We start from the raw sequence: 69,430 nt of genomic DNA on the forward strand, positions 1-69,430 counted from the left end.
TGAGGTCAATGGCCACCAATATACCAAAGGCTATTATCTAGCCGATGGTATATATCCAAAATGGGTCACTTTTGTCAAAACAATCTCGAATCCATCAGATCTCAAGAATTCCCACTTTGCTACGCGACAGGAGGCTTGCATGAAGGATGTCGAGCGGGCATTTGGTGTGCTTCAAGAACAATTTGCCATTGTCCGGTACCCTGCTCTAAGCTGGTCTCACGACCAAATATGGGAGATGATGCAGGCTTGTGTGATCATGCACAACATGATCATCGAGGATGACCGCAAGAATCATGCCAGGACACATGTTGGTCCTTATGAGTGTGAGGGCCCTCTTGCGGAGGTTGATCATGAGTTGCCTGCAGATTTTGCTGATTTCCTCGCCATGCACGCAGAGATCCGTGATAGCAATGTTCATGATCAACTTCAAGCTGATCTCGTTGAGCATTTGTGGAGGATCAAAGGAAATGCCGTGACACCTTGATCTAGCTCTATTTTACATTTGTTTAGTTGTTTTATTGTCTGTTGTATTTTAATTTGAAAACTATCTCTGCAAACATATTTATTCCTATGTTACACTTGATAAATGATTGTGTGTTAAAAAAAACTTTAAAAAAATGTTTGGGGCGGCGTTTGGGGGACGCAGCTGGGGAGCGACATCCCCCAAACGCGGCATGAACAAAACCGTCCCCCAATGCTCAATCCGGCGCGGTTTGGGGGACGCGACTGGAGATGCTCTTACATTTAGAGAAGTCCCCTTTTTTTATATCAACCACGTATTTTATTAATCGAAAATCAAGTTACACGAAACTAAAACATAAGCCAGGATAAAATCTCAATCTGCAAATAAAATCATAAAAGATCAATCGAGAAAGTACAAAACGATCTGGTTGCCGCCCAACTCCAGCGCCACCAAGACAGACATAATAGCATACGCCAAACCTCCACCATTGTAATATCCAAAAAACCACCATCACCAACAAGGATTTACGAGCCGATGAACAGGCATGCTGCAAGCAGCGAGGCACATATCCATTTGGCATGTCGACCCGTGCTGTCATGGACCAAGATACGTCGCCTCCCATCGATGAAGTGAGAGAAGAGCGTGGCATATATATCCACCACCTTCGGATCAACATTTTCGCTCCAGAAGAACCACCTCGCCTCGGTAACGAACGCTAGCGACACACCGAGAAACTAGTCTCGCCATATCTGAAGAACGGCGAGAAGACCAAGATGTCGATCTGAAGGGCCGAACAACACATGTTGCCATCAATATGAAAATATCCGTTTTCGTGATGTATTCGTTCCATATCCGCTCCGTATTCGTCTCCGGTGATTTATGTTTCCATATTCGTTTCCAGAGATTCCGATTTTATTTTTGATTTCGACAAGATAGGTGGAAACGAAAACGATAAAGGATGTTTCAGTCCATTTCCATTCCGTTTTCAACCTAGTGACAGCCATCATCTTCAACCTAGTGACAGCCATCATCGTTGGCCGCCGAATATTCTGGGACGTCTGGGATAGAGGCAGGTTTGCACGCGTAACTTTTTCTAAAAAAAAGTGTAGAAACAAATTTCTAGGGGCGGGCGACGACGCTGGAGCTGGTGGTTCTTCTCGCCCTTGTCTCACCCCTGTCAAATTCATTTCCCTAAAAAACATATACAATCAGTCAGAATTCTCTTGATTTGCTTGAATTCTGTTGTACCCAGGCACTTCATCCACCCCTGTCAAATTCATTTCCCTAATAAAACATATACAATCAGTTTTCTTGATTTGCTTGAATTCTGTTGTACCCAGGCACTTCATCGTTGGTGACGCAACATTTTTACACTGCTACTGAATACCCGATCTGCATTTGTGGAACTAAGTTGCTCAATTCAGACCATGGCTAGCGTCAGATCAGGTGTATGATGAGGCCATGGCGGTGTACATATTGTTGCACTCTAGTGCATATACCACAGCAATTTTATTAATTAATGCAGCATATACAAAGAAAAATGTTCAGAGCTATGTACAACTACAACTGCAGCATTTACAGAAGGTTGTCAATCCATATGTTTGCAGTGAAGCCAGCCATCCAAGCAGAGAATCCGTTCAAATATAAAACCTGTTCATTTGCTTCCAAATGTTCCAACAAGCACGAATGTCAATCTCAGTGGAACATGCTCCAGAAAAGCTTTATTTTTATCTTCTTTGAGAGAGTCAAAACACACACTTCAACACGACAACAAGAGCCAGAGCAACGAATGAATAGAATAGCGCAAGTGCGGTTCGATTAGTGGCCTCAACTCTGCTAAGCAGCAGCAGTAATTCGGACCAGGCTCTCAGTGTAAGGTATTACATTAAAGTAAAAGATTTTCCGCCTAGCAGCCTGTAAGGTGCCCGTTCTCTCGTATCTCAGGCGATCCAGCTCGCACACGGTGTCCAGCTCATGCGTCCGCAGATCGTAGCGGCAGATGTACTGCGACCGCTGTACAATCATCACGCCACGGCCCGGGAGAAGAGCCACCGGGTGCACCAGCCCCGAAATGGTGAGGGAGTAGCGGTGCTCCCATCGCCCGTCTTCTTCCACCAGCGTCCAGATCTTGAGGGGCTGCTGCTTGGCCGGCTTGCTGCTGTTGAAGGCGGTCAGGCATAGCTCACCGTGCATCTCATCCAGCATGAAGGACTCCTCCAACGCAGGGTCCAGCGAGTCAGGCAGGCGCGTGACGCTGAAGGTCTCGTCGTCCAGGCTGAAGCGGAGGAGGCTGTGCGGGTTCGGATCAAGACCACGGTTCTCAATGACCCAGAATAGGGCGCCGTTGACGAACACAGCGGTGATCCAATCCGCGACAGGGTACGGCGGATCAGCCGCGGTTTCCCTCCTGGAAGCCGGAGCATCACCGACGGTGAACACCTCCATCCCCATGGCGTAGATACCAGTCCGAGGATTCCTGGAGCGGTAGAAGGCCTGAACCACCTTGTGCCGGTGCAAGGGTCCAAGCCGAACCCTACAGGAAGGCAGACCGCGTACCGGTGCATCTTGTTGCGGTCGCTGTGCGGCAGTGTCATGGCGTCCCTGGTCGCCGTGTTGAAGAGATAGACATTGGTGTTGGTGTGGGCGACCACCAGGCCGTCGCAGTGTTGGAAGCAGCACACAGAGTTGAAATAGCCGAGGAAGTCGCCACCATGCATGACGAGCTTCGACTCTTCAGGCTCCTCCTCGGAGGAGGGCTGTTGCCACTGGTAGAAGCGGATCTTGTTGGAGAAGGTTGTCGGCCAAGCTTCGTCCTCAATGACGTAGTTCAAAGCGTGAGGGGTGACAAGCAGTGAAGGGTCCTGCCTCCATCTGGAGGCAGATTGCTGGAGGTGCACGCGGATGAAGAAGGGGTCGGAGATGATTGCATGCCACACCTTGCTCACGGACTTGAACTGCAGGAGGGACTTGACGGGCAGCCGGAGGAGGATCTCGAAAACAAGCTCGTCGAGCAGCTCAGCCGCATGAGGTGCCTTTGTTGTCTTCCTCATCTTGCAAACCTTCCAAGTCCATGGCAAAAGACAGATTATACACAAAGATTAGTAACTGGCCATGGCAAAAGACAGATTATACACAAAGATTAGTAACTGGACATGGTTCCTACCAGTATATATACTAGCAAACATGCCACGACAGTATAGATTAAATAATAAGAAAATATGTAAATGTTGTGCGTCTGGTGTGTGAATATACGATAATCTTATTCATGCCTACTGAACTAATGAAAGAAAGATTAGCTTGACATGTAAGAATAGAAATGAAATATCCTTTTCATCTTTACCTTTGGAAGAAAGTGGCAAGTGGATGATCCCAGCTCTTGCACAATGTAACATTGTCAATTGCTCAATCGAGGTGTTCTTGAAATTAACCAGCAAGAAGTAAATATAAGAAGTATATCATATATGCAGACAAAACACAAAAAGGACTTCTCAGATAGAAGTTAATAAATGGGAGATGCACAATGTGGTCAGCAGTATGATGGTTGCATACATCTGGACAGTGTGCTTTAACTATCATGAAAACTGTATTCAGAACAGAGGCATGATGGCAAAGGAAGAAAACTTGGGAATTCAGTCACCACCACCAACATACTCCATAGCCGTTCTAAGGCTTGATGGTAATTTCGCTTAATTCATACAGGGTAGCAGAATTGGTAAAAAAAAATACCATAACAAAAGAGTCTGAACCATCCAATCTTTTTGCCCTTAAAAAAATGTTAAATGTATCTCCGTTAAGAACTCACTGTTCAGGAATGTTTGGGTTTAAGTATAAACCTTAAGAGTAAATTCTTCAAGCATACATAGTACGCAGAGTATCATGCTTCATTTGGAGGCAACAGTGCATTATTTTTTTTAGAAACATGGAATTAATACCACCCGGAAGCACCTATTTCCAGTAAGAATCTATTTGTCTCAAGATTCGTTTCTTACAGAATATAAGCCCTAAATCAAGGTATTTGAGAATAAGTTATACTTTCCTCTATACTGCAAAAAATAATATTCGTTGATGACATATCTTGTAGGCTTTAGCAATATTTCAGGAACAAAATAATAAACAAACCTATGAAAGCGAGTAGTGCAAGTAATTCGTCCAACCTATGGAAAAAAGTAACCAACAATCTTAACATAAGCTCACCCAGGTACATGGAGGTGGCGAGGATTTAAAAAGCGCACTATCATGAAATCGTGCATCTGTAGGAATTTGGGTCAAGCAAACAGAAATCGAAACTTAAAAATAAAATTGATAGAGAAAGGATAGATAATAAATTTGCTTTGGAAAGCATGTTCTCCAGTACTTATCTAACATCATGGGATTTGGATGAACCAAACAAAAAATTGAAAGTAGCAAGCCGTCCTTATTTCTTTAGCTGTAATTTAGACTCTAACCATACTAAATATCAGATGCTCTGCCATGGCAATCCCGTTCTCTGTCAGAATACTCTGCATTGATAAAGAACATCTTTCAGAATACTCTGTCAAGGAACATGAAGAAATAAATACACAAGAGTTGCAGTTGTCTATTTAGCATTTTCTTTGTTAATTAGGCATGTTCTTTTAGCAATACGGTGGGAGAAGTATTCATCTTAGTGATTTCTAATGTATAGTCCATCCTCAATTAAAATTGCAGCCTGCATAAAATTTGGGAGAAAAAAGCAAACAAATGTGACACCTATGATACCGCAGGTTAAATATTATAATAGAGAACACAACCATAGGTAAGTAGAAACAAATTTTATGAAGGTTGATGTTCCTAACGCAATATATGCACATTGCAAAAGAATTTAGTTAAAGCCATGCACACCTAACCTGACTGCCTTATAATCAACTCATTAGACAGCCAACATGAAAGGTAAAAACGGAAGCATACACCAGTAACAAGCTATTTTGCGGTTCTTCACATCACGGTGAGTACTGATACCATATCTCATAAGAACCAACATTGGAAAACGCTGGTCGCTCACGGGCTAAACATGCTGAATTCAGCCTACTTTTATCCTCTCGAAAGACTACCTTGTTCACCATGAATCTGCTTCTCAATCCCAACCCACGAGAAGACAACACTCTTATCTTCCTCCTATCTCATCCCCCGCCCCCCCCCCCCCCCAGGATTTGCTATCGAGGTCTCACTATGCACAACAGTTGACCAGCTCCACTTAATGTAGTTTGCACATCTTCTCCAACACTGCTAATCTTGTGTTTGTCTCACCTATCGTAAATAATGAGGTGGCAATGCCGCAATGACACCATCTTCACTCTACCCTCCCCGTCTACCCGACAGAACCCAAAACCTAGTTTCACCTTCAGTTCTGTGAGGAGTTCAAACTCTGATAGGCACCAACTACTCACAATGCGACATTAGTGCAATGGACATTTTTCTACAACAAACAACCCTAAAACAACTAATTTTGCCATTAGAGTTGATTATAATCCATACATCAAGTTTCATTTGCATGCAGCGTGCAAGATATCAGAATTTGACATCATGATTGTTACATAGATGATCTAGTTTCCTCAAGCTCTATTTCTGAAGAAAAAGAAGATCAAAGAAAGGTGGTGATCATGGTGCAGATTATAGTAAAACAGCCCCGCATACCAATAAACAAACAATAGTGTCAGTAATAGAAAATAGTTGGTTATATCATATGGGGAAAAAATAAATAGTTGAAGCAACCATTTTCTTATCAGATAATATAAACACAACTATAAGCTAACACCATGAAGTTTTTTGCCAAGATCATAAAGTTGTTATGCCCATTTCTAGATTAATGATGGCTTCAACATAAATGGACATGAAATTTTTCTGCAAGGTGGAGCTAACCAAAAGATATGTAGTGAAGCCTTAGCATGCATTTCTATATGCAGCATCAAATATGAATGCAGGTTACTAAACAAGTTCTGAAAGAATATGACTTTGGGGCATGATAAGTTCATCAAACCACCATGCAAATAAAGTGTTCGAAAACCGCAGGACGGCACATGCCTTACAGATTACTGTGGCTCGATAATAAACCATTAAACCAGACATCAAGTCAAAAAAAACTGTAGCACAAAGCAACCAGATACTAACTATCAACCAGGTTCAAGTTAAATCTATTTCTTTGGGGAAAAGCTTTACAAACATATTTGTAGTTGCAGAAAATGAATAATCCATATCACACTCATGTTGTCATCTCACAGCATATTTTACAGCCAACAAAGGAAGAGAGCACCTTCTGTACTGAAGATGAGGAAGCACCACCATATGGGACTTTCGATGGCATCCGTGTGGCTAACCGTGTTGGCACTACCGGTAGGAAGAAGCATCGCATCCTTGTATTGCACAGAAGCATCAGCAAGGCCATGAGAGTTTCCATGGCGGAAGAGCACGTTTGTCGCCGCTACAGGGCCAGTGTCTGCGCGAAGAGGCCCGGCTGGCACTGTACCTACCATGCGTCCTCCATGTACTGCTGCCGTGCTGCCCGTATGTGGCTAATCACCAGGTTGGATGGAAACAAATGACAAAATGGAATGGAAATTAAAAGAAGGCGGCCAGGTGCGGTACATCTGCATTAGGACGTCAGACGACATACATCGAACGGAGTCCACTTAAATATTAACGTGAAGTATGTAGATATAATCAAAGTGTTTTTCCGAAACTAAAATAGAGTTTATTACTCTAGATTCGCAAATAATGAGTTTGTTACTCTACGCTGAATTTTTTTAACAAGATAGATTCTTTTAAGCAGAACAGGTTTTTTCTACGTTTGTGTCTACAAGCTCGAGCGGTCGTGAGGCAAAGAAAAATGTGAGGACGGAAGATCAGGGGGAGGTGGATACTGGGCGACGTTCCTACCAGCGGTTAGTGCGGCTGCGTCGTGTGGGAAGAGAATGAGGAATAGCAAATCACACTGAGTGGATATCTAGCCCCATAAGAGGAGATGGGGAGCAGGTTTTCGCAGACGTACCATCGCCAGTGACTATATTACACTCGGGACTGATTACATGGTGGCACATTCCTGTAGTTAGTCCAAGTGTGAATCAATCAATCAATCTCCACTGATAGTTACAGCGATATAAATGCGTACCCTATAAACATCAACAGCCTGCGTTTAGGAAGCAAATTAAGTGATGTGGTAATACTAATGATGATACAAGTGGAAGTGCATTTTGTAACCTGGAGCACATAATACTTGACGGAAGGAAGCAACGAGCCGACAAATGTTCCCCATTAGCGCTCGTATGTGGCCCATCGATCTACTCTCACTTTCTCTCTCACGCGCGCGATTAGCACTCAAGAAAACCAGAGATGGAGACAGGTTTTGGTGTTGTGCTCAACCCACGGCTTTTCTCATTTCTTTCATTCTCGAAGAGATCGATCGATCGCGTCTGTTACACGATGCCCATGATTAACGTGCCATCCCACGTCCGAGCAAAACGGACGCAGCGTACAGATCGGGTCCACGACTTAAAACAACGGTGCTATCTAAAGTACAGTAGCTGAGTCGGTAACTGGCTAACTGAAGAAAAACGGCACCTATAACTGAAACTCTAACACCTGACAGGGACTAGATTAACTGACATTCTACAGCACACCATGACGGAAGATTCCGCTGATAAGCGACAAATCGGTCGGGCTGGATTCAGGATTCGTTTACAAGGTAAAGATAAGTCCGCCGTGTTCATCAGGAAGGCGGGGTCGAGGGGGCGGGGATTCACCTGCGAGAGGGTCTCTTCGGGGTTGGGGCAGGGCGTCGACGCACGGTGGTCTTGGAGCAGCAGGTAGAATCCGGATTGGGGGCCCTGGAGGAAGTCGGCGGAGAGGACTTGGCGCACCTGGCGGAGGGGGGCCCTGGAGGAAGCCGGCGGAGAGGCTCCGGGCGCACGTCGGGGGAGGGGGCTTGGAGGCTCTGGCAGCGCCTGAGTCGACGGAGAAGGCTTTGGCTCTGCCCTCGGTGGCGCGGCGGAGTTCACGCACGCGCGCCCGCTGCGGGTGATTTGTTGTGCGCGCGGTGGCGCGGAGCAGGCAGGGCGCGACGTCGGCGGGGCTAGGTCCGCGGCGGCGGCGGCACGGCGGCTACGGCGTAGGAATGCTCGTCGGATTCGAGGGTTTGGTTGGGCTCGGCGCGGTGGAGGGGGGAATTTGGGCGCGGTCGATCCGTCGGGGCGCACTCACGGGTCTCCAAACCAGCAATTTAGTCACACATGTGTAAATTGATAAAAATAATTATTATCCTAAATTCGCAGATAAAATTCAAAAAATCAACAAGTACAAAACAATCCCTAGGGTTTCGTGAGACCACCATAGCCAGCGGCTGCGGATACAGACTCCGAGCCTCCACCCATCGACAAAGTTGGAGAAGAACGGCATATTCGCCACCTCCGGACCAACATCTTCGCTCCAGAAGAACCACCTCGCCCCGCCGCCACTATCGTCGCGGAAAGCAACGAACGCCAGCGACACACCGAGAAAATTGATCTTGCTAGATCTGAAGAACAACGAAAAGACCGAGCTATCGATCTGAAGGACCCAACATCACATGTTGCCATCAACTCCGAGACGCCACCCAAAAGGTCGCCGCCGGTATGGGAGTAGAGTTGAAGCAGATTTATTAGCTCGAATGCCACTCCCACCTCCCCAACGCCGCGCCACGGCAGACGAAACCTAGCCCTAATTACTAGGCCAGAATGGAGACACAAGGTCCCCTCTCCTTCCTACCGCCACCGGAGCGGCAAGCGGAGGAAGAAGGGACCAAGGCCAACGCCCCTGGCCGGTGGAGGAGATTGGGAGGAGTTGGCCGCCGCCGCCTGTGGCGAGGAGGAAGAGGTAAAAACGATTGATGTTGATGGTGAAACGTGTTTATATGCGTGTCTGTGTAAAACCATAATAAAAAAATACTCCCTCCAGTTAGATTTAATGGACGCGAGAGGTAGTACATGCCATGTGAGAGCTGAACAGGAGCACGCGTCGATTAAATCCGACCTGAGGTAGTACCATCTATCTGGACTTTTGGAAGCACGGTTTTAGTAGATTAAAAAGTTTAAAGGTGACATTGGCTTAACGGATTTCTTTCTGCCAATTGATACGTCTCAAACGTATCTATAATTTCTTATGTTCCATGCTACTTTTATGATGATACTCACATGTTTTATACACATTATATGTCATTATTATGCATTTTCCGGCACTAACCTATTAACGAGATGCCGAAGAGCCAGTTGCTGTTTTCTGCTGTTTTTGGTTTCAGAAATCCTAGTAAGTAAATATTCTCGGAATTGGATGAAATCAACGTCTAGGGTCCTATTTTTCCACGAAGCTTCCAGAAGACCGAGGGATAGACGAAGTGGGGCCACGGGGCACCGCCACACTAGGGCGGCGCGGCCTACAGGGGGCCCGCGCGGCCCTAGCGTGTGGGGCCCCCGTGACGCCCCTTGACCTACCTCTTCGCCTACTTAAGCCTTCGTCGATGATAGTTCCAGTACCGAGAGCCACGATACGGAAAACCTTCCAGAGACGCCGCCGCCGCCAATCCCTGTAGGATAAAGTTGCATAGAAAACAAAAATTTTCCTACCGCAAACACGCAATCCAAGCCAAGATGCAATCTAGAAGACGGTAGCAACGAGGGGGTATCGAGTCTCACCCTTGAAGAGATTCCAAAGCCTACAAGATGAGGCTCTTGTTGCTGCGGTAGACGATCACTTGCCGCTTGCAAAAGCGCGTAGAAGATCTTGATCACGATCGGTTCCGGCGCCACGAACGGGCAGCACCTCCGTACTCGGTCACACGTTCGGTTGTTGATGAAGACGACGTCCACCTCCCCGTTCCAGCGGGCAGCGGAAGTAGTAGCTCCTCTTGAATCCGACAGCACGACGGCGTGGTGTCGGTGGCGGTGTAGAAGTCCGGCGGAGCTTCGCTAAGCAAACCGGACAATATGAAGTGGAGGAGCAAAGCTAGGGTTTGGGAGGGGGTGGCCGGCCACTCAAGGGGGGCGGCCAGGCTATGGTCTTGGGGTGGTCGGCCCCCTCCCTTGGCCCCTCATTATATAGGTGGATCCCAAGTGTTGGTGTCCAAGTCTTCGAATAAGACCCGAAACCAAAACCTTCCATAGGAGGGGGCAAACCTAGCCCAACTAGGACTCCCACCCAAAGGTGGGATTCCCACCTCCCATGTGGGGGGTGGCCGGCCCCCTATGGTGGAGTCCACTTGGGACTCCACCCCCACTAGGGCTGGCCGGCCATGGAGGTGGAGTCCCACCTTCCTTGGTGGTTTCTTCCGGACTTTTCTAGAACCTTCTAGAACCTTCCATAGAACCTTCCGCGACATTTTATTTCACTTAAAATGACTTCCTATATATGAATCTTATTCTCCTGACCATTCCGAACTCCTCGTGATGTCCGGGATCTCATCCGGGACTCCGAACAAATATTCGAACTTCATTCCATAATTCAAGAACTACCATTTCAACATCCAACTTTAAGTGTGTCACCCTACGGTTCGAGAACTATGCGGACATGGTTGAGTACTCACTCCGACCAATAACCAATAGCGGGATCTGGAGATCCATAATGGCTCCCACATATTCAACGATGACTTTAGTGATCGAATGAACCATACACATATATTACCAATTCCCTTTGTCTCGCGATATTTTACTTGTCCGAGGTTTGATCTTCGGTATCACTCTATACCTTGTTCAACCTCGTCTCCTGACAAGTACTCTTTACTCGTACCGTGGTATGTGGTCTCTTATGAACTCATTCATATGCTTGCAAGACATTAGACGACATTCCACCGAGAGGGCCCAGAGTATATCTATCCGTCATCGGGATGGACAAATCCCACTGTTGATCCATATGCCTCAACTCATACTTTCCGGATACTTAATCCCACCTTTATAGCCACCCATTTACGCAAGTGGTGTTTGGTGTAATCAAAGTACCTTTCCGTATAAGTGATTTACATGATTTCATGGTCATAAGGACTAGGTAACTATGTATCGAAAGCTTATAGCAAATAACTTAATGACGAGATCTTATGCTACGCTTAATTGGGTGTGTCCATTACATCATTCACACAATGACATAACCTTGTTATTAATAACATCCAATGTTCATGATTATGAAACTAATCATCCATTAATCAACAAGCTAGTTTAAGAGGCATACTAGGGACTTCTTGTTTGTCTACATATCACACATGTACTAATGTTTCGTTAATACAATTCTAGCATGATATATAAACATTTATCATAAACATAAAGATATAAATAATAACCACTTTATTATTGCCTCTAGGGCATATCTCCTTCAGCCTCCCACTTGCACTAGAGTCAATAATCTAGATTACATTGTAATATACCTAACACCCATGGCATTCTGGTGTTGGTCATGCTTTGCCCTAGGGAGAGCTTTAGTCAACGGATCTGCTATATTCAGATCGGTGTGTACTTTGCAAATCTTTACTTCTCCATCTTCGATGTACTCGCGAATCGAGTGGTAACGCAGCTTGATATGCTTCAGCCTCTTGTGTGACCTTGGCTCTTGTGCATTGGCGATGGCACCCATGTTATCACGGTAAATGATTAATGGGTCCAATGCACTTGGAACCACACCGAGCTCTACAATGAACCTCTTCATCCATACCGCTTCGATGAAGCCTCACGAGCCGCTATGTACTCGATTCTGTTGAAGACTTCGCCACCGTGCACCGCTTCGAGCTTGCCCACCATCGCAGCACCATTCAATATAAACACGTACCTGCATTGTGACTTAGAGTCATCGGGATCGGTGTTCCAACTTGCATCGGTGTAACCGTTTACAACGAGCTCTTGGTCACCTCCATAACAAAGAAACATATCCTTAGTTCTTTTCAAGTACTTCAGGATATTCTTGACCGCTGTCCAGTTGTTCCATTCCCGGATCACTTTGATATCTGCTAGTCAAACTAACAAAGCATGTGCTATATCCGGTCTAGTACATAGCATGGCATACATGATAGATCCCATCGCCGAGGCATAGGGGATGTTACACATCCTTTCTCTTTCTTCTGCTCGTAGCTTAGGTCCTTGAGTTTTACTCAATACCTTGCCCGGTAACATAGGTAAGAACCCTTTCTTACTTTCGTCCATTCTAAACTTCTTTAGAATCTTGTCCAGATATGTACTCTGTGATAGCCCTATTAGACGTCTTGATCTATCTCTATAAATCTTGATGCCTAATATATACGATGCTTCACCAAGGTCTTTCATTGAAAAACTATTATTCAAATAACCCTTAACATCGCTTAATAGTTCTATATCATTCCCGATCAATAATATGTCATCTACATATAATATCGTGAATGCTACAGAGCTCCCACTCACTTTCTTGTAAATACAGCCTCTCCGTGACCTTCGTATAAACCCGAAGTCTTTGATCACCTTATCAAAGCGTGGGTTCCAACTTCTCGATGCTTGCTTCGGTCCATAGATTGAACGCTGAAGTTTGCATACTTTGTCGCATTTTTAGGATCGACAAAACCTTTGGGTTGTACCATATACAACTCTTCCTCAATGTCTCCATTAAGGAACGCCGTTTTGACATCCATCTCGCCAAATCTCATAATCGAAAAATGCAGCTATTGCTAACAAAATCCTCACAGATTTCAGCTTCGCTACGGTGAGAAAGTCTCATCGTAGTCAACTCCTTGAATTTGTCGGAAACCCTTTGCGACAAGTCGAGCTTTATAGACGATAATATTACCATCAAGATCTGTTTTTCTCTTGAAGATCCATTTATTTTCGACAGCCTTTCGGCTATCGGGTAAGTCTACCAAAGTCCATACTTTGTTATCATACATGGATCCCATTTCGGATTTCATGGCTTCTTGCCATTTGTTGGAATCTCGGGCTCATCATCGCTTCTTCATACGTCGCAGTGGTCCTCATCATTGTTATCCACAATCATGACATTTAGACAAGGATCATACCAATCAGAGTGGCACGTTCCCTTGTCGATCTGCGAGGTTCAAAAGTTTCCTCGTTTGAAGTTGCATGCTCATTAGCATAAGCTTCCTCTCGTTGCCGGTGTAGGCGGTACAGTACAACTTCCCAGATCGCGCTACTCCGATCAACGAGTATAGATTCATCAATCTCATCGAGTTCTACTTTTCTTCCAGTCACTTCTTTAGTGAGAAATTCTTTCTCAAGAAAGGTTCCGTTCTTAGCAACAAAGATTTTGCCTTCGGATCTGTGATAGAAAGTGTATCCTATAGTTTCCTTAGGATAACCTATGAAGACGCATTTCTCCGCTTTGGGTTCTAGCTTGTCCGGTTGTAACTTCTTTACATAGGCTTCGCAACCCCAAACTTTCAGAACGACAGCTTAGGTTTCTTATTAAACCATAATTCATACGGTGTCGTTTCTACGGATTTTGATGGTGCTCTATTTAAAGTGAATGCGGCTGTCTCTAATGCATAACTCCAAAATCATAACGGCAAATCATAAATAGACATCATACAACCAACCATATATACGAGAGTTCGATTACGACGTTCGGACACAACGTGTCGTTGTTGTGTTCACTGCTGTGTCAATTGTGAAAGTATTCCGCATTTCTTTAAATGCATGCCAAACTCATAACTCAGATATTCACCTCCACGATCAGATCGTAGAAATTTGATCTTCTTGTTACGTTGATTTTCTACTTCACTTTGAAATTCCTTAAACTTCTCGAAAGTTTCGGATTTATGTTTCATGAAATAGATATACCCATATCTACTCAGATCATCCGTGAAGGTTAGAACATAACGATAACCACCGCGCGATGCTACGCTCATTGGTCCACATACATCGGTATGTATGATTTCCAATAAGTCGGTAGCTCGCTCCATCATACCAGAGAATGGAGTCTTTGTCATTTTTCCCATTAGACATGCTTCGCATCTATCAAGTGACTCAAAGTCAAGTGATACAAGTACTCCGTCAGGATGGAGTTTCTTCATGCGTTTCACTCCAATATGACCAAGACGACAGTGCCACATATAAGTAGAATTATCATTTAGTTTAATTCGCTTAGCATCAATGTTATGTATATGTGTATCACTACTATCGAGATCTAACAGAAATAAGCCATTCTTTTGTGGTGCTCGACCATAAAAGATATTATTCATAAAAATAGAACAACCATTATTCTCAGACTTGAATGAATAACCGTCTTGCATTAAACAAGATCCAGATATAATGTTCATGCTCAACGCAGTACATAATAACAATTATTTAGGCTTAAAACTAATCCCGAAGGTAGATGTAGAGGAAGTGTCCCATTGCGATCACATTGACCTTGGATCCGTTTCCAACGCGCATCGTCACTTCATCTTTCAGCGGTTGTCGTTTATTCTTTAGTTCTGTTTCGAGTTACAAATATGAGCAACCGAACCAAGATCAAATACCTGTGTACTAGAACGAGAACTAGTGAGATAAACATCTATAACATGTATATCAGATATACCTTCTTTCTTCTTCTTGACAAGGCCGCTCTTTAGATCAGCCGATACTTGGAGCAATTACGCTTCCAGTGTCCCTTCTCCTTGCAAAGAATAGCACTCAAGATCGTGCTTAGGGCCGTTCTTAGGTTTCATAGGAGGCGTGGCAGCTTTCTTGCCACCCTTCTTGAATTTTCCCTTAGACTTGCCCTGTTTCTTGAAACTCGGTGGTCTTGTTGACCATCAACACTTGGTGCTCTTTCTTGATCTCAATCTCAGCACTTTTAGCATGCCAAAGAGTTCAGGTAACTCCTTGTTCATGTTCTCGCATATTGTAGTTCATCACAAAGTTCTTGTAACTTGGTGGCGTGATTGAAGGACACGATTAATCCCTACCGTTAGGAATCACTATTCCCAAGTCATCGAGTTTCTTCGCATGCTCGGTCATGGCGAGCATGTGCTCACTAACGGAGCTGCCTTCTTCCATCATACAGTGAAGAAATGTTTCGATGCTTCATAGCATTCCATCGCCGCATGAGTCTCGAATATAGCTTTCAGCTCATTCATCAACTCATGAGGATCATGGTGCTCAAAACGTTTTTGAAGATCGGATTCCAGATCGCACAGATGGCACACCGAACTTGAGAGTACCGAGTTTTCCGAGTTGCGTAAACAGCTTTTACTTCATCGGATTCATCTTCTGCAGAGGGTCACCTAGCGGTGCATCAAGCACAAATTGCAGATTTCCGCCGAGAGGAAGATCCTCACATGACGGAACCAATGGTGAAGTTGCTACCGTTGCTCTTAAGTTTCTCTTTCTCTAGGAACCGATTAAAATTGATTGAGGACGCCATCTCTACAACATATATTTGCAATAGTTTAGACTAAGTTTATGACAAATTGAGTTCAAATTTTAATTCAACATAATTAAAACCCTAGGTGAACTCCCACTCAAAACAATATCCTCGCATTGTCTTAGTGATCACACGAACCAAATCCACCGCACCTAAACCCGATCATCACGAGAAAAGGTGTGATTTCAATGGCGAACACTCATAGTGTTCATCATATCAACCATATGATTCATGCTCTACCTTTCGGTATCACGTGTTCCGAGACCATGTCCGTACATGCTAGGCTCGTCAAGGCCACCTTAGTATCCGCATGTGCAAAACTGTCTTGCACCCGTTGTATGTACTTATCGAATCTATCACACCCGATCATCACGAGATGCTTCAAACGATAAGACTTAATAACGGTGCTACTAAGGATGAACACTTTATTATCTTGAGATTTTAGTGAGGGATCATCTTATAATGCTACCGTCGCGATCTAAGCAAAATAAGATGCATAAAAGGATTAACATCACATGCGGTTCATATGTGATATGATATGGCCCTTTTGTTCTTGTGCCTTTGATCTTCATCTCCAAAGCACGGATATGATCTCCATCATCTTCGGGCATGATCTCCATCATCGTCGGCGTAGCACCAAGGTCAATGGCACCGTCTTCATGTTTGTCCTCCATGTAGCAACTATTACAACTACTTTGAAATACTACTCAACATGAAATTTAAAGACAACCATAAGGCTTCCCGCCGGTTGCCACAATACAATAATGATCATCTCATACATATTCATCATCATATCATGGCCATATCACATCACCAAACCCTGCAAAAACAAGTTAGACGTCTCTAATTTGGTTTGCATATTTTACGTGGTTTAGGGTTTTCGAGAGAGATCTAATCTACCTACGAACATGAACCACAACGTTGATACTAATGTTTTCAATAGAAGAGTAAATTGAATCTTTACTATAGTAGGAGAGACAGACACCCGCAAAGCCTCTTATGCAATACAAGTTGCATGTCGAACGAGGAACAAGTCTCATGAACGCGGTCATGTAAAGTTAGTCCGAGCCGCTTCATCCCACTATGCCATAAAGATGCAAAGTACTCAAACTAAAGATAACAAGAGCATCAACGCCCACAAACCATTGTGTTCTACTCGTGCAACCATCTATGCATAGACACGGCTCGATACCACCGTAGGATAAAGTTGCATAGAAAACAAAAATTTTCCTACCGCAAACACGCAATCCAAGCCAAGATGCAATCTAGAAGACGGTAGCAACGAGGGGTATCGAGTCTCACCCTTGAAGAGATTCCAAAGCCTACAAGATGAGGCTCTTGTTGCTGCGGTAGACGATCACTTGCCGCTTGCAAAAGCGCGTAGAAGATCTTGATCACGATCGGTTCCGGCGCCACGAACGGGCAAAGACCTCCGTACTAGGTCACAAGTTCGTTTGATGATGAAGACGACGTCCACCTCCTGCTCCAGCGGCAGCGGAAGTAGTAGCTCCTCTTGAATCCGACAAAGACGACGGCGTGGTGTCGGTGGCGGTGTAGAAGTCCGGCGGAGCTTCGCTAAGCAAACCGGACAATATGAAGTGGAGGAGCAAAGCTAGGGTTTGGGAGGGGGTGGCCGGCCACTCAAGGGGGCGGCTGTGCTATGGTCTTGGGGTGGTCGGCCCCCTCCCTTGGCCCCTCATTATATAGGTGGATCCCAAGTGTTGGTGTCCAAGTCTTCGAATAAGACCCGAAACCAAAACCTTCCATAGGAGGGGCAAACCTAGCCCAACTAGGACTCCCACCCAAAGGTGGGATTCCCACCTCCCATGTGGGGGGTGGTCGGCCCCCTATGGTGGAGTCCACTTGGGACTCCACCCCCACTAGGGCTGGCCGGGCCATGGAGGTGGAGTCCCTTGTGTACTCCACCTTCATTGGTTGTATCTTCCTGACTTTTATAGAACCTTCTAGAACCTTCCATAGAACCTTCCGCGAAATTTTATTTCACATAAAATGACATCCTATATATGAATATTATTCTCAGGACCATTCCGGAACTCCTCGTGATGTCCGGGATATCATCCGGGACTCCGAACAAATATTCGAACTTCATTCCATAATTCAAGAACTACCATTTCAACATCCAACTTTAAGTGTGTCACCCTACGGTTCGAGAACTATGCGGACATGGTTGAGTACTCACTCCGACCAATAACCAATAGCGGGATCTGGAGATCCATAATGGCTCCCACATATTCAACGATGACTTTAGTGATCGAATGAACCATACACATATATTACCAATTCCCTTTGTCTCGCGATATTTTACTTGTCCGAGGTTTGATCTTCGGTATCACTCTATACCTTGTTCAACCTCGTCTCCTGACAAGTACTCTTTACTCGTACCGTGGTATGTGGTCTCTTATGAACTCATTCATATGCTTGCAAGACATTAGACGACATTCCACCGAGAGGGCCCAGAGTATATCTATCCGTCATCGGGATGGACAAATCCCACTGTTGATCCATATGCCTCAACTCATACTTTCCGGATACTTAATCCCACCTTTATAGCCACCCATTTACGCAGTGGTGTTTGGTGTAATCAAAGTACCTTTCCGGTATAAGTGATTTACATGATTTCATGGTCATAAGGACTAGGTAACTATGTATCGAAAGCTTATAGCAAATAACTTAATGACGAGATCTTATGCTACGCTTAATTGGGTGTGTCCATTACATCATTCACACAATGACATAACCTTGTTATTAATAACATCCAATGTTCATGATTATGAAACTAATCATCCATTAATCAACAAGCTAGTTTAAGAGGCATACTAGGGACTTCTTGTTTGTCTACATATCACACATGTACTAATGTTTCGGTTAATACAATTCTAGCATGATATATAAACATTTATCATAAACATAAAGATATAAATAATAACCACTTTATTATTGCCTCTAGGGCATATCTCCTTCAATCCCATCTCGGAGGATTCAGGAGATCGCCTCCGGCACCCTGCCGGAGAGGGGAATCATCTCCCGGAGGACTCTACACCGCCATGATCGCCTCCGGATTGATGTGTGAGTAGTTCACCCCTGGACTATGGGTCCATAGCAGTAGCTAGATGGTCGTCTTCTCCTCATTGTGCTATCATTGTTGGATCTTGTGAGCTGCCTAACATGATCAAGATCATCTATCTGTAATGCTACATGTTGCGTTTGTTGGGATCTGATGAATATGGAATACTATGCTATGTTGATTATCAATCTATCATCTATGTGTTGTTCATGATCTTGCATGCTCTCCGTTGCTAGTAGAGGCTCTGGCCAAGTCATTGCTTGTAACTCCAAGAGGGAGTACTTATGCTCGATAGTGGGTTCATGCCTCCATTAAATCTGGGGGAGTGACAGCAACCTCTAAGGTTGTGGATGTGCTGTTGCCACTAGGGATAAAACATCAATGCTATGTCTAAGGATATATTTATTGATTACATTACGCACCATACTTAATGCAATTGTCTGTTGTTTGCAACTTAATACTAGAGGGGGTTCGGATGATAACCTGAAGGTGGACTTTTTAGGCATAGATGCATGCTGGATAGCGGTCTATGTACTTTGTCGTAATACCCAATTAAATCTCACACTACTCATCATAACATGTATGTGCATTGTTATGCTCTCTTTATTTGTCAATTGCCCAACTGTAATTTGTTCACCCAACATGTTATTTATCTTATGGGAGAGACACCACTAGTGAACTGTGGACCCCGGTCCATTCTTTTACATCGAATACAATCTACTGCAATACTCGTTCTACTGTTTTCTGCAAACATCATCATCCACACTATACATCTAATCCTTTGTTACAGCACGCCGGTGAGATTGACAACCTCACTGTCACGTTGGGGCAAAGTAATTTGGTTGTGTTGTGCAGGTTCCACATTGGCGCCGGAATCCCTGGTGTTGCGCCGCACTACACTCCGCCGCCATCAACCTTCAACGTGCTTCTTGACTCCTACTGGTTCGATAAACCTTGGTTTCTTACTGAGAGAAACTTGCTGCTGTACGCATCACACCTTCCACTTGGGTTCCCAACGGGCGTGTGCTTTACGCGTCATCAAGCTAAATTTCTGGCGTCGTTGCCGGGGAGATCAAGACACGCTGCAAGGGGAGTCTCCACCTCCAATCTCTTTACTTTGTTTTTGTCTTGCTTTGCTTTTATTTACTACTTTGTTTGCTGCACTAAAACAAAACACACAAAAATTAGTTGCTAGTTTTACTTTATTTACTATTTTGTCTGCCATATTAAAAACACAAAAAAATTAGTTACTTGCATTTACTTTATCTAGTTTACTTTATTTACTATTGTTAAAATGAATACTCTTGAAAATACTAAGTTGTGTGACTTCACAAGCACAAATAATAATGATTTCTTATGCACACCTATTGCTCCAGCTGCCACTACAGTAGAATTCTTTGAAATTAAACCTGCTTTACTGAATCTTGTTATGAGAGAGCAATTTTCTGGTGTTAGTTCTGATGATGCTGCTGCCCATCTTAATAATTTTGTTGAACTATGTGAAATACAAAAGTATAAGGATGTAGATGGTGACATTATAAAATTAAAATTGTTTCCTTTCTCATTAAGAGGAAGAGCTAAAGATTGGTTGCTATCTTTGCCTAATAATAGTATTGATTCATGGACTAAATGTAAGGATGCTTTCATTGGTAGATATTATCCTCCTGCTAAAATTATCTCTTTAAGAAGTAGCATAATGAATTTTAAGCAATTAGATACTGAGCATGTTGCACAAGCATGGGAAAGAATGAAATCTTTGGTTAAAAACTGCCCAACCCATGGACTGACTACTTGGATGATCATCCAAACCTTCTATGCAGGATTGAATTTTTCTTCACGGAACCTATTGGATTCAGCTGCTGGAGGTACCTTTATGTCCATCACTTTGGGGGCAGCAATAAAGCTTCTTGATGATATGATGATTAATTACTCTGAATGACACACGGAAAGAGCTCCACAAGGTAAGAAGGTAAATTCTGTCGAAGAAACCTCAGTGATAAGATTGATGCTATTATGTCTATGCTTGTGAATGGTAGGACAAATGTTGATCCTAATAATGTTCCGTTAGCTTCATTGGTTGCTCAAGAAGAACATGTTGATGTGAACTTCATTAAAAATAATAATTTCAACAACAATGCTTATCGGAACAATTCTAGTAACAACTATAGACCATATCCTTTTAATAATGGTAACGGTTATGGTAATTCTTATGGGAATTCTTACAATAATAATAGGAATACACCCCTTGGACTTGAAGCCATGCTTAAAGAATTTATTAGTACACAAACTACTTTTAACAAATATGTTGAAGAAAAGCTTGGGAAAATTGATATACTTGCTTCTAAAGTTGATAGTCTTGCTGCTGATGTTGATCTTTTGAAATTGAAAGTTATGCCTAATATGGATAATTAAAATAAAATTGTTACTACAGAAAATGCCATCCAAGTTAGAATTAATGAGAATATAAGATTAATAGCTGAATTGCATGCTAGGTGGGAAAGAGAAGAAAATGAAAAACTAGCTAAAGAGAATAATGTAGCTAAAGTTTGGACTATTACCACCACTAGTAATGCTAATGCTACACATGTTGCTGCACCTCCTACTAATAATGGTAAAAGAATTGGTGTTAGCAATGGTTCCACTTCTAATGCAAAGCGCGAAAAACTGCCTGAAACTGCTAAAATCATTAAATCGCACTGTGATAAAACTGCTGAAATTTTTTCCAACATTGGGGATAATGATCCCATTGCTTTAGATCATAATGGTTTAGATTTTGATGATTGTCATATCTCTGAAGTTATAAAGTTCTTACAAAAACTTGCTAAAAGTCCTAATGCTAGTGCTATAAATTTGGCTTTCACGAAACATATTACAAATGCTCTCATAAAAGCTAGAGAAGAGAAACTAGAACGCGAAACTTATATTCCTAGGAAGCTAGAGGATGGTTGGGAGCCCATCATTAAGATGAAGGTCAATGACTTTGGTTGTAATGCTTTATGTGATCTTGGTGCAAGTATTTCTGTTATGCCTAAGAAAATCTATAATATGCTTGACTTGCCACCATTGAAAAATTGTTATTTGGATGTTAATCTTGTTGATAATGTTATAAAGAAACCTTTGGGGAGAGTTGATAATGTTCGCATTACCGTTAACAATAACCTTGTCCCCGTTGATTTTGTTGTCTTGGATATTGAATGCAATGCATCTTGTCCCATTATATTGGGAAGACCTTTTCTTCGAACTGTTGGTGTTACCATTGATATGAAGGAAGGTAATATTAAATATCAATTTCCTCTCAAGAAAGGTATGGAACACTTCCCTAGAAAGAGAATGAAGTTACCTTTTGATTCTATTATTAGAACAAATTATGATGTTGATGCTTCATCTCTTGATAATACTTGATATACACTTTCTGCGCCTAGCTGAAAGGCGTTAAAGAAAAGCGCTTATGGGAGACAACCCATATTTTTACTACAGTAATTTTGTTTTATATTTGAGTCTTGGAAGTTGTTTACTACTGTAGCAACCTCTCCTTATCTTAGTTTTATTGCATTGTTGTGCCAAGTAAAGTCTCTAATAAAAGTATGATACTAGATTTGGATTACTGCGCAGAAATAGTTTTCTTTGCTGTCACGAATCTGGGGCTAATTCTCTGTAGGAAACTCAGAAAATTATGCCAATTTACGTGAGTGATCCTCAGATATGTACGCAACTTTCATTAGTTTTAGCTTTTTTTCATTTGAGCAAGTCTGGTGCCTGTTAGAAATTCGTCTTTACGAACTGTTCTGTTTTGACAGATTCTGTCTTTTATTTTGCATTGCCTGTTTTGTCATGCTTGATGGATTTCTTTATTCCATTGACTTTCAGTAGCTTTGTGCAATGTCTAGAAGTATAAAGAATGATTGTGTCACCTCTGAATATGTGAATTTTAATTGTGCACTAACCCTCTAATGAGTTGCTTTAAGTTTGGTGTGGAGGAAGTTTTCAAGGATCAAGAGAGGAGGATGATATACACCATGATCAAGGAGAGTGAAAGCTCTAAGCTTGGGGATGCCCCGGTGGTTCACCCCAGCATATATCAAGAAGACTCAAGCGTCTAAGCTTGGGGATGCCCAATGCATCCCCTTCTTCATCGACAACATTATCAGGTTCCTCCCCTGAAACTATATTTTTATTCCGTCACATCTTATGTACTTTGCTTGGAGCGTCTGTTTTTTTTTGTTTTGTTTGAATAAAATGGATCCTAGCATTCGCTTTGTGGGAGAGAGACACGCTCCGCTGTTGCATATGGACAAGTATGTCCTTAGGCTTTACTCATAGTATTCATGGCGAAGTTTCTTCTTCGTTAAATTGTTATATGGTTGGAATTGGAAAATGATATATGTGGTAATTGGTATAACACCTTGAATAATGTGATACTTGGCAATTGTTGTGCTCATGTTTAAGCTATTGCATCATATACTTTGCACCTATTAATGAAGAAATACATAGAGCATGCTAAAATTTGGTTTGCATAATTGGTCTCTCTAAGGTCTAGATAATTTCTAGTATTGAGTTTGAACAACAAGGAAGACGGTATAGAGTCTTATAATGTTTACAATATTTCTTTTATGTGAGTTTTGCTGTACCGCTTCATCCTTGTGTTTGTTTCAAATAACCTTGCTAGCCTAAACCTTGTATCGAGAGGGAATACTTCTCATGCATCCAAAATCCTTGAGCCAACCACTATGCCATTTGTGTCCACCATACCTACCTACCACATGGTATTTCTCCGTCATTCCAAAGTATATTGCTTGAGTGCTACCTTTAAAATTTCCATTCTTTACCTTTACAATATATAGCTCATGGGACAAATAGCTTAAAAACTATCGTGGTATTGAATATGTACTTATGCACTTTATCTCTTATTAAGTTGCTTGTTGTGCGATAACCATGTTTCTGGGGACGCCATCAATTACTCTTTGTTGAATATCATGTGAGTTGTTACGCATGTCCGTCTTGTCTGAAGTAAGAGAGATCTACCACCTTATGGTTAAGCATGCATATTGTTAGAGAAGAACATTGGGCCGCTAACTAAAGCCATGAATCATGGTGGAAGTTTCAGTTTTGGATATATATCCTCAATCTCATATGAGAACATTAATTGTTGCTACATGCTTATGCATAAAAGAGGAGTCCATTATCTGTTGTCTATGTTGTCCCGGTATGGATGTCTCAGTTGAGAATAATCAAAAGCGAGAAATCCAATGCGAGCTTTCTCCTTAGACCTTTGTACAGGCGGCATAGAGGTACCCCATTGTGACACTTGGTTAAAACATGTGTATTGTGATGATCCGGTAGTCCAAGCTAATTAGGACAAGGTGCGGGCACTATTAGTATACTATGCATGAGGCTTGCAACTTATAAGATATAACTTACATAACTCATATGCTTTATTACTACCGTTGACAAAATTGTTTCTTGTTTTCAAAATAAAAGCTCTAGCACAAATATAGCAATCGATGCTTTCCTCTTTGAAGGACCTTTCTTTTACTTTTATTGTTGAGTCAGTTCACCTATTTCTCTCCACCTCAAGAAGCAAACACTTGTGTGAACTGTGCATTGATTCCTACATACTTGCATATTGCACTTGTTATATTACTCTATGTTGACAATATCCATGAGATATACATGTTACAAGTTGAAAGCAACCGCTGAAACTTTTATCTTCCTTTGTGTTGCTTCAATGCTTTCTACTTTGAATTATTGCTTTACGAGTTAACTCTTATGCAAGACTCATTGATGCTTGTCTTTAAGTACTATTCATGAAAAGTCTTTGCTTTATGATTCAGTTGTTTACTCATGTCATTTACCATTGTTTTGATCGCTGCATTCATTACATGTGCTTACAATAGTATGATCAAGATTATGTTGGTAGCATTGTCACTTAAGAAATTATCTTTGTTATCGTTTACCTACTCGGGACGAGTAGGAACTAAGCTTGGGGATGCTTGATACGTCTCAAACGTATCTATAATTTCTTATGTTTCATGCTACTTTTGTGATGATACTCACATGTTTTATACACATTATATGTCATTATTATGCATTTTTCGGCACTAACCTATTAACGAGATGCCGAAGAGCCATTCTTGTTTTCTCATTGTTTTTGGTTTCGTAAATCCTAGTAAGGAAATATTCTCGAATTGGACGAAATCAACGCCCAGTGGTCCTATTTTTGGACGAAGCTTCCAGAACACCTGAGGGGAAAGGAAGTGGGGCCACGAGGTGGCCACATCACCAGGCGGCGCGGCCTGGGCCCTGGCCGCGCCAGCCTATGGTGTGGGCCCCTCGGGCACCCCCTTGACCTATCTCCTCCGCCTACTTAAAGCCTTCGTCGCGAAACCCCCAGGACCGAGAGCCACGATACGAGAAAACATACTGAGACGCCGCCGCCGCCAATCCCATCTCGGGGGATTCTGGAGATCACCTCCGGCACCCTGCCGGAGAGGGGAATCATCTCCCGGAGGACTCTACACCGCCATGGTCGCCTCCGGATTGATGTGTGAGTAGTTCACCCTGGACTATGGGTCCATAGCAAAGCTAGATGGTTGTCTTCTCCCCATTGTGCTTCATTGTCTGATCTTGTGAGCTGCCTATCATGATCAAGATCATCTATCTGTAATGCTACATGTGTGTTTGTTGGGATCCGATGAATAGAGAATACTATGTTATGTTGATTATCAATCTATCTATGTGTTGTTCATGATCTTGCATGCTCTCCGTTACTAGTAGAGGCTCTGGCCAAGTCATTGCTTGTAACTCCAAGAGGGAGTATTTATGCTCGATAGTGGGTTCATGTCTCCGTGAATCTGGGGGAGTGACAGCAACCTCTAAGATTATGGATGTGTTGTTGCCACTAGGGATAAAACATTGATGCTATGTTCGAGGATATAGTTATTGATTACATTATGCACCATACTTAATGCAATTGTCTGTTGTTTACAACTTAATACCGGAAGGGGTTCGGATGATAACCTGAAAGTGGACTTTTTAGGCATAGATGCATACTGGATAGCGGTCTATGTACTTTGTCGTAATGCCCAATTAAATCTCACAATACTCATCATGTCATGTATGTGCATTGTCATGCCCTCTCTATTTGTCAATTGCCCAACTGTAATTTGTTTACCCAATATGCTATTTCTTATGGGAGAGACACCTCTAGTGAACTGTGGACCCCGGTCCATTCTTTTACATCGAATACAATCATCGTAACATCGTTTCTACTGTTCTCTGCAAACAATCATCATCCACACTATACATCTAATCCTTTGTTACAGCAAGCCGGTGAGATTGACAACCTCACTGTTTCGTTGGGGCAAAGTACTTTGGTTGTGTTGTGCATGTTCCACGTTGGCGCCGGAATCTCTGGTGTTGCGCCGCATTACACTCCGTCACCAACAACCTTCAACGTGCTTCTTGGCTCCTACTGGTTCGATAACCTTGGTTTCTTTCTGAGGGAAAACTTGCTACTGTGTGCAACATACCTTCCTCTTGGGGTTCCCAACGAACGTGTGTGTTACACGCCATCAGCGCCGGAATCCCTGGTGTTGCGCCGCACTACACTCCGCCGCCATCAACCTTCAACGTGCTTTTTGACTCCTACTGGTTCGATAAACCTTGGTTTCTTACTGAGGGAAACTTGCTGCTGTACGCATCACACCTTCCACTTGGGGTTCCCAACGGGCGTGTGCTTTACGCGTCATCACCAATCATGTCCAGACAACAAAGTCTGGACTGGCTTCAAGATGATAGAAAACCTTTCTCAAGTTCGAGTTCAAAATGTGAGTCATAAGAAGTAACTCGCTCTATTTCAAATGTAAGTCAGATTTATTTTATCATAAGTCAACCTTTCTTAAGTTCGATCAATTTATAGAAAAACCAACCAAAATCTACGATATAGAAACGATGACAATAGATATGTCATGAAACATATATAATTTTGTATGCATTTCTTTTGTATTGCTTATATTTATATTCATTTCAATAAACTTGGTCAAATTTTAAAAAAATGTACTCCTAAAAAAGTAGTATATTTTTATCGTGGCAAGTTTATGTAAGTAGTAAACCACGCTGTTCAGTTGAGTATCCTCCCGTTTAAATATATATAAACATTTCCTCTATTTAGATGCATGTATTTTTTAGGATGAACATGGGGTTTTATTGATAGAAATATGATACTAAGAGCATGTCTAACAGGCCCCGTATAACCCGCCCACCCCGTAAAATTCCGGCGGGATACGGGGCCGGCGCGAGTTTGGGCGTCTAGCAGGCCCAGTATTCAGGCCGGCCCGTTTCGGTGAAATACGGGGCCCAGGAAATCGGCCCCGTCGCCCCGTACTTATAGTGGGCGTAGGTGCGAGTGAGGGGTTAACCCCTCACTCGCAACCCTAGCTCCGCCGTGCGCCGCCGCCTCCTCCATCCTGCTCCGGTGAGCAATTCCTCGCTCCCCCGCGCCGCATTCCACCCCATCTCCGGCATGGACTCCCGCCGCCGCAGTACCGCCTCCCCGGCGAGCGGATCGAAGCGATCCCGCTCGCCGGACAACGTGGAGGACGCCTGGCGGCTGCAATGCAAAAGATCGGCCGCCGGGAGCCGCCGCGCGGCCTGCAAGTACGACGGCGGCCCGTTCGTCCCGGCGAAGCTGCGTGACTTCACGCGGGGCGGCCGCTGGTACGACGAGGACCCGCCGCTCAAGCCGATGAGCGGCCCCAAGTTCGAGGCGTGGCGCGCCGAGTGGGAGCGCCGCCGCCGGGTGGACGAGGCATGGAGGGCGACCATCGGGAGCACCAGCAGCGGAGGTGCTCCGCTCGCCGGCGAGGAGGAGGAGGAAGACGAGAACCAGGACCCCGCCTTCTTGAAGGCGATTGAAGAGTCCCTCAAGGACGCCGACGAGAGGAAGAGGGCGGAGGAGGAAGATAGGGCGGCGGCCATCGCTGCCGTGAAGGAGGCGGAGGCGCGGGAGGCGGAGGCGGAGGCCGACGGCTACATCATCGACCTCTCCGACTAGAAGTCGCGATCCTTGATCGCGCATTTTGTATGTAGGTACGTCGATTCCTATGTATGATCGACGAACTATGAATGAACAAGTTTCCCGGTGTTTTAATTTTCAAATATACGGGGTCAAATACGGGTTCTGCTAGACGGAGCGGTGCATCTACGACCAGATTTTTATACGGGGCGAAAAAACGGCGAAATACGGGGCAGAAAAGTAAGGGCATGCTAGACATGCTCTAAAAACTAGTGGACTGCAAGCTGTGCTGCCTATCCTTCCAGTTCCACCCAGCTGAGTCCATAGCACCGGAGCCGGAGCATGCTCTCCGTCGGCGGCCGCCTCCACGGCGGAGCTCCCCCATGGCGAAGGCCCCGGCCATGCTCTTGCCTCGCGTCTCCGCCGGCCTCCAGCAGCAGCAGCGGCGGCGGCCACGGCGAGGGCGACCCCGAGTTCGTGCCCAGAGATTCCGCTGCTCCATTTCTCCAATTCCTGCCGCGGCTTCCTCCTTTCTTTGAGCAGACTGTGTTTGGTTTCGCAGGAAGGCGAGACCCGTGCTCTCGGAGAGGTACCGGGACGGCGCCGCCAAGAGGTTCCTTCGCTTCTTAATTATCTGACTGAATTTGCAAAGAACGGCCAAGTCTGCATTTGGCAAGCTAAGGATTGATGTGAGTGTGACGAACAGGTATCTGTTGGACGGCGACTCGAAGCTGCAAGTCCACTGGGAGAAGCATGACTCGTCGATGAACAGTGCTGAGGACGAAAATGTGAAGTCTTCGATTCCCCGAGCTATCAGGGATTTTGTGCTTCCAGCAGGGTTTCCAGGTGAATGCTGGTATAGGGTTCAGCTTTACAAGCTAGGAGATGCAGTGCATTGAGGTGTTTTCTGATCACAATGCAGAAGACAAATCATTTTGCTTCAAAGCTCTGTAGTTCAATTTTGTTGGTCTTACAACTCCTAGCACTTACTGTCAAATATAGAGCTTGTCTTTAAATAGGTAGCTTCCTCCCTTTCTCTTGTGATCCTACAGCACTGAAACTATACCCCACTTCTCAAACCTCTTAACTCTCTCTTGCCCGGTGTTTATGTATGTCAGAGTCTGTTTCGGACGACTACCTGCAGTACATGCTACTGCAGTTCCCAACAAACGTGACAGGATGGATCTGTTACACACTGGTTACATCAAGTCTTTTGAAGGTACCCCATAATTTATCATCACGATCATGTTTGCAGAAGTAAACAATTAAATATAATTTACAGTAGCATCTTATGTGATGTGATATATGATCCTATCGATGACATTATTGGTTAGCTCTAAAATAATTTTTTGAGATTTTGCCACGTGATCCCAAACAACATCAATCCGAAGATTTTCAAGTCACACACTTAAATTATTATCTCAAAATTGATGATTAGCTGATCATAGACTGGCACAGGCTGTAGGTGTTGGGTCCTTTACTGGAACTTCAGCAGCTGCCTCTGCCGCTGCTATCAGGTCATTACCATCTTTGCTTCATTGTATGGACTACTAGACACTCAGAACTATCCTCTATCTTCTTTGGAAGAAAAATAATCTTGATATTTGTTTTAGCTTAATTATGTTCCATCCTAATTTGGTCACCTTTACTTGTATACACAACTTGAAAGAGTTATTCTTTCTCACAGACCCTGAAAAATATGAATAAGATTTTTTCTTTCTCAAGAACCTTGAGGCTTTACCAAATACTGTATGAACGTACCTGAAGGCAGATACCAACATTCTAACAGCTAAACATGAAACACGGATGCGAGTGGATCAGCTAATTTTATGCTCATGGTTAAATCACCTATTTTGTTTGTGATAATGTAAACTTCTGTAGATGGGTATCGAAAGATGGCATAGGAGCTTTTGGGCGTATTCTCATTGGTACGATTATGCCTGACTGCTTTTTTAGAATATTTTATCCTGGAAGATTTATGAATGACTTGATTTAGGTGGACGTTTCGGAACGCTTTTTGATGACGACCCAAAGAAGTGGCGGATGTATGCAGACTTCATTGGGAGTGCTGGAAGGTTCATGCACTAACTCTTTTGAATAATAACAGAAAATAAGTAAAATCAAGTGTAGAAGCAAATCGTCTTATAATATTGTCTATTTATGTGTGCAATATGGCAGCATATTTGATCTCACCACTCCCCTATATCCTGGTTACTTCCTCCCACTTGCATCATTGGGGAATCTTGCAAAGGTACATTGGAAACAACACATTAATTCCACACATTTTAGTTTTACATTCTAACTTGACCTTTGTAGAGAGCTCCGTGTATAGAAAATCATTGACTCCAGACTTCTTGAGCAGGCTGTAGGAAGAGGATTTAGAGATCCTTCTAACCGTGTTATCCAAAATCACTTCTCGAAGTCTGGAAATCTAGGGGAGATCGCTGCAAAGGTACATAGTTTCTTTCAGTAATATTTCTAACAGTCAGTTCGATATCACTATCGAATCATTCAATCATTTTGTTAATCCGTAGAACAATAGTACTTTTTGTGTATGGAAAACAGCATCGTATTATGATCATCCAAAATTTCCTTTGGGGATTATGCACTATTTCGCATTTTTTTTGCTCAATATGAGAAAATCTCTATGAACAATTTTCCAAAATGTTTGCCAACCAACTCTGATGTATTTTTCAGGAGGAAGTATGGGAAGTAGGTGCTCAGTTGCTAGGCCTTTCTATCGGTGTACTTGTTCTGGTAATACTATTCATTAAGTACATGGAACCTCCTTTTGGCATGCCAACCTTACTTCATCATTGTTTGGTATATCATTCCTAGTTGGTATTTCGTTCCAGGACACACCAGGCATACAGTCGTCATACTCAACTCTTACTTTGACATGGCTTGGCGTCCGCCTTCTACATCTTTGGTTTCGCTATCAGTCCTTAATAGTTCTCAAGTTCCGCACAGTAAGGTGCTTGACTTGAATTATGTTGGTTCAATTTAATAAAGTTCAATGTGTGCATGTTAGGTCATGTTTCTTAATCATATAATAAATGGATGGCATAAATAATTGGAGTTACTAGTCTTCTATTCATCACCTGTGTTCCGCTTCATGTCTATTGGTAGGTAAACCTAAAACGTGCTCGGATTCTTGTGAGATCACATGTTGCGCATCATACAGTTCCTGGTGACATCTTCTTTACTTCTTTACTTCTTTATTTTGTCTTTTCCTTGGTTGCTTTATGAAAATTTGTTAGTAATACTTACTGCTGTCCTTCTGTTCTAGGCTATGTTGCTTGCAACGAGGGAGAGAATATTTTAACATGGGAGAGATTCTTGCGTCCCCAAATATCTTTTGGTGTGCCCATGGAGAGGATTCTTGGTGGAGAGGATTCCACTAACATGGTATGAGTCTTTAGCGTATTGCCAAATGCAAACCTGAGAAACTGATTCCTTTCGTCTTGGTAGTTAACTTTTTGGTTATTATGACTTTATCATTCTAATATTTGTTGTTGGGGTTCCTTTGAAGTTAGAATTGAGGGATAAGGAAATTTGTTTGGTCAGCATCTTTATAGTGATATACATAGTCATAACAACTGTTTTAGGACTCTACCCATACCAAATTTTCCTGCAAGACATTCGTATCAAATTGCTGCAAGTTCTCAACTTAAAGATGTAACCTAAGTGGAACTCGCTAAGTGGAACCAGCCCACACCGAACCTTTTCCTCATTCCTTAGGTCGTTTCAGAATAGTGTGGAAGTACAGTATTTTCCATGAAAGACATTGTAAAAGCAATTGTTGTCAGGTTAGTCTGGCAGAGTTGATATATGCGATCCTTCCTAGATGCCTAGTCCTTGACTGCTGGTTGCCAACCATTTCCTAGTAAGATCATAACCTATCAATGACCTTTGGTACCACTTGATCATCTATGTTCCTAACTCTCAAAACAGGTAAATAGGCTAGTGAAGCTGTACAAGAATGAGAAGTACATCCTCTATGTTGAGCAGCTTGGATCAAATGAGCCAGCATTTCTGGTCACATTCAAGGTGATCTACTGCTAAATATTGGTGCATGAAAGATAGTAAACATAGCATCAACAAATGCATAAGATTGTCTGTTTGCTTGTTTTCAGGAGGCAGCAACGAGCATGTCGGTCCTAAGAAGCCTATGGCAGGCACACTGGCTTCACGAACATCAGCTAAAGCGGAACGACGACGTCTTCGATTGGCTGGAAGAGAGTCTCACCGCATTGGGGGATGAATTTGATGACTTCATCGACCAAATGGAGGGAGCTGGCTGGGATCAAAGCCAGATCTTTCTGAAGGTGCCAAAAGAACCTGTCCTGGTGCTGGAGCATCTTGACCAAGAGGCGGAAGAAACAAATTTTGGGGTTTGATTGATGCTAACCTAATACATTCAAACAGAACAACAAACTGAAAGTCCAAATCCTCCGATGACAGAGATGTTTAACGAGATAACAATCGTATACTGCGAGTTTTTTTTTTGTTGACATGTGGCCTAATGTTGTAAAAGAATCAGAAATTCACTGTTAGTGCATTAGTTGGTTTTGCTAGTGACATAATCCCATACATTCACAATATTCACATGATGGTACATTGCGGTTCATGGTGTTGCTATAGCAGAACCACAAATGGATCCTGAGACATGGTGGCTGTATTTTTTGAAAAAAAAATGGCATTTGTAAGTTTCAAAAAATAGGAAGCAAAATTCTAGGTGCATACAGTGTTGAACTCTACCACTGTGAAAAATCTCGATAAAAAATTCGTTGTATTCTAGGCTACACAAAAATAACAAATTTTCAACTTTTCGAAATGTGCACTGTTCATCACACCAGATCCGCACATTTGTCATTTTTGCTGAGAACAAAATACAACGAATTTGGGACTGATTTTTTGCACAGTAGTAGACTTTATTATTAGCTACATCAGGAATTTTGTTCCCGATTTTTTAAAAACTTTCAAGTGCTGTTTTCGAATTTCTCCAAAAAACGAGTTACATATAGCTCGGGAGCCATTTGGTCACTCTCGTTGCTATAGTTGTTATCTACTTAGAGACTCCATTTGTGCATATTATAGTTTCTTCACATCATGAGCAAAAAGCAGATAACAGAAACATACAGCAGATGATCAGCAACTGGCATACAAAACAGTATTCAAGCTACTGAGTAGGAGGATATATAGAGAAAAGATCGTATATATACACAGGTTTAACGGCTAAAGCACATCAGGATTCAACCTAATTCTAAAAGTTCGTTGTCTAAGAGGTTATGTTATAATACCACATGCCTTCAGCATGTTACCTAGGACTAACAAGCGAGATGGTACCCAAAAGGAGCTCCATTAGCAGCTGCTAACGCGTTCGTTCGTCCCACCAAAATTGCAGCTGAACTAACTACATTCATCATCAAGCTTTGGATTTGCCCTTTCCCTTCACGGTATGGGTAAACCGAGTCTTCTTCGCTTTCTTGTTCTTTCCGTCAGAACCGCCATCCGAGTCGTCATCGCTGCTATCGCCGCGCTTGCCATTTGCTTTCTTCCGCGAACCAGACCCGTACACATATTCCTTGACCTTTTGGCTGGTCCTTTCTTCTGTAGGATCATCATCAGAATCGTTCTTAGGTTTCCAGATGAAGATGGACCTGCATGCACAGGCAGATATTGTTAGTAAAGAGCGAGAACTGGTACGAGATGTTTGTGTAAATACTGATTGGTTGGTCTATACCTTGAACTTCCTGTGGCCAGTATATCGTCTTGGGGGTGTAGCTTGTTCACTGGGCTGATAGTCGTTATGTCAGGATCCATCACCTCAGCCAGAAGCTTGCCAGTGCTGGTGTCTATGAAATCAATGGGATGTAGAGCAACCCCGTTGTGGTTTTCACTTATGTAACGACCAATAACAGCAACAGTTTCTGAATAATCCTGCATAGCATTAAAACGTTCAATATCAAAATTGGGCATGGTAATGAAGAGTCTGGATAAAAGAAGCAATTGTAGCTACAATTCTGAACCTTTGGATCCCACTCAGCTTTGAAGGGAGTCAAGTGACGGTTGAAATCATGGCTGTGCACGATTTCTCTACTCGGGGATTCCAGATTACCAAAAATATAATCCCAGACACGAATTCGGTTGTCCTGACATGTCGTCAAGATCTTGTTCCCACTTCGTGGAGAAAAATATCCTGAATTAACAACCCGTCCATGAGCAAGGCTGGCAAGAGCGCTCTTTGGCTCAAGTTTCCTCGTATCCCAAATACGGGCCTGATAATCACAGAAGTGATGGGAAATATTAGATACCAGATAAACAAAGAGATGTCTAGGTATGCAGAGCAGAGTGAACTCACAAAGTGATCGTTTCCGCTGCTTAGAAGAACTTCAGGTTGTGCAGGGTTGCAATGGAGGCCAGTTACCTTGCTACCCTTTTTATGTATAAGAATTGGTTGCCCGATTCTTTCCTTAGATCGTCTATCCAGTCTGCAAAAATTAAGGTGTAAGACACGGACATATAACTCAAAACAGAACGCCAAAAACTCAACGTGGGGAAGGAATAAAATGGAGTATGTCAAATATGATAATAATATAAAACAATCTCGGAATCACATATGAGATATGACAGGATACAGCAACATCGTGAACTCAGATATAAAATACTAAAATGCATGGGAAGTCAACAGTTCTAAGGACGCCGCATATACTTGACCTAAGATGTTAATCTCAAATAAGGTATCGAACAGCTTATAGGGATACTCATACTCACAAATAAAGAAACCCAAAACTATCTGCCACCAATAGAAGGCCTTTCTCGGCGTTTAAGTCCATTCCATATATCATGCGCCAAGTGCTTGGACCCTGTTAAGATCAACACATGGTTGATTAAATCAAAGCCCAGAGTGGATGAAAATTTGTTCAGAACAATGCAAGCAAATGATTGTCTAGCTACATAGTGCAAGATGCATCAATGTAAGATTGAAATATATTGTGTATAGAAATCTTTTTAAGAAAAATAATCTATATAAGCTTGACGGGGAGGGAAAAAGTGGGGAAAACTTACATTCCAACCATCTGGGTTAAGATTTAACAACGGAGAGCCCATTCCTGTGTCTAAGTCTGTGCTACTGATAGTCCCATCAGAGGAGGCTGTGTATAGCACTCCATCATTGGCGGTGTCCAGCCTGAATAAGATCACATCAAGTTGCCATATTTCATCTTGCACAAAAGAACTGATACTAGCCATCAAGGAAAAGTTCTTACTTCATACTGTTTAGAATACAGGAATGCACAGAATCATAGGTGATCTTCTCATGCAACTTAACATAATCCCAAATGCCTAGTAGCCCTTTCTGTGTGGAAAGAAAAGCAAAGGGATGGTCAGTAGTAGTCGCCTATATGTACCTGCAATGCGACGATATGAATTAAGCGGACAACAAAGCCCAGTGGTCAGACTGCAATACCTTGTCTCCTGATAAAAGCACATTGTTCTTAGTTGGATGAAACTCCAAGCAGGTCACGCGTCTCTGGTGAAATTTTATGTTACCGCACTCCAATTGATTGGGTACCAGAAACCGCGGCTTGACCTAGTATAAGAGAGAGGAGCTTAGTTTTGGCATGAATGGTACTAGCAAAACAATAGTGGTGCACAGTATTGGAAATGACAACGGTACGGGAAAAAAGTTGAGGCATCAGTTCACGCACCATGGAAATTTTGCCTTTCACTTGGCTCTGGAAGACGTAGTCCAGCGAAGTGTTTGTGTTCCTCCTAGGGGCTGGGATAACACCATGTTCCATTGCTACCCTGTGCGGGCAGGTCAAGGTCGTATGCCCTGCAAAGCGCAAGCGACCAAAACGTTGTGGTATCAGTCACCCGGAAAGTCTCTGTTCATGTCAAGCTTTCAAGTATAAAATGGCAATACATAATTACAAACATTCAAAGGAAAGAGCTATTTGAGATTCTTGTCTGTGGATACGTGACGAAAACAACATGTGATGGTTCATCAACAGCAAACTATTTTCATCCCACTTATCTCAGCAGAAACGCAAGCTTCTTTCAGAAACTATCTGGAACAAGCAGTTGGTCTAAACTCCTGTGAGTGAGCAAGTACTCACTAATTCATAAACCTGATTGAGTTTATGAAGTACCCCATTTTGGATACACTACCGGTTCCTAGCCCCCACAGTTCCAAATCAATCCCAAATGCAAAAACAAACAAACATAAAAGCATAATGTACAGATATCAGGACCTGGCATCTTGGAAATTAAGGAAGCAAGACTCTTTCACTTGACAATCCAAGATGCAGAAACAAACTATGACACGAACAGGAATAGTTAGGAGAATATGAGGACCTGGCATCTTGCAAAGGAAGCAGGGCTTCATGGGGCAGTCGATGTACACGGCGCCCTTGAACCCCGCCTCGTGCCCCGTCTTCTTGCACACCTGCAGCCAGACGAAACAGAGCACGCATCAATCATAACTGCAGTTAAAAGGAGCACTCAGTGCAGATGTTCCGACACCATCAACACCTTCCCAATAATGGAACTCAAATTCACAGGAAGTGGATAGTGAAGGAGCATCGGTGCACGTAGATGCGAAATGGAGCGGTCATTTTCATTGCGAACGCAGAGGGCAAGCACCGGGGCCAGGGGGAATCAGCCGGTCCTGCCCCAAATCAGCCACGGGCGCTTTACTAGGGAAGCCGGCCGAAAATCTCGGAAATGAGCGTTCTTTGCGGACGCAATCGGCAGCGGATAGCAAAAGGCTCAAAGGGGAAAAAATAGGTGAAGCCCCCGGCGGCGGCGGCGGCGGCGGCGGCGAAGGTGGGTAGTACTACCTTGCACACTTTCTTGAGGCTGATGGTAATCGGGCCCTTCCTCCCGTCCCTCCCCGTAGCCGCCGGAGTTGGGGCTTTCCTGGCCGGTGGCTCTTCGGCGACCGCCTCCTCCTCCTCAGCAACCCCCTCCTCATCGGAACCCTCGGCCTCCTCTTCCTCTTGCTCGTCCTCAGAGGAAGATGATGAGGCCTCCTGCTGCTCCTCCTCCTCGTCGTCGTCGGCACGGCGGCGGGTGTAGACGAAGCGGGCGCGGGTCGCCATTGTGGAGGGCGGCTGTGGCCTCGGGAGGCGGGAAGGTGTGGTGTGGGGAGAGACGCGACGGCGGCGCGCGGGGAGACGAAAAAGCAGCCGGTTGGTTCAGTTCGGTCCCCGCCGCTTTGGGTTTTCTTTCTTTTTTCTTGATGATTTTCGTGCTGCTATAATGGATTTGGGATTTTCTTTTCGTGTTAGAATAGTTATTTTATATTGATTTTAATATGTGTTTATTTTACTCAAATAGTCTAGTATTTTTTTACTGACCATGGCTTTTGTATGGTAAGAAAATAACCTAGAAATATTTTGAGTTAGAGTTTCGAATTAAAATAGATGGAAGCTTCCCTTTTGAGTAGGTATAATAGTTTTTTATGCGAAAAAGAACCTTGACATTAAGAGAAACATCGAACGATACAAGCATCAAATAAAAACGGGAAATTACAACCAAATCCTTGAGATGTCCTTCGTCTTCAACCTCAAGGCCGTATGTGTCGATGGCGTGCCGCCGCTGTCGCTCCTCCCTGAGTCGGCTTGACGTTGTTAGATGCGGACAGGAAGTCACCGAACTGGTTAAGAAGATCACATCCGCCCCATAGATAAGGAAGAAGGAATAACCATCGTCGAAGCTCCATGAAGATGCCCCATCCAAAAAAAGGTTCTCAAGAATCACACCACTCCCACAAGCTTCTCTACATCGCTGACGAGATGGGGGTGAAGCCGAGAAGACTTTATTGGAGAAGACGTCGTCGCCACCACCTGAGCGCCGCCCCACCAAACCTTCAACCTAAACCCAGAAAATGGAGCCCTCCCATCGACGGAAACCACATCCACCCCTCCTCCATGGCTCGAAGGCCACAGACTTGGGGCAAATCGGCGTGAGGCGGCTAGGAATTGCCGTGATCGCCTCCTCGTCGCTCTTTCTAGGACTCGTTCGGCATAATCAGGAGCAAAATGTTTTGGTGTGCTAACAAATGGTGGCTGAAACTGGTCATTTTCTTTCTCGGTGTCCAAGAATTATTGTGTTTTTTTGGTGGGTGAAGGATCATGATAGGTTTGTACTGAACCTTTTTTTTTGAACAAGTCACCGGGTGAACCCGGTAAAAGCTGCTATTAAACACTGGAGTACAAGCAGGCCCTATAAAACTATGGAATTACACAGGGGGTCCAAGAATTAAGCATAAAGGACCAAAGAGAAAACTTGAAAATGTGATCAAGCCCTTCGTCCTCCTCTTCCTCCAAATCGAACTCCGGCGACGGACTGCGACCAGGCCTCCAGGGAACAAGCCACTTGGAGACTAGGCCTAGGGGATCACCGACAGCCGGAGCAAAGCAGCGACGGAGCGACAGCCCTACTGCCATTGAGTCCGACGCGAAGACGGAAAACCGCTGATGAAGCATCGGAGATGAGCTCCTGAACAAAACCATCACCGCCGACAGAGCAGACTCCAACTCAAGCCACCACCATGGGCCTTGAGAAGCGAGAGAGAGAGAGAGAGAGAGAGAGAGCCAGCAGTGACTTGTACAGCATTAGAACTAGAAGAAGAAGCTGGAACTGCGTCGCATCTGCCGCCCCCTCGCTGCCACGGCCGGTCAGGTCGGAGAAACACGCCGCAGTCCGCCTCCAAGCCCACCTCCCTCGCCACCATGGCCGGCTAAGGAGACAAGGAGGCAACCTTTTTCTTCAGAAGCTGACTCCTAGGCGCCTTATCGAGGAGCCTTGCCGCCGACGAGCTAAAGTCCCAGATCCACCACGGATCTGGAAGGAGACCACCAGTGACGGGCCATCTGGTGCTGCGCCAGAGCACCAAAAGGGCACTCAGCCCCTGCCACCTCCAGATCGAGTCGAAGACGGCGAGTCCGCCCAATCCCCCTCGCCACCGAGGCCGGCCAGGATCGGAAAAAGGGCGCCATCAGGAGCTCGAGGGAGGCGACGGAGGCCTTATTTGGAGATAAGCCGAGATGGAGGCCACCTGGGCTCCGGCCGCCAGAGCAGAGAGGAGAACCTCCACCACAGCCCGCCCAAGATCTAGCCGAGAAACCTGGGCTCCTACTCACCACTAACCGGCAGACCGCCGGAGACTACTCCTACCCTAGGAACCTACCCCGGCACCTCCCCTCCGCCACCTCCGGCCGGCATCGCCGCCGGAGGGGCTCGGGAACGGCCCGGTTTAACTCGGTTGCGCCTCTGTCTACTTTAGACGAGAGAGAGAGGAGGGGGAGAACGACTACTTCAGATTTCATACTGAACCTAACTAATGGTTGCTTTTTTTCACGAGGGATAACTTTTTTTTTAACATCAAGGGATAACTAATCGTTGCCGTGTTGATATGCACTGGGCCGCGGGCCAGGTGTGAGTGTTAACTGCCGCTTGTTGCCCAACACATCAGTGAACGACAGAGATTAAACCCCAGCGGCCTACTGTAAATGCATCCTGTGAAATAGAAACTGGAACTCTCCTGTCTCATCTTCCTTCTCTGATCCTCCTCATCCCGCTGCTTTCTCATCCCAATTCCTTTGAAGCTGCTTTCTCATCTCAATTCTTTTGAAATTGCGTTTCCTAGTCGTACGATTAGATCACCTCTAGATCTAGTCGTCACAATTTGGTACCGGAGCCCTAGAATTTTCCCCAACACTCGCTTAAATTGTCAGCTGCGGATCCTATTTATTTTGTATCAGTTAGATGAGACACGTGAGTCAACAAATACTCCAGTAATTAAAAATATATTTTTAGAAACTAAATTGAGGAGGTGATACGTGACATCTGAGTCAACAAAGGGTCCATTATATTGTTGATACGTGACGACGACGTCGCTCCATGGTCACGCTAGTACTCATCGAGACATGGCGAGGAGGTTTGAGCGTATCTTGTGATTTATGTATATTAATTAATTATTTAGAAAAGGTAATAGAAGGCATGCTAGTATTCGATGGGAATAAGAGCATCTCCACTCGTCTCCCCGACGAGGCCCCCCGAACGACGTTTTTTCCATCCGGATGGCGAAATTCGGTCCAATCGCGTCCCCGGTTCCTCAATTTTGTCCGGATTTGGGCCTAATTTCATCCGGCGATCCCACGCCATCCCCGGCCCCCCAGGGAGCGCTCGGGGAGTCCGGACGAAACGAAAACGCGGGAAACGCCGAGGAAACTTCCCGCGCGTCTGGTGGCCCCAACTTGTCGGCGAGGGACACCGATCGTCGTCCTCATCGCATCGTCTTCCGCGCGCTGTAAAAGCCTGCCGCCGTTTAGCATTCGCCGGCCGCGTAGCTTCCACGCGGCGAGTTAATGTCGTCGCATCGTCTTCCGCGCACGCATCGTCTTCCACGCGGCATTAATCGCCGGCGCCCGCCGCGCCTATATAAGCCGCTCCGCTCGCCGCGACGCCCCTGCTCCACTCTTCCTCCATTCTCCTTCCACTCACCCTCCACCTCCACCGATGGCGTTCTACGATGACGGCGCAGCCAACAACGGGTTACCCCGCCGATCTCTCCACGCGCGGGAGGGGCACCTCCTCCACCAGGCGGGGTACCCCTGCCCGCCGGACACGAGGCCCCCCGGCGGCGGGTGGAGGCTAAGCGCTGGTGGCGTGCCAATCCCGCCGCCGCCCCAGGGCCACGCCCTCGACGTCGCCATCGAGGAGGCGCGGATGGCGATGACAGAGGAAGAACCGCGCCACCACCCCGAGAACTACACTCGGTGGAATTCTTTTTTCTCCGGCGGTGGGAGCGCGAGCTGGCGTCCTACGACGGCCCGCCACCTCCGCCTCCGTGCAACAACGCCGCGGGTCGCCGGCGTTGGTGGAGCGCCCCGAATAGGACGCTCCACAACGTCCTCGAGCACATCGAGGGCGGCAACTCGCCAAGGCTCACGATGCCCCCTCTATCGAGGGCATCGACCAGCCGCCAACGGGGAAACAGCTGGCAGCCACGGCGCATGGCTGCCAGTTCCTCGTCGTCCGGTTCGGCGGCGAGGTCGATCTCCAGGTCGGCGCCATCCTTGGCGCCGGTCAAAAAGGAGCCGGATTCCCCGCCGATCCACCGCACGCGCGGCGGCGACATCGTCATCCGCGAGCCACGCCGCCCCAAGCGCGAACATGACACTTCCGGCGTACGGAAGCAAAAACCGGCGAAGGTGAAGGTGGAGGAGGACGCCGAGGACGCGGCCATCCTCGAGGCCGTCATCGCGAGGTCCCTCCAGGACCTCGTCCCCGCCGAGAACGCCATGCCGCTCGACCAGGCCTGCGCCTGGTCGAGGGAGCAGTGGGAGAAGGAGGAGGCGGATCTGCAGGCGAGGCTCCTCCAGGACGTCGCTCGCTACCGACGGCCTGCGACTCCTCCATCCGGCGCCGTCGTCCCCGTCGTCGACCTCGAGGCCTCCGACGACGACCTATACAAGCCGTCGCCATCCCCGCCTCGCACCAGTGGCCGGTGGGGAGACGCCGGCCAAGGCAGCAGCCAGGCGGCTTCGGCGCCGCCGCAGTTCGACGACGACGGCTCCGACGACGACGATGGCGGCGACTACACGGTGTTCTACCGCCATTTCGGCATGTAGAGTGCCGTGTTTTTATATTTACAGTTGTATTCCCCTAGCCAAATTCGAAATATAGTCGAATTCGGTCTCTATGTATGAACTTCGCCCTCTATATAGTAAATATCATTAAATTTAGTCTAAATTCGACCGTTTTATGCCGTAGTTTGTCAAGTTTCCGTTTTTCAAATTTAGATCGCCGTCTTCGCCTGAGATCGCTGCTGGGAAACTACTCCTCCCCACGCCAAATTTACGTCCAATCCGGACGTAAATTTCCCCGGATTTCGGCGTGGGGAGGGCAAACGAGTGGAGATGCTCTAAGTACTTGTTATGAAGAGTTTTAGGCTTTGAGCAGCCTAATCCTAGCCATTGAAGAATCTTTAAGACGGTCTAAATGGATATGGAGCTACATATTGGACCCACAACCCAACAAATATATGTTTGCATCACATTTGTATACGGCATAGTTTCAACAACAATTTTTTGTATACCCCATATCATTTTATCCGCTTACGTGGATTATAGGTCCTACATTTCTATCTTTTGTTGACATGGACATGACTCATCCACTTTACTCTCTATGAGATATAGATAGACACAAGTCATAGGAATTTACCCTCGTGGCCACATGCATCCAATTACATGTTGTTGTGCATGTACCAGATTTTTTGTTCACATAGACTACTAATCAACTTTACTCCCGATGATATATGGATAGACACAAGTCATGAAATCTTCGCCACATGACCGAATGCATCCATATACATGATTTTTGTGCATATACCAAAACGCAAACAAACCACAAAAGGAGTCATAAGTGGCCAAAATATAGTTGTAGAAAGTACAAGTAATATCATATGTTGATTAGTCCTCACATAATGTCAAAGAATGGTTTCTATCTAGAAGGTGGTGCTGGCTTCCTAAGTTAGAATTAGTTGTAGGTGAAAAGCAACACATAATTTTTTAGGCAAAGTTATATCTACTCACAATTTAAGCCATGTGAGTCATCATGTATATCTTCTTCTCTATGTCATGATCATCTTAAGCTACTTTTTCTGGCTATAAAAACTAGCTCACATTCACCAAACTAGCATCAACCAACCTTCTCCAATATCATCAAGCAGTCATGGCAACTACCAGTTTTCCATCTGTTTTATTTTACTTTTGCATGTTCCTCTTGTGCCATGGATCTATGGCTCAGATATTCGGACAGAGCTTTACTTTGTGGCAAAGCCCTAGACAAGGAGGTTCGAGAGGATGCAAATTCGATAAGCTGCAAGCATTTGAACCACTACAGAAAGTGCGGTCGGAAGCTGGTGTCACCGAGTACTTTGATGAACATAATGAACAGTTTCGTTGTACTGGTGTATCCGTCATCCGTCGTGTTATTGAGCCTCGAGGCCTCTTGCTGCCTCAATACCACAATGCTCATGCCTTGGTGTACATCCTTCAAGGTTAGTGTCTGAATTGAATATGACAATTGCATTGTTATACTACACTAGGAGTTATGATGTGCCCAATTTACATCAGCATCAATCTTTTTATATATTAATCCAAACAAGTTTTATTTTAGGTAAGGGCGTTATAGGGTTGAATTTCCCTGGATGCCCAGCGACCTTCCAACAAGAGTTTCAACCGTTTGGTCAAGGGCAGTTTTCCCAGGATCAAAGTCGAAGCCAGAAGTTTACGGATGAGCATCAGAGAGTTCATAGCTTCAAACAAGGAGATGTTGTTGCTCTGCCCGCTGGTATTGTACATTGGAGCTACAATGATGGTGATGCACCTATTGTAGCTGTTTATGTCTTCGACGTAAACAACAATGCTAATCAACTTGAACCTATACAAAAGGTAACTATAGATGTGTTCTAAATATTATTAAAAAAAAATATTAGTGGAATATTATTGAACTTTTTTTTACTTCATCAATATAAAATTTCAGGAATTCTTGTTGGCTGGTAACAACAATAGAGGGCAACAGTCTGAACAAAACATATTCAATGGATTCAGCATTCAACTTCTTAGTGAAGCCCTCGGTATCAGTCAACAAGCAGCACAAAGGATTCGGAATCAAAATGATCAAAGAGGTGAGATAATTCGTGTGCGTCAAGGCCTTCAATTCTTGAAGCCCATTGTGTCCCAACAAGGACAAGTAGAGCAGCAAGCATACCAACCAATTCAACATCGGGAAGGACAAACAACCCAATACCCGGAAGGGCAATCAGCTCAATATCCAGGACAATCAACTCAATACCCTGAAGGGCAATCAGCTCAATATCCACAAGGGCAATCAACTCAATACCCCAAAGGGCAATCAACTCAATATCCACAAGGACAATCAACCCAATACCCCGAAGGGCAATCAACCCAATACCCGCAAGGACAATCAACTCAATACCCCGAAGGGCAATCAACCCAATACCCTCAAGGACAATCAACTCAATATCCAGGACAATCAACTCAATACCCCGAAGTGCAATCAACTCAATATCCACAAGGGCAATCAACTCAATATCCACAAGGGCAATCAATCCAATACGCCGAAGGGCAATCAACCCAATACCCGCAAGGACAATCAACTCAATATCCAGGACAATCAACTCAATACCCCGAAGGGCAATCAACTCAATATCCACAGGGACAATCAACTCAATATCCACAAGGGCAATCAACCCAATACCCCGAAGGGCAATCAACCCAATACCCGCAAGGACAATCAACTCAATATCTAGGACAATCAACTCAATACCCCGAAGGGCAATCAACTCAATATCCACAGGGACAATCAACTCAATATCCACAAGGGCAATCAACTCAATTCCCCGAAGGGCTATCAACTCAATACCCACAATGGCAATCAATCCAATACCCCGGAGGACAATCAACCCAATACCCGCAAGGACAATCAACTCAATACCCCGAAGTGCAATCAACTCAATATCCGGGACAATCAACTCAATGCCCTGAAGGACACTCAACGGTCAAAAGTTTCAATGGTCTTGAGGAGAATGTTTGCTCATTAAAGGCAACGCTAAACGTTGAAAGCCCCCAAGGTGCCGACACATATAACCCACGTGCTGGCAGGATAACACGCGTCAACGGCAATAATTTCCCCATCCTTAACATTGTGCAAATGAGTGCTACAAGAGTAAATCTATATCAGGTACGTATGATGCTGCATTTCGATGCACTATCCCATCGTTTGATATTTTAAGCTTCATAATTCATGGTAAATAATATGGTATACAAATAAATTTTATTGCAGAATGCTATTCTTTCACCATTCTGGAACATTAATGCACACAGCGTCGTGTACATGATCCAAGGACATGCTCGGGTTCAGGTCGTCAATAACCATGGTCAGACTGTATTCAATGACCGCCTTCGCCAAGGGCAGCTGCTAATCATACCACAACACTTTGTTGTCCTCAAAAAGGCAGAGCGTGAAGGATTCCAATATATATCATTCAACACCAACGCGAACTCCATGGTTAGTCACGTCGCGGGAAAGAACTCCATCTTGAGCGCCTTGCCTGTTGATGTGCTCGCGAATGCATACCGCATTTCCAGGCAGGATGCCCGAAACCTCAAAAACAACAGGGGAGAAGAGCTCGGTGCATTCACTCCTAAAGGGGCCAGCTCCCAGGCTTCCGGAGAGGAGGATGAGGTGTGGGGTCGTCGTCTCGTCGATAAGTAAGGCGGAAGAGTGAATTAAGGAGTATGATGATAAGTAGTATATTGAAATAATGGTGTTACTGGTGTGTAACTTGGTGTTCTATAGATGTTTATCTCAATAAAAAGTTTGTCTTGATATATTATTTGTTTGTGTCTTGTATTTCTATCTTTTCTAACAAAATCGTAAAAGCATGCATGGAGAACAAGCTAAATGGACTTTCCGGAAAACCAAGGTCCCTCCAATTAAAGGTGCGTGTTTTGGTTGTGTTTTGGTTGGAGGTAGTGTTGCCGATGCGGAATACGCAAGATCCCGCACATCTTTACTCTAGAGCAAGAAGCCTAGACTCTAGAACCCTCCTCCTGCTGTGGCGTCCCAGGCACACACGATCGTGCCTTCCAACAGAAAGGAGATGCCTCAATTGCCTACTCTATCTTTTCTTCAGGTTTACCAGCAAGACCGCATGTCAATTAGCTCCCTCTGATGGCGATCGATCACAAAGGCAGAGGACTCATGCATGGTTCCTTCCCCTACCTCCAAGCACTTCTGCTCCGGTGTTTCTCTTTTGAAATTTTTTTGGGGACGTCAAATACAAGGACGGTGGAGATCTTCTCATAATTCTTCATAAATGGGGGCACAATTGTAATGTCACTAAATCTGACATATACGTGATCTGCACAGTCTCGTATGACCCGCGTTATCTTGTACGAGTCAATCGTATATGTATGGCGTACTTGTAATGGCATGTGCGTGCGTGATGCTATGAACCGAAAAAGCACCACATATAAAATGATATATATACTATGATACATACGAGTATACATGGGGTGGATATGGGTTTCGAGCTTTCGACGGACCTAATGTACAGTAGGAAAAAAAAAACAGAATATGACCCTCAATTTCGGTTAGGGGAGCACTGAAGCAGGGCTCACCTGCAAGTTACCCTGCGAGCAGCCTCTGTCTCACGACTGGTCCGCTCCGGCCAAGGACTGGATCAAGCTCAACATCGACGGGACGGCTCTGTTAGCGTATGTAATATGGTACGTGTATATGTACGGAGTAGTACTCCGACTATACACGTACACCTCATGTACTGCCACGTAGGGGGCTTTTCCCTACTCTATATAACACGCAACCGATGGCCCGAGAGGGTTAAGCATCGTTACACCAAAACCAACATGGTATCAGAGCGGGTCTCTTCCCTCTAGCAAAACCAAAAATCTGATTGACTGCAAGTGGGTTTATCGTATCAATCGTCGTGCTGATGGTACCATTGATCGTTACAAAGCACGTCTTGTTGCTAAAGGTTTTAAACAACGGTATGGCATTGATTATGAAGACACGTTCAGTCCAGTTGTTAAAATTGCTACTATCAGAATTGTGCTATCTCCCGTGGTTGGAGTCTTCGGCAGCTAGATGTCAAGAACGCGTTTCTTCATGGTGTTCTGGAAGAGGAAGTCTATATGAAACAACCACCTGGTTTTGAACATCCTGATGCTCCCCATCATGTTTGTCGACTTGACAAAGCTCTTTATGGCCTCAAGCAAGCTCCTCGAGCATGGTATTCTCGGCTGAGTGCAAAGTTACAAGATTTTGGTTTTATCCCCTCCAAGGCTGATACCTCCTTATTCCTCTACAACAAGTCCGGTGTCACTATATTTGTTCTGATTTATGTGGATGATATTATTGTCACAAGCTCCTCTGATCGTGCTATATCAGTCTTGCTTCAGGATCTCAATGCTCACTTTGCTATTAAAGACTTGGGTGCACTTCATTTCTTTCTTGGTATTGAAGTTCACCGGACTGCTGATACTCTTCTTCTCACACAAGCCAAATATGCACATGATCTTCTTGCCAAAGTTGGTATGCTTGATTGTAAGCCGGCGCCTACGCCTTTGTCTCCGTCTGAGCCACTATCATTACATGAAGGTACTCCTCTTGGTCCCGAGGACAGCTCTCAGTATCGCAGTATTGTTGGTGCTCTTCAGTACCTCACTCTTACTCGCCCAGACTTGTCTTTCTCGGTAAACAAAGTCTGTCAATATCTTCATGCTCCCACTACTGCTCATTGGACTGCAGTTAAACGCATTCTTCGTTATGTTAAAAATACACATCAGCTTGGCATTACTTTCAGACAGTCTTCTTCTACCCTTCTTAGTGCCTTTTCAGATGCCAATTGGGCAGGCTGTATAGAGGATCGACGCTCTACTGGCGATTTTGCTATTTTCATTGGTCCAAATTTGGTTTCTTGGATTGCTCGGAAATAAGATTCTGTCTCTCGCTCCAGTACTGAAGCTGAATATAAAGCACTGGCGAATGCCACTACAGAGTTAATATGGGTGGAAGCTCTTCTTCGTGAACTTGGTGTGCGTCTTCGCGAGAAGCCTTGTCTTTGGTGTGATAACTTGGGGGCGACCTATCTCTCGGCAAATCCTGTTTTTCATGCCCGCACCAAGCATATTGAGATTGACTATCATTTTGTTCGTGAACGCGTTGTAAACAACCGCCTGGCTATCAAATTTATCTCCACCAAAGATCAAATAGCTGATGGGTTCACTAAGGCTCTTCCGGTTAAAAACTTAGATGAGTTTAAGCGTAATCTCTCCCGTGCTTTAGATTAAGGGGGGATGTTAGCGTATGTAATATGGTACGTGTATATGTACGGAGTAGTACTCCGACTATACACGTACACCTCATGTACTGTCACGTAGGGGGCTTTTCCCTACTCTATATAACACGCAACCGATGGCCCGAGAGGGTTAAGCATCGTTACACCAAAACCAACAGGCTCCTTCTTTGACAGAGACAAGCCTGGCAGTCCTGGCATTTTCTTTTCGACAAATGGTTGCCAGGGACGGTGACGGTGCTGTACTGCTGGCTGCTGCTTGCAGCATGCTTCCACGATGTGAAGATGCGGAAGAAACTGAAGCTTGAGCGGTGCATCACGGCATCAAGCTCGTCCTCTATAACTTGCCTACTTAGGTGATAGTGGAATCGGACTGCTCGGCGGTGGTCAATGCGCTCAATGCAAAGGACCAAGACAGATCCACAATAGGGTTGCTGATGCCGCAAAGTTAACCAGATCAGCTATTTAGGAATGATCTCGATAGTTCCATTAGAGAGCTTGCTGCTTCCCTATGCGGATTGTAATCATCGTGAATCAATATGATCTATAAAGCTCTCTTTCAAAAAAAAAAAAACTGTCAAAAATGCAAAGGTCAAGGTTCAGCGTCCCCCTAAAAAAAGGTTCATCGTCGACCACAATTAATCGATCATGGTCTGCATCCCCACATATTCGAATTTTGGGGTGGGGAGAAAATGGATTGGAGATGCCTCCAAATAAGCATGTGCAAACACCGTTTGGTTGGTTTGTCCGGCTTGGGTCAGTTCAAAATTTTGTACTAGCTCCAAAGTTGAGATTGAAAATGTGAAAGAAAATAAACTAGGTACTAGCTGAACGGTTTCAGATTTGCACAAGCTTACCTCCAAGAGACCGGGCTTGGATGTCGATGCGGTGGCCTCGGATAGAGAGGATCCAAGTTGGCTCTTTGACGGACAATGTTGCAGTGGCGGCACCTCCTTTTGGTTGTATAACCAACGAGCGAAGGGACGCCGAATGTTCCTGGTGTTGTCGTCTACGTGGTGGTGACTCCTAGATATAGATCCGAAGACCATGAGCTAGTGGCTATGGTCCACCCGTTGGGTTGTTTGGACAGCCATTGGGTGGCATGGGTGAGATTCTGAGCGAAAGCTTTGCGCAACGGCGATGGCATCGATACCTATGGGAGCCGCGTCCCTCTTGGGGGGGGGGGGGGGTGCTGCTATGGGTCCCTCTCCGTTCCAGAGTTTTGGGTGAAAACCCTAGTTCGATTCTATGGACTCGGCGCCGACATGATACGTCGTAACCCTCTTGGGGGCGTTCTCATGGAGCTCAGGTTCACGTTCGTTGTACTACCTTTGTCCGGATTTAATTGACTTCTATCTTATTTGTTCATTAGCCTTCTCTCCCCCGCGTCGATTAAATACGAACGGAGGGAGTAGCTTCAATGTGATGTTGTCCGATGGTTTCTCGGAAGACATAGTTTTGTTTCTACTCGGTAGTCTAGTTTTTTTTTTTGCTTTCCTTTTTTCTTCTTCTTTTGCTTGCTTTGTAAAAAGGTTTCCTCATTACCTTATATCAAATTGACCAGTTGTGGCCTTACAATAAAACGGGGTGGGGTGAAATCCTGTTTGACCGTCTTAGTTTTCAAGAAATCTATACTCATCACTAATCCACCGAGACCGTCTTCGTTTTCAAGAATATAGTTTGATTCAAGCCGACTTGGGAACAAATGGGTTCGAGATGCCTTCACTTCACTGTGGCTGCACAGTGTGCACATAGCATTTACTCCGTTCTCCCCACAGACCAGATTAAACACAGCAGCAGTCCAAGGTCCACTCACTTCACTCCTCCCCACGGCTATTTCAAAAACACGAAGAAATTTCAAACGCTAATTAATTTATTAATCAACAAGCCCCTCCTCAAAAAATAATTAATCAGTCGACATCCTCTCGGTAATTAATCTCCACCCAAGGAAAACCCAATTCAAACTCGCAGACAGCTCCATCCACACCAGGTAGCTCAAACAAAGCAGAGCCCTTTCTTGCTCCTCGCCCACTCACTGCCGTTGCTTCACTCTCACTGCTGCTCCTCAGCTCGCTCGCTCGCTCACGGGCCACAATCCCCGCTGCAGGAGCCAGATCTCGCCGGGAAGAGGAACCCAGCCCAGCCCCAAAAGCAATGGCGGAGTGAGGCGCGCGCGCGCGCGGATCGAGCGATGCAGCGGGTGGCCATGGCGGAGGGCGGCGCGGGGGCGGGTGGGAGGACGCTGGGCGCGGTCATCCGGGAGAAGGACGAGGAGCTGGCGCTCTTCCTCCAGATGCGCCGCCGCCGCGGCCAGGAGGCCGACCTGCTCCTCGACGCGGACGCCGGGGACGACGACGGGCTGCTGCTGCTCGACCCTCCCCCGCCCCCGCCGCCGCACGCCGGTAAGAAGAGAAAGCTCCGAGATTTCCCACTGACCCGTCCGTTTCCTCTGCTCCTGCTGTTCTGTTCTTATGTGGGGGCGAAAACCCTAGCTTACCCGGTCTGGGTTTATGGCGCAGAGCCCCGGGCGCCGGCGCCGGCGCCGGCGGGGTACAGGATGGGCGCCGGGTTCCGGAGGGCGCCCGGCGGGGCCGACGACTTCCTCCACTCCGACGCCGGCGACAAGAACGACTACGACTGGTAGGTGCCTCCCCGCTTCCCTTTCACTGACGCAATCTGCTAATTCCGTGCTGTTCTGGTTGCCCGGGCGACGAAATCATTGCTGCGGAGAACGTTGGAGCTACTTAACTCGGACTCCACCATTGCGAATCGAATCCAACCTCCGTTTTCGGTCATTGCTTGGCGCTGGTACTCTGAAGTCTGAAGTTTGTTTGAACTGTCTATGAATGCAGTGCTGCTTTGGTCTAATACATGCACGAGTGGCAAAACTCCTGACATGCAGTTGCCTTGCTTATTCAGGAGTTGTGTTCTACATAGTCTTTGCTGAGGCCCCCATCCTTTAACTGGCAGCTAAATTAATGTGCTGCTACTGTATATTTCGAATTAATGTGCCGAGATCTTATACTAAAATTTTGGGGTGGCAGTAATACGTGCTTTCAGCTTCTGTTGCTGCCATTGTGAATCGAATCCAGCTTTCGTTTTTGGCCATTGCTTGGTGCTGGTACTCTGAAGTTTGTTTGAACTGTCTATAAATGCAGTGTTGCTTTGGTCTACTCTAATCTGCACGAGTGGCAAAACACCTGGCATGCAGTGCCTTCCTTATTCAGGAGTTAGATAGTCTTAGCTGAGGCCCCCATACTTCAATTGGCAGCTAAATTAATGTGCCACTAGTGTATAGTTCCAATTAATGTGTAGTATCATGTGCAGTGGTCTTATAAGATTTGGGGGTTGCAGTAATATGTGCTTTCAGCTTCTGTTGCCGCCTCCGCCCTGCAGAGTTTTAATGCCAAGCCATAAAGCTTTGTCTTCTGCCCCAATTCAGTTGTTGTTGGTTAGAGTTTAGCTGTTGTTGTTAGAAAGGTGGTTGTGGGAGGTTGCAGTTGCCTCCCTTGTTGACCCTAGCCACTACTCATTTCACGCTGTAGGGCGTGCGGTCTGGATGGAGATGCGAGGATTGCAAGATCTTCCAGAGCTCTGTTTGTGGTGTTGTCAACTTGCCCCAGTTTTCTTCTCTTTGCTTTTTTTGGTTGGTTGGCTAGTTAGGGCGTCCATGACGCGGTGAGCTATCTGTGATTTTGCCCTTTTTTTGTAAGATGCAATAGTTGGATGTCATATAGATATTTTCAGGTTTCTCTAACTTAGATCCTACAAGCTACCTATCTTAGCCCTAGCAGATTTGATTGGTGCGGTTTGACTTGTTTGCCATGTTTTTGTCCTTAATGCCTGTTCAATCATTAGCGTGTTAGTAGGTGTGTGGGCGTTAGGTCTCTAGGAAGCCATGGTATCATTTAAAACATGTTCTTTTTGTTAAGAGGACTATTGGGTTGCTTGGTTGGTAGCTGGCAGGTGGACTATGGAACAAGTTCACATGATATCTGTCTTGGTTTGCTATGTGAATTTGGTTGATGGAACTATATACTGATTAGTAACAGGGAGTCATGAAATGGATTCAAGCGACCTTTTATAAACCCGCTATTTAGTGTCCATCTCTTTCATCCTATGCATGATATAAATAGTTCTGTTGCTACATGAATGCCACCATAGAACATTTTACTCGCCAGTGAATATGGTTGTAACACTTTATTTTGATATTTATTTTTATGCAAAGTTAATCAAAAGCCATATGATGGCTTCTGAAGTCTTCACAGATCCAACTAGAATGTTACAGATTTTGATATGTTTGTTGCCTACCTTTTCAAGTTCATTCTGCCACACCGTACATTTTAGTTAGAGACCAGTGTTGGTCTGCAGTTTCAGAGTACTTATCTGGCCTTCCTGACAATGAATCTGTTCACTTTCAGGCTTCTCACTCCACCAGGAACTCCACTATTCCCGTCTCATGAAGCTGCACCGAAAAGGTCTCCAGTGAGCCAAACTGGATCACCAAAGACTCGCCAAGCCGCCTTGAAATCTAGGGTGAGCAAATGAAACCTGAGTGTTACTTGGTTTCTGCATGATTACCTACTGGGGTGAATATTTTTCAGTTATTCACGTAATTCAACAAACTTCTGCTCATGGCGGATCCAAACTGATATGATGTAACTGAATCTGTGCACCATGTTAGAGTATATGAGTATATACTACTTCAGTTTATGTTTTGAATTATTTCGATTTTCATGCAGATAAGCTCTCCATAGATTTATCTCAAAGATAGTACTTTGTTGTCTCATAACTTTATATTGTATTTGTATGCAGATTTTGACATGTATATATCTGTACAGTTGGTAATTAGTTGTTACTGTTGTTAACAAGACCTTTAGAGTCTGGTTTTGGGGTCGCTGCTTTCTATACGTATGATGTTTACTTATAACCATTTGGATGTTCTATCTTCAATAATTTCCTTTTTATCTGCTTTTGCATGGTACTATAGCTGGCCAATCATGCAGATCCTCCACCAAGAGCCACACTTCCATTGAGAACAGCATCGTCGAACAGCTTGAACTCAGCTGCAACAATTCGTCGGCCATCGTCATCTGGGGGGCTTACGTCTAATTCTTCGAGGCCTTCAACACCAACTGGACGTGCTGCACTGACCGCTACATCCAAAGGTTCAAGACCGTCAACACCTAATTCTCGGGCTACTCTGCCTGGCAAGACTGGACCTACTGCCCCAAGATCGTCAACGCCCACTTCCAGGTCAACACTTCCTGCAGCAAGGTCAACACAGCCGCCAGCAAGGTCAGCACAGCCTCCAGCAAGGTCAACACAGCCTCCTGCAAGGTCAACGCAGCCTCCTGCAAGGTCAACAACTCCATCAAGGACAGCTGGCTCTGGCAGTGCCACCAGGACATCAATTCCTGCAGGCAGAGCATCAGCACCTGCTAGCAGATCATCAACACCTACTTCAAGATCAACAATGCCTGCTACTAGATCAACTACACCTTTGTCCAGGCCCTCTTTACCAGCCCAAAGCAAGGCTGCATCAAGGTCATCAACCCCAACAAGGCGGTCTTCTGCCCCTGCCCCTGCCACCCAGCACAGTAACTTGCCCAGTCCAGTTCGATCTTCCTCGATCTCCAGACCAGGACCTACAATGCCCAAAACTTCTGCATCAGCAGCGACAACAACAGCGCCAGCACCTTCAAGGGGCAGCTCACCTACTGTCAGATCAAGACCATGGAAACCTTCTGAAATGCCTGGCTTCTCGCTTGATGCGCCTCCAAATCTGAGGACTTCACTACCAGAAAGACCAACCTCTGTCACTCGGGGTAGACCTGGAGCACCTAGTTCCAGATCATCCTCTGTGGAGCCTGGGCCAGCTGGTCGACCAAAACGCCAGTCTTGCTCTCCTTCAAGAGGGAGGACTTCAAATGGCAGCGTGCCTTCGGGGAGCTCCATGCCGGCAGTGAGAAGATCACATCTTAACGGAGGTGACAGTGTGAACCCAGTTCAGATGGGCAATAAGATGGTTGAGAGGGTAGTGAACATGAGAAGACTAGTTCCTCCGAAACATGATGATCAAAGATCCAGCCTCAATAGTCTGTCTGGGAAATCTTTAAATTCTCCAGACAGCTCTGGCTTCGGCAGGTCATTGTCAAAAAAGTCGCTGGACATGGCACTTCGGCACATGGTAATTTCCCCCCCTTTCATCTGTTTAACCAACACCTAAAATTACTCCATACGTTAAATTGAAACTGAGGTGTAATTTTGCACAGGACATTCGGCGCAGCATTCCAAACAATTTACGGCCTCTTATGACGAGCATTCCAGCATCATCTGTGCATAGCGCCCGGTCGGGATCCACGAGGGGCAGACCACTAAGTGTATCGGACTCCCCTCTCGCAACAAGCAGCAACGCCAGCTCCGAGCCGAGCGTCAACAACAACCTGATGTGCTTTGACAGTATTGACATCGACGATGAGCTGTGCAGCAGCGATAGAGCAGGACATTATGCACGATGAGGTGCATCTATGCTAGTCCTATTATAAAGTTCTGACTGATGAATTCTTACGACCTCCAAATGTTCAGAGCGGCAGTGTAGAAGATCATCTCCAAGATGATCTGATGAGCTGCTTTATGTAATGTGGTAGCTGCTCTATGTAGGTTCATATATTTAGGTTCATATATTTATCCATTCATGTAATGTGGTAGCTGCTCTATGTTCAACTATCATCTGGACCTTTGTATTGTTATTGATATGGAAGATTCTGTCTTTAATCTGTTCCTTCTTCAACCAGTTTGCTATGCTGGTACCAAAACGTGTCCCTCTTTCTGAACTGTATCGGCAATGTGAACTCATTAGCCGTTTCTTTGAAGCATATGATATTGGAGTCACCAGTTATAGTAGCCTACCTTACTGAATGTAGAATCCCATATTGTTAGGGCTGCTAGATTAATGTTATTGACAGCAAATACTGTTCTGAAATTAGCACAATAGTTATCAACTTACAGAAAGGTTGAGATAATCTGTCATGGACTGAACATCAGAATTTGAACAGCTAACAGGTACAGCCGGAACAATGTAATACTGGACTATGTTGCTCTACTCGGGTACAAGGTGAACACTAGCTACCACAAGAAAAACTCCTGCGTTTTATTTTTGCTACTGCAAGGAGCTATTATGATCAAGGAATTATCCTGAAGATGACATAACCATCTCACAGATACTGTTGGAAGAGGAGAAGCTATGAGAGTTCCAAAACTGTTTCTTCAGAAGTCAAAATCAGTAACTTGCGATGGATCGAAGAGGAACGGATAGGGCAGACAGACCAGGAGCCCCAGGAACAGAACGGCGATGCCAAGGCCAATGTAGGTATTATCAGGCTCTGTTATTTCCTCAGAGAGAGGAGCGATTGGACCCCGCTGCAGGAAGAAGATGAGCACCACAAAGTAGAAGGCAACGTCACTGAAGAGCGACGAGAGCCCAAGCAATCCGATGGTGACACTGCTGAGCCGAGACGATACCTGTCACAGAGACAAGTTTGGGTTCATCAGAGGGTGCATCACAAGCCGAGGCTGAGCAAGCACATAAGTTTTTCAGGTAGCCTTTAATCTCGCTTTATTGTTTAAGCAGCACCCTCTTTACCTTTCTTCCCCACATGGCGAACGCTATGCGACCGCCATCGAGCTCTCCTGCGGGGATGCTATTGATGGCGTTGATTAGGAGACCAGCCCAAGCCCATAAAACCAGTGGGTTGATGGATAGCTGTGTCCCTTCTTTTAGAACATCTCCGAGAATAAGCTTTGCTGTACCAAGGAAAGATGGATCAAACTAAGAAGAATTTGCATAATTCAAAAGCATGCCGTGTTTACATAGTTCAAACACTTACCAAGACTACCGAGAAGAAATGATTGATGAAATACGGCTGGATCTACGATGATGCCGATGCCATCACTAGGAGGTAAGGTGAAGCCGAGCAGCAGAAGAGCAAATCCAAGGGTGTACCCCGCGATCGGTCCAGCGCCTGCTACCTTCAGTAGGTCCCCGCGGTTGCGGACAATGTTGACTATTCTGGTGATGGTACCAAAAGATCCTATCTACAGCAAATAGAGAAAATGAGACACTCGTATATTATGGTGCACTGGATAAGTTGGAAATGCTGGTGCCAAAGCTACAGTCTATCTCCCAATATTCCCATGTTTGTTACAGAAGGCCTGCAGTGATAGTGCCTTTTTCTATCTATGCTATAAAAAGGCACATTGCAGACCAAAGACTGCTTTCGAATTACAAATAGTCAAATACGCAACAGAAACAAAATGAAGTTTAACATGCTCTTCCAACTTTATCTCATAATCTGGAGTAACCAAGGAAGTCATCGAAGATTTTTTCCTTTTCTAGAAAAAATGACAACTTTCCTTGTTGAAGTTGTAGACCTGCAACTTACCTGCCAGCTAGGAACAAAATATGGCACTGAAAGCTTGACCCCAGCATCCTTAGCAGCAAGGATGTGTCCAATTTCATGAACCCCTACTATGAGTCCAGTTACCAGGGCACCAGACAGTCCTTCTTTCAATAGCTCAGGGTTATCAAATGTTGATCTGGAGAAGAAAAATCTTGTGAAAAATAGTACCTGACTAGTGTTTGACACAAATTATCAAATATAAACAGGTTTCCTTTCAAGTTAGAGGAATTCAACAGAAATTGTTCGCATTAACCAGAATTAAAACAATGTAATTGGAAATAGAAATTGCACATGTATTAAGAAGGCTTTGTCACGACAGAAAGATAGAAGTTTAGCATCATATTGCTAATCTCATATCTAGTGTCTAGAGTATAACATCACTTGACCACCTTGTAACTTCAAAATTGTTTCAACACAAAGGTCACATGTTGCAATTCTAAACTGATATCAAACTACAGAAAATGGAAATCAATACCTCAACTCTCATAGTATAAAGAAATGAACAATTTGGTTCAACACAGGATAAAGAAAAATGGTGAATAAATGAAAGAGAAACCTCATACAGCAAGTTGTCCTGGAGGACAGGTACATTTCGAAGCAACAAGGTGAGGATGGTAACTAATCCGAATGCACCAGCAGCAGCCCACTCTGGGACGGCTGAAAATTCAATTTACCAAGAACCGAATCAGCAAGCTCAACAACATACTAATGCAAACATTTAGGCGGCTGACACTTAGGAAAAATATTAGACCACTCTGACCAACGAGCACCGACGAAAAAGGTATTACCTCCAGTAACAGGCTCCACTGTCTGCCTAGGTACAACTACTGCAACTGGCTGCTCATCCTCTGGATTGATGAGAAGAAAAACCCTAAATTCATCACCAAATTTGTTCTGTTGATAACCAGGAGCGGTACAAAGATCAGAACATTCACATGTGAACAAGATAATTTTTCAGAAGGACTGGCTTTTCAAGTATCATGTTACCTCTAGTCTAGTAGTGATCTTCTCAAAACTTATGGCTGGCACACCACGCAAGTTCCCCTTGAATAGTATTCCTCCCTTATGTATACAAGTGAAGGTAGTAAATAACAATAAGTTACTCAGAGAAAATTGATATCTATTTACATGAGAACATTGCAGATCAGAGTTTAAGTCATACACGTAATCATTTAACAGGTAAGTCCTATTTCTAAGAGAATTTGATATATTTGAACTTTATGCCTTGTCACGTAACCAGGTATCGGTATGGGTACATCTTCATAAAGACATTTAGTGACAAATAATTTGCAAGTGACATTTGAGTGGAAATTAGTAACAAAAATCCAACGTATGCACATGAAGGTAAACGATAAAGCCATGAGATGTCAGATATTCACCTCATAAGGCTCATGGCTGGTCACGAAGAACGTGTCAAAACCGAAAACTTGATCCTTTAGAATGTCTACTGTTTCCTTGGGGATAGTAACAGCTTCCTCAAGCTGTTGCTGCAGATCATTGAGATTTAAAATGTAAACGAGAATTTTCTCTTTAATATCAACTCCACCATAGAGATTATGAGGAACAAGTAGTACATATCTCTGATTTTTAATGTCCCACTGAACTTATAAACATACTAGATACCGAGAAAATCAATACGGAAACATTTACCTTCATTCCAGGCAAAGGCGAGCCGCTAGCAACATCGACAACCTCCACCTGTGCCTGTTTTTAACAGTAGTTTATCGGACATGCCATGGTTGCATTATCAATGTCTATAAGGTGAAATTTGTCGTGACGTCAACTTCATTACTGCGAACATACCTGTGCAGCGCTATCAGTGCCTGCAGTAGCATCTTTGTCGATGTTCTGAACAGTATCGCTGGTGCTAGCAACCTCCACCTGCTCCTGTTTTCAACAGAATTTTATCAGGCATGCCATGGTTGAGTTCTCAGTGCCATGCCATGATTACTACCACGAGCATTACCTTCGCATCACTGGCTGCTGCAGTACCAGTCAATCTGCTGATGTTCCGAAGCGTGTTGCTGATGCTCAGCGGCTCTGCATTCGGGGATTCATCTTTCGTCTGGTGAGGACATGTGAAAGCTAGACAATTATAGTTCAGTCACGTTCTCATTGCTCATCTAGCTAGGATCCTAGGCCCGACAGACATGAGAAAACCACACACTGCAGATGCTCTGATAAGTAAGGCATACAGGTGACAACTTTGGCATAATGCATTTCAGACTCGATTTGAGAAACTGTAAAAGTAAGGATGGTATAGGTACGTTATCTGCGCTGGAGTCTGTCTCTGCAGTTGCATTTGGTTCTGCGACAACACTGTCAACTGAAGGCGATGAAGCATCTTCTGCAACCTCTTTTTTCTCCTGGAAGATAGAAAAATAATGTAAGCTGAAAAAAGTTGTTCCAGAATTTTACGACAGCTTGATAACGTCCCTAACACAACAGAATACCTCGTCGCCATTGCTCACAGGCTCAGGTTCAGTCTCATCCGCTGCTCTGCATGCGACTCTTCGGTTCCTTGGCCTGCTGTGAGGGCCGGCGGGAAGTAAGAGGGAGGAGCGGAGAGCGACAGTGAGGCGAGCGCCTCTGCTCCTCGTCGCCGGCAGGGAGGTGGACGCGAGGAGGAGGCGGTGGCAGCAGCATCCGTGCGACGACGACGACGCACCCCGCGACGGCGGCAGGCAAGAAGAAGAAGAACTCATGGCTGGCGGGAGGGCAGTCGCGGTGGAATCGAGAGGGAGGACGAGCGCGCGCCTTATCTCTTTCTGTCAAAAACGGTGGAAAATATAATTAAAAGAGATATTTTCTGTGGGCACGATCTTTGCGCCAGCACGAATCTCAAAGCCGGATTTCCACTTTTATTCATGACGAATGGTGGTGATTTTATTTTATTTTAAAAGCAACACCGCCTGCCCCTATGAACACGTATGTACACCCTACAGCTATGAGAGCCGATCGATCTTGAAGTTGATGAAGTCACAATGGACATCGAGGACGATGGGCTCCCTCACCTTGCGTGCTGCAGACTGAAGTCAAGGATAATAGATAGTCGCCGATGCTACCAGAGGCAGAGAAGCCACCAGTGACCTTCGCCGATGCTAACATGGGAGGTTGATGATGCAGCAAGTGTTGTTCAGTTTTGCTAGCAACGGTGGCCGGGGCTTCTACCAACGTCGCTCAACGTTGCTACAAGTCAGAGGTCAGCGTTGCTACCTGCTACCGGTTAGGGCCGTGGTTGAGGATTTGCTACAACTAGTAGTGGATTTTGCTACATTATCATATTTGTTTTGCTTGATCGGTGTTTTTGTAATGCTATGCTACTTTTTTTTTACGTTTGTAACCACCGCATGAAAAATGCTGCAATGATGTTTCAATAGCATAATTTCTTTTCCGACGAGGTCTTCGACAAGGTCTCCCCGAACTTTTTTGCCCGTCGCGTCTTTCTCTTTTGTTTTGATCGAACCTTTTTTGCTACAATAAAGTAGATTTTTTTCTTTCTTTTTCGAAATGGGGAATAAAACCCCGGCTTCTGCATCATGATGATGCACACGGCCTTTTATTAAACGTATGATAGTACAAAGTTAAAACATCTCAGGCATCACCAAGAATTGATACAAGAATCAACCAGCGAAAGAAAACAAAAGAAAACGGACTACACATCACTGTATCCGCCTATTGTGCCGCCAGCCAGCCTGGCACAAGATATCCTGAGCGACCATCTGGAGCCGTGTGCATCCAATAGCCATAGCATCCCGCTGTCCCTCCGGTGACAGAAAAGCCCACAACTGGACCCAATGTGACACCATATGGATAACCTGCAAAAAGTTAAAAGAATGTTTTTTGTTAAAAATAATATCATTTCTTGTCCTCCAGATAGACCAACATAAGGCAGAAACCCCAATACGGATGAAAGCCTTTGATTGTCTATCAACTCCATTTAGCCAATTATCAAACATATTGGTAACATTGGTTGGAGGTGGAAGAACAAAAGTAAAATTAATCGTACGCCAAAGAATTTTAGCTAAAGGACAAGTGATGAACAAATGCTCAATAGTCTCCTGCTCACCACAAAAAACACATTTTGTACAACCATTCCATCTTCTTTTGGCTAAATTGTCTTTAGTAAGTAAAATCTTATTACTTAAGAACCACATAAATATTTTTATCTTTAAAGGAACTTTAACTTTCCAAAGATACTTTCGCAAAAAAGGGGTATGGTCATTCATAAGATCCTCATACATAGATTTCACTGTAAACACGCCATTTGTTATCAATTTCCAAACAAACTGATCCTTTTCATCAGATAAAATAATCCTCATAAGTTTTTGGTATAGCTGCAACCATGAAGTCCATTTGTTACCCACCAAAAGTCTTCTGAAACTGATTTTTTTCTTCAATGAAGCATTTGTATTATTGAAGGCTAAAATAAACACGTGCTGCTCAGAGGGAGGCATGCATCCATGGCAAATATGCCCGGGTCGCCCAACACTCCTCTTTCATTTATGTAGTTTCGAGTGAGACATGAGCAGAGCGGACCGAGATCCAGTGCCTCGCTTAAGGCAAGGCACACAACGGCTTGAGGCATTACATTCACCATCCATCTGTATCCAACGGACAACAACATTTCACATCCATCCAACATCACATACTGGTCAGAAACAAGTCAACACCATATAACTTAGGCATGTCGGTCCTCACACGCGCAAAGCAAACCATCGAGGCGGGAGTGTTACATGCTAAGAACAGATTGACCTAATTTTTTACTTGAAGGATTATGTAAGAACCGATTGTTGTTGCGGAATTTGAGTGTTACATACTACCAAATTCAATGCCAAGTGCTTCTAAATTTTAATTGTTCATCTTTTGCTTGCATAATTTGTCCTTCTTTCAGATAACCCGCTGCGGCACTGGCTCAAGTGCTGGAATCAAGATTTATGTGTGTATGAAGGCTCAGTTTTTTTGGCTATATCTCTATCTAATTTTTGTTTAATCATGTATGAAAATATGACCTTTTTTGTAATAGGATGATGTTTGTTTAGTTTTCCGGAAATTCAGTAGGCAAGTCACGTTTCCGTCAATTTTGAAACAGAGCAAGATTGTCTGTTCATAGCTATAAAGATATATAAAATGTTTATTCATTTATACACCATTGCAAGAAGCAACAACTGTGCGAGAGGTGAAAACTGTTAAGCTAGCTTCATGCACTAGCCACTTGAACTAAAAGTCCGAACTTATGGAAAGGGCTAGGCAATCTACTTTATACACGTCAACACCCCCTCTCACGTGTGACGGGAAGACGAGAAGACAAGTCAACACATGTAGAGAGGCAAAGAGACAACGGAAGGCCGGATACACACGGCAGGAAAGAGGCAGCAGAAGGTCGGATACACACGGCAAGAGGTTGCGGGGATTTTTTAGAATAAATTGTGAAAGTCAGGATTTGAACTCGAGACCTAGGGCTCTGATACCATGTTAAGCTTCATGCACTAGCCACTTGAACCAAAAGTCCGAACTTATGAAAAAGGCTAGGCAATCTACTTATACACGTCAACACCCCCTCTCACGTGTGACGGGAAGACGAGAAGACAAGTCAACACGTGTAGAGAGGCAAAGAGGCAGCGCCGGGACCACACGGCAAGAGGCTGCGGGGAATTTAGAATAAATTGGGGATTTTGGAATAAATTGTGAAAGCCAGGAATTGAACTCGAAACCTGGGGCTCGAAAAGGTTCCCCGCACGGGCAAGTGAGCCCAACCGTTGAAAATCTTTGAGAGCCTGACTTTCAAGCTAGTAAGCATTCTTTTTTATGGGGCGGGGAAGTTGTTCGGCTTGGCTTGGGTAATAATATTGTGTCGCTAGGACAACGAGATTGTCGGCTCGGTCGACGCGTCAGCGAGGCGGTTTGACTTTTAGGCTAGAGCGGCGGCCCTAGATGTGATGCGTACGTGGCCGTGGTCAGCGAGCAGCTGGATTGCGGACAATTTGGGCACGTGGTTGGTATCATGGTATTGTTTAGGGGATGATATGATGGACGCGAACGATGTGAACCCGGGTGCACGTGCACTCTATAATGAAACATTCCAAAAAATGCTATTTTATAGTTTTAGAAAAATTTGAGAAAATACACTCATGTATATTCTATGTTGACACTTATTTTGGCATAAAAGACCATGTCTGACTTACACATAAATGTGAAAATGGAATTCCCTATCCCGTGAACAGTACATAACTAATTAATATAGTGTCATTTGGACATTTTGCATTTTCGTGTAGGGCACATGCAATCGTATTTTCTGCAAAAACTTACTCAAGTAAAACGTAATGTATACATGAGATTGGAGAGCTAGCTAGTTCTTTTATTCCTTTTTCAATTCAGCATGTATTGAGAACTGCCAATTTCCCGGCTCACCTTTGTGCCAAGCGTGCTAGCACTTTGGGTGTGACCCAGAGTTGGTTAGTTGAAACTTCTAGTTTTCTGATCAGCAGCCTCTTGACTGATTGTTTATAGAATGCGTTTGTCTGAATAAAGCTCTCAACATTCCCCGCAAAAAAAAACATGAACAAATTATTTTAATTTTTTGAGATATTCAAATAGTATTTTTTCCATATTGAAGAAAACGGGTGCACATGCACTCGGGTTCATCCTCGTATTTTCCTTGGTATCATTTTTTCCGAAATGGGGAAAAATCATCCCAGCTGCATTCAAGGGATACACACAACTTTTTATTAGATTATCCACAACACCTTATAACAGCAATACAAAAGATCAAACTCGAAGCCGCCTCGCTAAACCTACGCGGGGGGGGGGGGGGGGGGGGGGTGAAGGGGTGACAAAACACCAACTCACATCATCCAAAAAACCAAATGCCTTCCCAAGCCGCTCAATAGCAGGTGAGAAGCACATTCAGTCAAGCAGACTCTCAGCGCATGCCAACGCACACGCCACATAAGTTACTACTGCCGTCTTCCTTGACCCCATCTTCAAGAGGGATCATTGCATTAACTTTGCAAGGCCAGTCGTCGATGCCACCATGACGCCAGACGGCTCCACCATCCTGCACGCATCCCACATCCGTCGTCGATACCCCGCAACACCATGCTACCGAGACTCAGCGCCATCGATGTGGTAGATGAATACCACTCCACCAACATCCAGCAGCTGCTCCAAAAACGATGCCCCAAGAGGTAAAATGACGCAGGTAGTGCCACCATTGTCAGATCCGGGAGACCCAGATCTAGGGTTTCCCACGGAGCAACACGAGTGGGTAGATGCAGGCTGTGACGACGATGCCTTCAAGAAGGTTACGATGTGTGACGCCGCCATCGCCCGCCAAGACTGGAGTCGGAGCAAGGTTTTCACCGGCAGCCGCACATCCCCAACTCGCCAAGTGTAGTGCCGAGGCAAGCAAAGATGATGCTTTCGACAAGGTAACGACGCCAATCGACGCCGCCATCATCCGCCAAGACCGAGATCGAAGCACGGTTTTAACCGGCTGCCACAACACCCCCAACTCGACATTGACTAGATCTTCACCGCCGAGATCCTCCACCCCAGATCCCAATAAGGCCGTCCAGCTCCGGAGAAGAGGAGGACGCCACCGCCGATTCCAAGGCCGCCGCCCCGACGCCCAGGTGATGTGGACAGAACCACCCTCGTTGCATGCCACGGGATCCCGCAGTGCTCAGGCCCTCACGAGCCCGCCCCATCACCACCACCGCGCCACAGGCAGTCGCCGCCGCGCACCACCGCGGCTAGAAGGTGGAGAAACGGGCGCCGCCGCATCTCCGCCTAGCCGCTGCAGCAGAGTCCCCACTGCTGCCACGTCGCGCGGGCTTTGCCTGGCAACATCACCGGCGGCGGCAGAGGAGAGGAAGGTGGGAGGGAGGACCGGAGGCGATGGGCTGGAGGGGGCCCAGTGCGGGTGGCGCCGCCGCACGGGGGCTAGGTCCAAGTGTTGGCGTGCCATCATTAAGGACGTGCTTCCTGCATCTCCTGATGCCTGCCATCATTAAGACCGCACAAATTACTCTGTATGCTATAATATGATTCCTAGAGCACAATTTTTTTACAAAAACGGTGGAGGAAAATCCTAGGTGCACTGGATACCACCATGGTGCTCAACCAGAACGAGCCAGTTTGACAGGGAAATAAATCACAACATCTGGACGCCCCGGAATGACGGCGCAGCAAAGTGTCCTATTCTTTCTACTGTATGCTAACTAGCTAGGTATCTGTGAATGGATAAATAATCATCGTAGTTAGCTTGTAGCTCTGAAATTTTGTTCTTGCTCTAATTTGTGTTCAGTCACTTTGCATACTATGAGATTTTCTTTCAAGATCCAAGCAAATAAACTGAAGAAAGCCTGATCGAGAACAGGATGGCTTCCTCAGAGCATCTCCAGTCGCGTCCTCCAAACCGTCCCCCAAACCGCGCCGGATTGAGCGTTTGGGGGACGTGTTTCGTTCGTGCCGCGTTTGGGGGACGTCGCTCCCCAGTCGCGTCCCCCAAACAAAATTTCGCAAATTTTAAACTTAACTAGATTCGATTAGATTCGTCCAAACTTACATAGATTCGAACGAAATTTGACTAACTTTAAAACTAAACCTAATCTAGAACCACTTGCGGCGGCCGGAGGCGTCGTAGTACTGCTGGAAGTTGTACATCTCGTCGGTGACGACCTCCTGCTTGCCGCGCTCGTCGACGGGCTCGTCCACGGGCTCGTCCTTCACCAAGCCGCTTGGTCCTGCCTCGCCGTCGTCGGTGAGGTCCACCAGCGGCTTGCCGGAGTCGCGGATGGACATGGCGATCGCCGCGTCCAGGTCGCCCCTCCAGGCGTCCTTGTCGTCCATGGACGCCATGAACGCCGCCCGCAGCCCCGGGCAGTCCTCGGGGTCGTCGCTGCTGGCGATGAGCCGCTGCTGCCGCTCGTACTCCGCCAGCAGCGCCGCCTGCGACGCTTCCTCCGGCTCCTCCTTCACCTCCGGCTTCGGGATGAGGAGGGCGCCGCCGCGCCTCCCTTGCTGCCGCCCGCTGCCGCTACCGCCACGCCTCGTGTTGACGGGCGTCGCCGGCTCCTCCTTGACCTCCCGTTTGGGGACGGTGTAGGGCGCCGACCGGTACGACGAGGACGGCGTCGATCGCGCCGGTCCCGAGGAAGAAGAGTGCGAGGAGGACGAGTACGTCGTCCTCCTCGGCTGCCATTGAGGAGACGGCGGCGGCGACGACGGCATCTCCAGCCTTGGAGCGCCGTTGCGGAGGCCGCGGATGACGTTCGCGAGGGTGCGCCCGGAACGCCTCTGCAGGGCGCGGCCTTCCCTGTTCCAGCTATTGGGGCCGCCGACGAGCCCGTCGGTGCTGTGCATCTCGACGTCGTACTTCGCCTGGAAGTACGACGTCCACCAGGCGTCGTTGTTGTCGACCGCCCACGTCGGATCCAACCGCTCCTGGCGGGTGAGTTGAGCCCGACGGGCCTTGACGGCGTCCCACCATTGGTCCGTGCGCGGCTTCGGCGGTGGCGGAACGCCAATGCCGTTCACGGCCATCTTCCAGCCGCCGCTGCTTGGCAGCCGCATGTCCGGCGGGACTGGATACCGGGCGTGGTACAGCGCCCACGCCTCCGCCACGGTGAGGCTGCCGCGTCCCAAGCCGTTCGCCGCGGCGATCTTGCGGGAGGACGAGCTCGACATTTTTTTAGCGGCGAGGAGAGGATCTGGGAGGGGGGAGGCGGCGGCGACGAGAAGGATTATGAGCGGCGATAACTGCAGGGCGTCTTAAAACAGCGGCGGCAGCGGGTGGTTGCACGAAATAACTCCGGCGCGGACGGCCACGCGGCCATGCACGACGAGACGCGTCCCTGCGTCGCCTGGGAAAACAGGGACGCCATTAACGTCGCTTGACCAAAGGTAGGCGACAGGGTTTTAGCCTTCCGTGCCGCTGACGGGTCGGCCCCGCCACTCCCCGCCTCGCTTTTCGTTGTGTCCGGCGTCCCCGGAGCGTCCCCTGTGGGATGGGGACGGGCTCGGGGCGCCGGACACCGTATAGGGCCGCGCCGGACAAAAAAGGGCTTTGGGGGACGCGGCTGGAACGCTTTTTTTGTCCGGCGCGCCCCAAATCCCTTTGGAGGACGCTTTGGGGGACGCGACTGGAGATGCTCTCAGTTGGCATATTCGCATGTTCACAATTTCACAAATTAGGACATTGAAGAGGATGAAGTGAAGTCTGTGTTTGTTCTTCATCGCATGTCATTGATGAATGATTATTAGTATAGTGTGTGTACGTTTAAGCTAGATTGGTCGTTTTGATGCTTGGCTTGTTCAATGTAGTAGCTTTAGTCATAACTAAGCAAGCTTAGAAATGCATATCTTTTTCTTTCTTATCAAATGTACCAATGAAGCCGGCCACCGCACTGTATCAACCTCTAGGAGTACTGTTATGCTAAAGATTAACGTTTTTTCTTCTATAGCTGGAATAAAAAAAAGCACGCACGGCTACTAATTTAACATCTACAGACTGCATCTGAGATGACTGAGGATTTAACATCTACAAAACCGCTCTAAAGCAGGTCAATAAAATTCTGAGGGGCTTCCTCTGGGCCGGAAGAGCTGACGCCAATGGCGGGCACTGCCATGTCAATTGGGCACGGGTCTGTCGGCCTCTGAGGCTTGGGGGCCTCGGGATTCCGGACCTGGCTCGCACTGCTATCAGCCTAAGGGTGAGATGGATATGGAGATGCATACCGACCCCCTGCGACCTTGGCACGGGCTGGACATGAACTTCTCGAAGATGGAGCTGGATGCCTTCGCGGTCTCCACCACCATGGTGATCGGGAACGGGGAATCCGCCCTATTCTGGGAGGACAGATGGCTGGACGGCAAAGCCATGAAGGAGGTGGCGCCTGAGGTATACGCGTTGGTACCGAAGCGCCGGAGAAAGGCGCGTACGGTCCGCCAAGCTCTGTTGGACCGCACTTGGATCACTGATATAGTAGGGGCACCGAGCGCTCTGGCACTATGGCAGTACGTGCAGCTGTGGAGCCGGCTCAGGGATACCCAACTTTCGGCGGATCCGGACAGGATGGTTTGGCGTTGGACGACGGATGGCCAGTACTCCTCCAGTTCTTGCTATGAGGCCCTCTTTCAAGGGCGATAATTGCAGACTTCTGGAAGCTCAACTGGAAATCCTGGGCGCCGCCAAGGGTGAAATTCTTCCTGTGGTTGGCATGTCTTGACAGATGTTGGACGGGGGAGAGGCTGGCCAGACGGGGGTTGCCGCATACCCCCAACTGCCCGCTCTGTGACCAGTCCACGGAGACCATGCGCCATCTTCTCACAGGCTGCTCGTTCTCTAGGATGGTTTGGTTTGAGGTGCTGTCGTGGATCAGATCCACGTCAGGTCCTCCCACGGCTGAGGGCGACTTCGCTGAGTGGTGGTCCCTGGTGGTGCGGACCGCCCCTCGCCAGTTGCGCAAAGGCACTTCGTCGGTTATCATGCTTACGGCGTGGTGGATATGGAAGCATCGAAACGCGGCAGTCTTCGACAACGCGCGGCCTTCGGTGACGACCCTTTTCAACGACATTGTGGCGGAGGCGCGGCAATGGGCGGACGCGGGAGCCCGGGGTGTGCGCCTTCTGCTCCCCTAGACTAGGTTTTTCCTTTTCTTGGGTCGAGTTGTACGGCGTGGTGTTCGTCCGGTCTCGGACTTGTACATATAACCTTCTTTTCTATCAATGCATCGAAACACAAGTCTTTTGCGTTTTCGCGAAAAAAGATGACTGAGGAGAACGTAGCTTCAGAGTTTCGATGAGACGAATAAGGTGGTGGAGCAAAGCCTTTATGAACATTCGAGTTCCTTTTCACAAGGGGTTCTTAATTTTGACGAAATAGAGATGAACATTCTACAAATTTCCCCACCTCACACAGCAACCGGTAGCAGAAAAGAAAAAGGGAAGAAATTGAGTATGTTTCTCTTGTCACATGGTAAGAGAATCAGGAGGCTGCACATAGCTAACAACCAGCAGCAAGCTGAAACTTAGAATACAAGCAACGCCAACATCCTCATGCAACAAACTCAATCCTCCTAACAGAGTGGAGGGCAACTTGAGTATCTCCGAATAATCATTCCTGGCTCCCAAATGTGTCATAGAAGGTATACCACATGAGAATGGGATGAATAATCAGATATGGTAAGCTGAAGAAGCTGATGACTGTAAAAGTTTACAAAGAAAGCACCCCGTTTTTTCAGTCTCCCCAATTTCTCTCTTGCTTGGCCATAAGTCGTTGAGAATGTTACCTCAGCTCCTTTGGGTATTGAACTGTTTTAGAATAGTTAGCAAAGAACGTTACTCCTAGAGACCTGATATGTGAAATCTCGAAATAATGTGATATCCCACGAGAGCGGATATATGGCTCCAGGGCTCCATGGAACGCGGAATTTTCAGAGATTTAACAGTTTCAAAAAAAATCAGAGAGGTACACGTAGAGATGACTTCTATGTAAGTGCAAAATTTTGTTATAAAATATGGTGTATTTTGGGCTACACGAAAATAACAAAAACATTGCTCTAATTTTCCATTTAAAATATCATTTTTGGACTTGATATTTGTCATTTTTGTGCAGGGCGCATATGCAATTCAATGAAACTTCATATGTACAAACATCCATATGTACATGCATTTTTTTTAAAAAAAAAGTGAAAAGGGAGGTTTTCATTTTTCTTTTCTTCAAAAAGCATGCTGCACATAGCTCAGGTTTTATTTGAGCTTTCCAAAATATCGCACTTGAGATTGAATAGAAAATAACTTGAACCAAGCAATTATATCATGATACACACATTTGTTCCCAACACCAAACATAACTTGAGATTAGAATTTCACCACAATGCTCGCCACAGGATACAACCACCGATTGACAAGGCACAATTCTGTCAAGATCACGCCGCTTTTGCATTTTTACGACCTATTGGATATGACTGAGCAACAAGATTCACCATTGACTGATCCGCAAAATGATGACCGATGACTGTATTTGACCACTGAGAATTGAAAATGAATCTACGGACCGACAATAATAGAGGGATATCAACGACACTAAAATGGCCAGCTATGCTCTAAGCATAATCATGCCTTAAACGACTCC

The 69,430-nt window shown here is 45.5% G+C and overlaps 6 protein-coding genes across 14 annotated transcripts; 3 read left to right on the forward strand and 3 right to left on the reverse strand.

The window, feature by feature from the left end:
* Positions 1-2,150: 2,150 nt before the first annotated feature.
* On the reverse strand, positions 2,151-8,674 carry LOC127325837 (putative F-box protein At1g50870). 7 transcript variants are annotated; one of them, XM_051352668.2, is made up of 5 exons: positions 8,218-8,674; positions 4,909-4,962; positions 4,658-4,713; positions 3,804-3,879; positions 2,151-3,522 (listed from the first exon to the last, which is right to left on the reverse strand). In XM_051352668.2, exon 5 carries the CDS (start codon positions 3,511-3,513, stop codon positions 2,635-2,637), a length of 879 nt encoding a protein of 292 aa, XP_051208628.1. In that variant the 5' UTR covers positions 3,514-3,522; positions 3,804-3,879; positions 4,658-4,713; positions 4,909-4,962; positions 8,218-8,674; the 3' UTR covers positions 2,151-2,634. The 7 variants fall into 7 exon arrangements, with proteins under 7 accessions (XP_051208628.1, XP_051208627.1, XP_051208624.1 ...); XM_051352667.2 differs by having other exon boundaries at positions 3,804-4,713; XM_051352664.2 differs by having other exon boundaries at positions 4,658-4,962.
* A 19,520-nt stretch (positions 8,675-28,194) lies between these two features.
* LOC127325832 (protein root UVB sensitive 5) lies at positions 28,195-32,489 on the forward strand. 2 transcript variants are annotated; one of them, XM_051352653.2, is made up of 15 exons: positions 28,196-28,385; positions 28,475-28,525; positions 28,619-28,758; positions 29,031-29,131; positions 29,371-29,429; positions 29,794-29,840; positions 29,909-29,987; positions 30,091-30,163; positions 30,275-30,364; positions 30,610-30,669; positions 30,768-30,881; positions 31,042-31,102; positions 31,202-31,320; positions 31,867-31,962; positions 32,049-32,489. In XM_051352653.2, exons 1-15 carry the CDS (start codon positions 28,255-28,257, stop codon positions 32,310-32,312), a joined length of 1,485 nt encoding a protein of 494 aa, XP_051208613.1. In that variant the 5' UTR covers positions 28,196-28,254; the 3' UTR covers positions 32,313-32,489. The 2 variants fall into 2 exon arrangements, with proteins under 2 accessions (XP_051208614.1, XP_051208613.1); XM_051352654.1 differs by lacking the exon at positions 31,867-31,962 and having other exon boundaries at positions 28,195-28,385.
* A 551-nt stretch (positions 32,490-33,040) lies between these two features.
* Positions 33,041-37,106, reverse strand: LOC127325841 (DNA damage-binding protein 2). The gene is made up of 11 exons (XM_051352676.1): positions 36,759-37,106; positions 36,274-36,364; positions 35,625-35,752; positions 35,384-35,506; positions 35,184-35,272; positions 34,984-35,104; positions 34,690-34,781; positions 34,277-34,406; positions 33,945-34,193; positions 33,659-33,855; positions 33,041-33,575 (listed from the first exon to the last, which is right to left on the reverse strand). The coding sequence occupies exons 1-11, from the start codon at positions 37,017-37,019 to the stop codon at positions 33,341-33,343; spliced, it is 1,716 nt and encodes a 571-aa protein (XP_051208636.1). The 5' UTR covers positions 37,020-37,106; the 3' UTR covers positions 33,041-33,340.
* A 5,541-nt stretch (positions 37,107-42,647) lies between these two features.
* Positions 42,648-45,344, forward strand: LOC127325840 (12S seed storage globulin 1-like). Its single transcript, XM_051352675.2, has 4 exons — positions 42,648-42,988; positions 43,108-43,382; positions 43,474-44,694; positions 44,797-45,344. Exons 1-4 carry the CDS (start codon positions 42,661-42,663, stop codon positions 45,226-45,228), a joined length of 2,256 nt encoding a protein of 751 aa, XP_051208635.1. The 5' UTR covers positions 42,648-42,660; the 3' UTR covers positions 45,229-45,344.
* Positions 45,345-49,824: 4,480 nt separating this feature from the next.
* Positions 49,825-54,609, forward strand: LOC127325806 (uncharacterized). Its single transcript, XM_071827785.1, has 5 exons — positions 49,825-50,232; positions 50,350-50,470; positions 52,252-52,366; positions 52,821-54,020; positions 54,106-54,609. The coding sequence occupies exons 1-5, from the start codon at positions 50,022-50,024 to the stop codon at positions 54,349-54,351; spliced, it is 1,893 nt and encodes a 630-aa protein (XP_071683886.1). The 5' UTR covers positions 49,825-50,021; the 3' UTR covers positions 54,352-54,609.
* A 156-nt stretch (positions 54,610-54,765) lies between these two features.
* On the reverse strand, positions 54,766-59,054 carry LOC127325805 (probable zinc metalloprotease EGY2, chloroplastic). Of its 2 annotated transcripts, none has more exons than XM_051352622.2 (13): positions 58,746-59,054; positions 58,560-58,658; positions 58,259-58,357; positions 58,096-58,173; positions 57,943-57,996; positions 57,672-57,779; positions 57,280-57,354; positions 57,081-57,186; positions 56,856-56,949; positions 56,275-56,428; positions 55,720-55,927; positions 55,476-55,636; positions 54,766-55,354 (listed from the first exon to the last, which is right to left on the reverse strand). In XM_051352622.2, the coding sequence occupies exons 1-13, from the start codon at positions 58,995-58,997 to the stop codon at positions 55,100-55,102; spliced, it is 1,743 nt and encodes a 580-aa protein (XP_051208582.1). In that variant the 5' UTR covers positions 58,998-59,054; the 3' UTR covers positions 54,766-55,099. The 2 variants fall into 2 exon arrangements, with proteins under 2 accessions (XP_051208582.1, XP_051208581.1); XM_051352621.2 differs by having other exon boundaries at positions 58,096-58,179; positions 58,746-59,053.
* Positions 59,055-69,430: the final 10,376 nt, after the last annotated feature.

Source organism: Lolium perenne, chromosome 3 (genome assembly GCF_019359855.2).
Source record: "Lolium perenne isolate Kyuss_39 chromosome 3, Kyuss_2.0, whole genome shotgun sequence".
In the NCBI taxonomy this organism is placed as follows: domain Eukaryota; kingdom Viridiplantae; phylum Streptophyta; class Magnoliopsida; order Poales; family Poaceae; genus Lolium; species Lolium perenne.

Coding starts and splice junctions, on each gene's coding strand:
- LOC127325837 (XM_051352670.2), bottom strand. CDS start 3,513: ATGAGGAAGACAACAAAGGCACCTCATGCGGCTGAGCTGCTCGACGAG.
- LOC127325832 (XM_051352653.2), top strand. CDS start 28,255: ATGCTCTCCGTCGGCGGCCGCCTCCACGGCGGAGCTCCCCCATGGCGA. Junction 29,841..29,908: donor TTTTGGGCGTATTCTCATTG/GTACGATTATGC, acceptor GACTTGATTTAG/GTGGACGTTTCGGAACGCTT. Junction 31,103..31,201: donor TGCGCATCATACAGTTCCTG/GTGACATCTTCT, acceptor CTTCTGTTCTAG/GCTATGTTGCTTGCAACGAG.
- LOC127325841 (XM_051352676.1), bottom strand. CDS start 37,019: ATGGCGACCCGCGCCCGCTTCGTCTACACCCGCCGCCGTGCCGACGAC. Junction 35,507..35,624: donor TGAAAGGCAAAATTTCCATG/GTGCGTGAACTG, acceptor CTCTTATACTAG/GTCAAGCCGCGGTTTCTGGT. Junction 34,194..34,276: donor GCAGCGGAAACGATCACTTT/GTGAGTTCACTC, acceptor TGTGATTATCAG/GCCCGTATTTGGGATACGAG.
- LOC127325840 (XM_051352675.2), top strand. CDS start 42,661: ATGGCAACTACCAGTTTTCCATCTGTTTTATTTTACTTTTGCATGTTC. Junction 42,989..43,107: donor CTTGGTGTACATCCTTCAAG/GTTAGTGTCTGA, acceptor GTTTTATTTTAG/GTAAGGGCGTTATAGGGTTG. Junction 43,383..43,473: donor AACTTGAACCTATACAAAAG/GTAACTATAGAT, acceptor ATAAAATTTCAG/GAATTCTTGTTGGCTGGTAA.
- LOC127325806 (XM_071827785.1), top strand. CDS start 50,022: ATGCAGCGGGTGGCCATGGCGGAGGGCGGCGCGGGGGCGGGTGGGAGG. Junction 50,233..50,349: donor GCCCCCGCCGCCGCACGCCG/GTAAGAAGAGAA, acceptor TTTATGGCGCAG/AGCCCCGGGCGCCGGCGCCG. Junction 52,367..52,820: donor AAGCCGCCTTGAAATCTAGG/GTGAGCAAATGA, acceptor ATGGTACTATAG/CTGGCCAATCATGCAGATCC.
- LOC127325805 (XM_051352621.2), bottom strand. CDS start 58,997: ATGAGTTCTTCTTCTTCTTGCCTGCCGCCGTCGCGGGGTGCGTCGTCG. Junction 55,928..56,274: donor ATTTTGTTCCTAGCTGGCAG/GTAAGTTGCAGG, acceptor TATTTGCTGTAG/ATAGGATCTTTTGGTACCAT. Junction 55,637..55,719: donor ATTTCTTCTCGGTAGTCTTG/GTAAGTGTTTGA, acceptor TCCTTGGTACAG/CAAAGCTTATTCTCGGAGAT.